Source organism: Anser brachyrhynchus (assembly GCF_964034855.1).
Source record: "Anser brachyrhynchus genome assembly, chromosome: 15".
Lineage (NCBI taxonomy): Eukaryota > Metazoa > Chordata > Aves > Anseriformes > Anatidae > Anser > Anser brachyrhynchus.
In genome coordinates, this window is record NC_137733.1 from 14459948 (window position 1) to 14527037 (window position 67090).

The 67090-nt window shown below is 50.6% G+C and overlaps 7 protein-coding genes across 9 annotated transcripts in view; 4 read left to right on the plus strand and 3 right to left on the minus strand.

Annotated features, from left to right (window-relative positions):
* ARPC1A (actin related protein 2/3 complex subunit 1A) overlaps positions 1-3919 on the plus strand; it is a 15649-nt gene extending 11730 nt beyond the window's left edge. For all 3 annotated transcript variants that reach the window (XM_080557429.1, XM_080557430.1, XM_080557431.1), the window contains exons 6-10: positions 73-285; positions 1379-1454; positions 1649-1842; positions 2555-2645; positions 3540-3919. In XM_080557429.1, coding sequence (XP_080413555.1) covers positions 73-285; positions 1379-1454; positions 1649-1842; positions 2555-2645; positions 3540-3578 — 613 coding nt within the window. In that variant the 3' untranslated portion in view covers positions 3579-3919. The remainder of the gene's footprint in view (positions 1-72; positions 286-1378; positions 1455-1648; positions 1843-2554; positions 2646-3539) is intronic.
* Positions 3920-7660: 3741 nt separating this feature from the next.
* Positions 7661-14799, plus strand: ARPC1B (actin related protein 2/3 complex subunit 1B). Its single transcript, XM_080557428.1, has 10 exons — positions 7661-7820; positions 10414-10487; positions 11159-11263; positions 11924-12146; positions 12542-12649; positions 12783-12989; positions 13355-13430; positions 13527-13723; positions 13929-14019; positions 14452-14799. The coding sequence occupies exons 2-10, from the start codon at positions 10424-10426 to the stop codon at positions 14488-14490; spliced, it is 1110 nt and encodes a 369-aa protein (XP_080413554.1). The 5' UTR covers positions 7661-7820; positions 10414-10423; the 3' UTR covers positions 14491-14799.
* A 1396-nt stretch (positions 14800-16195) lies between these two features.
* On the minus strand, positions 16196-23826 carry PDAP1 (PDGFA associated protein 1). Its single transcript, XM_080557432.1, has 6 exons — positions 23715-23826; positions 21398-21489; positions 19299-19406; positions 18806-18927; positions 17741-17892; positions 16196-17059 (listed from the first exon to the last, which is right to left on the minus strand). The coding sequence occupies exons 1-6, from the start codon at positions 23725-23727 to the stop codon at positions 17001-17003; spliced, it is 546 nt and encodes a 181-aa protein (XP_080413558.1). The 5' UTR covers positions 23728-23826; the 3' UTR covers positions 16196-17000.
* Positions 23827-23991: 165 nt separating this feature from the next.
* Positions 23992-26283, plus strand: BUD31 (BUD31 homolog). Its single transcript, XM_080557433.1, has 5 exons — positions 23992-24149; positions 24396-24586; positions 25142-25264; positions 25508-25674; positions 26025-26283. Exons 2-5 carry the CDS (start codon positions 24493-24495, stop codon positions 26073-26075), a joined length of 435 nt encoding a protein of 144 aa, XP_080413559.1. The 5' UTR covers positions 23992-24149; positions 24396-24492; the 3' UTR covers positions 26076-26283.
* A 134-nt stretch (positions 26284-26417) lies between these two features.
* Positions 26418-31346, minus strand: PTCD1 (pentatricopeptide repeat domain 1). Its single transcript, XM_080557426.1, has 8 exons — positions 30717-31346; positions 30008-30148; positions 29576-29794; positions 28866-28967; positions 27746-28486; positions 27444-27560; positions 26972-27154; positions 26418-26753 (listed from the first exon to the last, which is right to left on the minus strand). The coding sequence occupies exons 1-8, from the start codon at positions 31176-31178 to the stop codon at positions 26559-26561; spliced, it is 2160 nt and encodes a 719-aa protein (XP_080413552.1). The 5' UTR covers positions 31179-31346; the 3' UTR covers positions 26418-26558.
* A 19-nt stretch (positions 31347-31365) lies between these two features.
* Positions 31366-39246, plus strand: CPSF4 (cleavage and polyadenylation specific factor 4). The gene is made up of 8 exons (XM_080557434.1): positions 31366-31642; positions 32689-32739; positions 33245-33397; positions 34190-34285; positions 34438-34531; positions 34997-35069; positions 35960-36052; positions 37716-39246. The coding sequence occupies exons 1-8, from the start codon at positions 31540-31542 to the stop codon at positions 37782-37784; spliced, it is 732 nt and encodes a 243-aa protein (XP_080413560.1). The 5' UTR covers positions 31366-31539; the 3' UTR covers positions 37785-39246.
* A 748-nt stretch (positions 39247-39994) lies between these two features.
* On the minus strand, positions 39995-41689 carry ATP5MF (ATP synthase membrane subunit f). The gene is made up of 4 exons (XM_080557435.1): positions 41573-41689; positions 41377-41484; positions 40541-40657; positions 39995-40169 (listed from the first exon to the last, which is right to left on the minus strand). The coding sequence occupies exons 1-4, from the start codon at positions 41586-41588 to the stop codon at positions 40141-40143; spliced, it is 270 nt and encodes an 89-aa protein (XP_080413561.1). The 5' UTR covers positions 41589-41689; the 3' UTR covers positions 39995-40140.
* Between the last annotated feature and the right edge of the window lie 25401 nt (positions 41690-67090).

Here is a 67090-nt window from a genome sequence, read left to right on the forward strand (position 1 = left end):
GAAATGTATATGCAGCTCCCAGGAGGGTGTTTTTTTTTTGTCTGTGTTCATGCAGATTTTTTTTCTTTGCAGGGTGTTTTCTGCTTACATTAAGGAAGTGGATGAAAAACCAGCAAGTACACCATGGGGCTCCAAAATGCCTTTTGGGCAGCTGATGTCCGAATTTGGGGGCGCTGGAAGTGGCGGATGGGTGCACAGTGTCAGTTTTTCTGCCAGCGGTAACCGCCTAGCCTGGGTCAGTCATGATAGTACTGTGTCAGTTGCTGATGCCTCAAAAAATATGATGTAAGTATGCTCTTTCTGATAGCTATTAAATGTTTGACACTAGAAAGAAGCAGAATGTGGAATGCTGTGCTTGCAGCTACAAGAGGAAAGCTGTGACTGCTATTTCCAGTTTTGACAGTTTTACTGTACGTTCCAGGAGTCTCTTTGAGGCCTACGTAAATAAGGTAGAATTCATAGAGTTTTAGATTATATAATTCAAATTTCTTTTAAGAATTCTTCAGTGAGGGCACAGTCATTTGCTTTTGAAAAAGGGCGGGGGGGGTGAAAAAAGAAAAGCATTTGGAAAAAAAAAATGTTCCACTCTGGTGATTTTGGAAACAAATTATTTCCTTGTAAATGGATCCAAGAGACCTGCAGAAACATGCTCACTCCGTAACTAAGACCCTATACCCAATCAGGGTCTGGGAAATAATTTGTTCATTTCATGAAATGTTAATTCCAAATGCTGTCCTTCAGACACTGCTGCAGGGTCTCTACTTATACCTTCCAATCCAGCAAAGCATTTTATTAACGATTTCTCCTTCTGTTCGTCATCTTGATGTTGATAACTTCTCAGTCTCCGTGGCTTTCTAAGGAAGTACTGTGCTTAATTTTGAATTATGGTTCTGATGGCTATAGCCGTGTAAGTACCTGGCTAAGGACATAATTAGGTATAAAGTTCTAGAATTCCTTTCTCGTTTATTATAAAAATCACAAAAAATGACCTAACATACAGGCTTTTTTCTCCTAAAAAGATGATGTCAAACACTAAAACTTAAGTGCTTTTTTGTTGCAAATCAAACTAATAGCTTTGTCAATTTGAAACTTTGGGGGGGTAAGTTATTCTTTTTTAAACTCTAGCCACAGTTCAGACACAATACTAGATGTTTTCACTTAGAAAAGTTTATTTTTTTTAACAGAACTTCGAGAACGCTTTATTAGGTCAAAACTTTTTAATAAAAATTACAGCCTTCTGGTGTCACCTCAGGAGAACTGAGCTACACTGACTTGTGTTCCAATAATCCTTGTGTGGGAACAGTCTCTTTAATTTTTTTGTTGGAGCCAAAGATGTGAGGTTTCACTGAAGTCCTCTAACAAATGTTCTTGTGTTCAGGGTTTCGCAGCTGAAAACAGAGTTCCTCCCACTCCTGAGCGTGTCATTTGTCTCTGAGAACAGTGTGGTGGCAGCTGTAAGTGTCTATTATTTCCTCCTTGTAGAGCGTTTTAGAATTTTGGAGAGTGAGAAACACCATGCGTTGTAAAGTTAGTAACAAGCAAGATCTCCCGTAGTGTCAGTCTTTGCATTTCTGCAATTAACAGCAGCAGAATAAAGGAACTCTGGTGGTTGTGTTTCTTCTCACGCTTTCATGATGTGTGGTTGCAGGGCCACGATTGCTGCCCGATGCTTTTCAACTGTGATGACCGTGGCTCGCTGACCTTCATTTCGAAACTAGACATTCCAAAACAGAGCATCCAGCGCAATATTTCCGCCATGGAACGCTTCCGAAATATGGATAAAAGAGCCACTACAGAAGATCGTAACACTACCCTGGAGACACTGCACCAAAACAGTATAACGTGAGTGTCTTGGCCGTCAGAATGAGGGGAAGGAATGCTCTCCTCATCGCTTCGGTTTCACAGGGCATACCGCAAACCTACGAGAGCTTGAATTTGCCATTCCAGATGGGTGTAGCTGGTATCCCATTCCCATTTTAGCCTTTCACGGACAGCTGCCTATTTCTGGGAGTTGTGGAAGCTCGTAACGTTAATCATTAACATTGTATGCATGCTACTTCTGTTTGCTCGTGTTTAATGCGTTCTGTAACTTGAACACAGTTTATCTTATCAAATATGTAAATAATTCACAAGAGGGTGGTAGTACTGCAAAATCCAGTCAGTAGTATTCACCTGAAGCAGGAATTCACATACCAGCTTATTTCAGACGTTATTTCTATATGCATTATTCATCAAAAGGGTTGATTCAGGTTAATCGAGTGAAATATCCTTGCATTTAAAAAAGAACGTGAGCCCAGAGGATGCTAACATTTCTGAAGCAATTTGTCTTTTTCCAAAGAAAATGTTTAGACTACAGCCACCAAGCGATAAAAGAGCTTTCAGCATCCTTTTTCTCTGCTTGCTTTTCTGAAGCATTGTACCAAAGATCTAGCATAAGCTCTGCAATACTCATGTTTCCCCTTGGAAGAGTAGAGTTGAATTCAGCCCAAATTTCCCAGCTTTTTGGCTCTCCGGAATGGGTGTCTGCCTTACAGCTATCGCTCTCTGTTTTCAGCCAAGTGTCTATTTATGAGATAGACAAACGAGACTGTCGTAAATTCTGCACCACCGGCATTGATGGAGCAATGACCATCTGGGATTTCAAGGTATGCTTTTACTGCCATGTTTATGTGAACTGGTTGCAGTGGTGACTTTTCTTGATCTCTAGTATCAGCTTCCAGGGCTTAACCCTAATGTGATTTTATTAATATTAGGAAATCCAGCCTGCAATATCAAGACCATTAGTGAATCCCATAAGGAAGGCAGATTCAAGATTCAGTGTAAATGCAGATATGCTTTGCTTACCAGATGGTGCTGATCCAGACTTAATTTTTTTAATGGGATCACTTAGTGTCCCTGTAGGGATCCCACTAATTATTTCCTTCTCCAACCCTTACCTTAGGCACAGGCTGGAATGATCATTGGTATGACAAGGCCCACTGTCCCTTCTTGCTCATGTCCCTTTGGACTCTGTTTAGTGCCCTTCTGCAGAACAGGGTCCTGTCATCTCTTAATGAACTAATCAAAATGGTAAAAAATAATAATAATAATAATAATAATAAAAATTACCTCGAATTAGAAAATACACTAAGCACTGTATTCAAAACCTCAAAGGGATTTAATGCACCTGCTTGCTTTGTCAAGGACTGGCCAACAGAGGTCTCTGCTGACCTCCCCAGGCTATGCGCTGGCTTTTAGGAAAATAATAGTTTGTTTATAATATATAATGCCAGAATGCTCTGGTGGGCACAGGGGCCAAATAAGAAATTGAGGTAATATATGAACTGTCTGAATGCAGTTTCAGGGGGAGGGGGTGGAACCATTGGCCTATGCGTGTGAGTTTGAAATTAATAATTATAGTGGTTTCTGGCTCTTGAATAAGAGTGATCTCAAGTACTGTGTTTGTTTTGCTCTGTTTTTCTTAACATCAGCCTTTACAATGAATTATGTGACACAGGGTACTGTAGCAGGCTGTGATTTAAAATTTTCTCTCTTTCAAGACCTTAGAGTCTTCTATTCAAGGTCTACGAATCATGTAAAGATGGATTTCCGTGATCTAGCAGGACAAACTGCTTGACAGAATGCAGCTCCCACATCTGCACAAACCCGAAAAGGGAGGAGAAAGGTGGAATATTTGGAAACACTGAGAAAATACAGCTTGGCAGATTTTCTTTTGAATCTAAATTTGGTGAATTGTGTTGGTTTCAAAATCAGCTGTGATTGTTCTTTATTTTTTTCAGTTGGTTGTTTCATTCCATTCTTTACCAAAGCTGCTCCTTAAGTAGTTTATTGCAGGAAGTTATGAATCACTAACTTAAAAGGGGAATTTTATGTAAATTGTCTGCTAGAAATAATAATAATAATAAAAAAAAGAAAAACAGATTCTTTGTGTTTTGATGCTCATTAATAGTTATTTAAAAAAAGGATGTTATAGGAATGAACTCAGATAAAGAGTGTAGAAACCCCCTGAACTGGTGTTTTATAGCCTTAAAACAGGAAGAGTTCATCTTAACTGAAAGTTTCAGGTTAACAGATGAAGATCTAAAGTACTGAAGATCTGGATGTGAAGATTCAGCTAGGCTTCTTTCAGGGGAATTGTTCCCTTGAGGTGACGATCTTTGAGGATGAACGGTTTTGTCCTACTGACTCCTAGTTCTGTCTGCCTGGCATTTTATCTGGTCATAATAACAGCAAATTAACCTGAATGTCTTTTTCATTGTCTGCTTAGCAGGTCGTGGTTTTACAAAGTGACCAGAACTCTCTGTAGTTACCTTTAGGGATTTGTACAAAGACTGCTCACAGCGTGGTGCCTAGGATACGGTGTGGAAGGCTGCGTGTGGAAAGTGAGGTGAAAATCTGCTGAGTCGGATCTTAGGGAAGACAAATTAAAAGCAAATCACTTTGTAAGCCCATGAAGCTGCACAGACCTGCACGTCGTGTTAGAGCTGAGTGCTCAGCCCAGAAAGCTCTGTGTTTATAACGACCGGTGGAGAAATGAAGCACATTTAACAGAGGTAACAGCGTACACTGGCTTCTGCACAGATCCTTTGTCTCCAGGTGACAGTCCTTTGAAGCTCAGTTCAGAGCCTTGGTAGCTCACTGAGGCAGTTGCACATAACTTATTTTGTTCATGCAGTCCAGTTAAGATTAACTGTACTGTTGCCTTGAGGCTCGATTCAGGCCGTGCTTGGGAGGGGATTACCTGGCTCAGAGCATTGCTTTATAAGGCCTAAGACTTGCCACTTCTGTTGAAAATGCAGAAGTGTCTCAAAAAAACACAACCCAATGACTAAATTTTACCACTTCCTCTGGAACCGGAGTGTTTCTTCATACACTGCTCGTTTCTTAGCTCTGAGTGGTTGAAAAGGAAGGGTGGCGGGCAAGCTCACAACGCTGACAACTGCTCGTGTTCTTCTGAAAGTGAACAGTGTCCCTCGCAGAGCTGCCTCATTTTCAGGTGCAGCGTTTGTTGCACGTAGGGCACGGACTGTTTTCTTTTGTCTCCCACCTTCTTCCCCCCGCAATCAAGTATGGCTTTGCAATTTCCTCTCCTTTCTAAATGTAGAATAACGGCTTTTCTAACTGCTTACTCAGCTTGCAGTCTCGTGGTCTGCTGTGTACGATGACTTGGGGGGCGTTGGGTTTACCAGCCAGGACATAGCGCTGATGGAGTTAAATGTCTTCTGGATCAAAGTGACACTGCCGGCCTTGGAGGATGGGTGGAGGGGCATGGGCTTGGATTTGGTCATCTCTGCAAACAGTGTTAGACACTTACATCTCACAGGAAGTAATGATTTTGTTTCTGAAGTCACTTTTGAAAGCGTGCTGTTTAATTTCAAAGAAGTCTACTAAAAACTGTGTTCTCAAAGGTATGGCCCAAATGATAGAAAAGAGAAAAAAAAATCATCTAAAGAGAGAGTGGAGAAAATGGATCTTTAAATTTTGCCGTGTTCTTTTTCTGCATGAACGAGCCAGAGAAGGTAAAAGGAGCCTCTTGGCTCCAACCAGCCACCGAACTGACGTTTGATGAGACCGCCCTAGGTTACTGTCTGAGAGGAACGGGTCTGCTAGAAATCTGAGATTAAAAACAGGGCGGAGATATTTATATTAGAAAAGGACGGAGCGAGGGGAGTATAAACAGCCATCACTCGAGGCATATTTCAACTTAAAACCGTCCCGTGGGTGGGGAGGGAAGAGCTCTGCACCTTGTGTGCCGTCTGAGGGCTGGAGGTGATGTCCGGCAGGATGTCCTGCTGCCATTCTGTCTCCTCTTTCTGTGAGCCACGTGAAGGCAGGTGCTTTGCTTGGCCTCTGCCATTTTCTCACTCGCCAACACTGTCGGGGTGTCCTCGTGTCCAGCGTGGGTGAGGATTCACTCCCGTATTTCAGCTAGCTGCAGCACCAGGCCTGCTAGCACGTGCTTGCTGTATGTGCTGGGGTTAACGGTGCCGTTGAAAGCAATGTTCACAAGAAAGCTCGTGGTTTTGCAGTCTTAATTACAGGCTGGCTGCATATGCTCGCTGCTCCGCGCCAGCTAGCAGACTGTTAGGGGCAAGGAGCGGGGCTCCGCGCGAGCGGGGATGCCAGAGTGTTCCCGGGGGCCTGTCTGAAAGCTCCGAGTCTCCGAACAAAAAGATGCAGAATTGCTGCCGCTTTTCATCCCTTTTCCCCACCTCCAAAATCATTCCCAGCAAAAAACCGTTCTGGCATCTCCCCTGCCTGTGCGGGGGGCGTTTCAGCAGAGGCCCCAAGCTTTCCACCACAAGCGGCAGTGGGCGCAGGAGGATCTTTCCGCTCAAGGAAACGGTGGTGAAAGCAGTTACGTGGTTTAGTCAAACCTTGGGTGGGATCTGGCAAGAGATCCAGCGTGGCTGCTCCTTCCTCCCCGGGCTCGGCAGCGCTTGCTGAATCCCCCGTGGGCGGCCAAGCCCCGGGGAAGTCCAAGCAGCGCTCGAAGCCTGTGGGTCTCCGGTGCAGGCTGCTCGCTGCGCTCATCAGCGCGGCTCAGGGAAGAGCCGCAGCAGGAGCAGCCTCGAGAAACCATGAGTAAATGCCACAGGAGACGAGGAAGTGCTCTGCAGGCAGTGCTGGGGTGAGGCTGATGCTCCTCTCCCCTTCTGGTTAGGGAGGTACCCCGATTCCTGCCGCGGGAGTTACTGAGCCGTTGTTCGTGCACGTCCCTGCCTGCAAGGCGTTTGATGTGAAGTGGCAGGCAGAGGGATGGTGACTTGTCCTGCGTCCTCCTGTCCTGTCCTCCCGTCCTGCTCAGATGAGGGCTGCTGCTCTTGGCACAAGTCTTCGCAGCCCTGGTGCAAGAGGCAGCAGCGGGATGCTGGAAAAGCCTGAACTCTCCTGGTCAAGAGCAGATTCAGAGCAGCTCATAACCGAGAGAGGACTGGAGGAAAGTTGCAGGCAGAAGGAAAAACTTCAGAAAGGTTTTAGGACCAGGGGAGAGATGAGTTACCTGCTCAGCGCCACCCCACAGAGCTTTTACCTGTGGCTGACCTGTAACCTGGGGATCAGTTCTGTGGCTTAACAAATACAAGGTTATTGCGTCCACCTCCTGCAGCTGGGAAATGCCACCAGGACCCTGTCCTCCCCCTGTGAGACCCCGATGCGCTGCTGTCCTGGTTCCGCAATGTGAACATCCCCTCCCTGGTTGCTTTTGGGGTCAGAGGGAAGCGCATCCCCGTGTGTGACTTCACCCTGGCTGCAGCAGGGCGGCAAGGACCTGAAGCTTCTCTCTCCTTTCCCAGCTCTTTAATTAGGAGTCGCCCGGAGAACGGGATTTAAACCAGCTGGCTCTGAAGCGGGAGGAAAAAAAAAGAGGGGTGCAGGGGGTGTAGGCGCACGGTGCAGCCGGCTCGGTCCCGCTGGGCACAGCGGGATGCAGGAACCGGCACCCAGCACGGCGAGGTCCTGCCGAGCCCCAGCTCTCCCCGTGCGATGCTGCCACGCGTTTCTCCCCGCGGGTGGGCTCTGGTACGACACGGGCCGAAGTCCTCCCGCATCCCACCGAGCATCCCGGGAGCATCCCGGGGCCGCTGCGTGGCCGGCAGCCCGTCCACGTGCGGCGGAGAGGCCTGGCGCTCGCAGGGGCAGGGCGGCCGCCGAGCAGCTCCGCGCTCCCCCAACGCCCACGTAAGGAAGTGGTTGCGTTTCTCGGAGAGGAAAAGGGAAGTCGGGCTGCCTCCGCGGGGCAGCCAGCAACTCCCGCTCGCTGCGTGCTGGCTGGTTCGTGTCGACTGCCCAGAGTCCACGAACTCGCCCTGCCCGCCAAGGTAAGGAGCGGGGAGGCTGCCGGGAGAGCCGGGTGCGTCCCGCTGCGCCCGGGGGGGACCTCGTGCCCCGGCTGCTGAACGCAGGGAGGGGGCGAAGCCCTGCTGGGACGGGGCCGGTTTGGGACCGAGGTGGGTTGAGGCAGCGCCTCGCTGCTGGTGGGTTTTGTCGTGGGGGTGTTTTGGGAGTTTGTTGCCAGGTTTGGTGGCGAGTTTTGAGGTTTGTTTGGGTGCTGGTGAGCGCCAGGGTGCTGGGGAGGGTGCCCCGGGAGGGGCTGGTGCCAGCAGAGCGGGAGCTGGGGGCGATGTGTCCTCTCCTCCCCGGCCATCAGCCGCCTCCAGCTTTGCCCAGCACGAGGAAGAGGAGGGTCGGAGCTGCCCCTCGCCTGCCCCCTGCACGCCTGGGGGCATCGATGGCTCCCCGGGGCCGGGCTGGCTCCTGGGGCACCCGCACCAACAGCGAGGCGCAGGGACGGGTGTCCCCCCCCGGGATGGCTGCGGCAGGGTGGGTGACACCCCGCGGGCACCACGGGGAGGAGAAGGGTGCTCGGGGGGGGCCGTGCTTCGGCCTCAGGGCTCGGCAGAGGATGGGGGCTGCTGGGGGGGCCTGGTGGCTGCACGCCAGGCTCAGTGGCTCGGGCAGAAGTGAAAACAGAGCAGCTTCAGCGCGCGGCTTCCTTCTCCTGCTCAGCCCCTGCCAAGGTTTGGTTATCTCCTCCAAGGATGTTTCCCAACTTCTCGGCGCCTCGGGGCTGAGCGGGGAAGATAACCGAGCTGTGGCCATCCCCAGTCCTGCCTTCCGTTGTCCCCCAAAAGCCCCTTCCCTCCCTCCAGAGCCTCTGCCTCCGAGCAGGGGTAGCAGGAGGCGAGGGCAGCCCCGAATTTTGGGGCATCTTCCTGCACAGCTCTGCCCGGGGCACGAGCAGGGGATTACTGAGGCTGCCAGCCCGGCGCTGCAGGAACGAGACGTAAGCTGCTGACGGGTGCAGCAGCGGCCGAAAGCCGAGTTTCTCTCTGAGAGCTTCCGCTCCCCGCTCCGACGGCTCGGCAGCGGAGCCCTGCCCGGCAGAGCTGGGGCTGAGCGTGACAAATGAGCCCGGTGAGGAGGGAGACCGGGCAGCTTCCCAGGCCTCGGAGCACCCAAAGCAACCAAAACAAAAAGAAAAAAAAAAAAAAAGAAAAAAAAGAAGAAAAAAGGCATTGCCATTTCCTTACGGCGCGTTTCAGCAGGAAATCGATGCCTCGCACCCCTGCCTCCCGCCCCGGAGCGGTGTCAGCCCGATGCAGCACATTTTTCTGCTCCAGATCTTTTGCCATGCCAGCAGCACGGCCCCCGTCCGTCGATTTTATTCGGTGTTTGCGGTGTGGCTCCGTCCCTGGGCCGTGGCTGGGGGCTGCCGGGTTCTCCTCCGGGTGCAAGGCGAGGTTTTTGGGGTGAAGCTGCACCGGGGTGCGCAGCGAGGCTCACGCTCGGGTGCTGCTGGTGGTGCTCAGCGTTATTTCTGGGCAAAAAAAACCCTCCGAGGCTCACAGGCACTGAGGGGGGAGCTCCTGGAGGGGGCTTGCACCCACCCATGGGTGCCTGCGGCCCCACGTCCTTCCCCGGTGGGGTTGGGTGGTTTGGGGGGGGGGTGTAGGGGCAGGGTGTGCGCCCCACATCGCCGCCGGGATTTCTCTGCGTGCGAGCGCAGGTGGCGGGGCTCCACATCTCCTTTCCGCTCAAGGGACGGAGCTAGGAGGGACTTCTTTCCTTCCCCTGTCAGGTTTTTAGCTGCCAGAGAAAAACTGGCGACGCTCTGGGAGCCTCCCCGAAACACCGAAACGCCCGTGACTAACCCTCACCCCTAACGCCCTGCCGGGGTGTCCCCCAAATTCGGTGCCTTGCCCCAACCCCGTGGCGGAGGGGACGCATCCAGCACCCTCTCCCTGGCACGGGGAGCTCAGCACCGTGCCACCGCCCCGTCCCGCGGCTCCTGGCAGCGGCCAGGGGAAGGGATTAGTCACTGGATGGGACGGAGGCGCCTCCGCCGCCGGGCTTTGGCTCTTCCTAAATGAGAGGCGGGGAAGGAGGGTGGTGGAGCAGTCTGAGGGAGGGGGTGCTGAGCACCCTGGGGACCCCGCGGTGGGCTCGGGGCTGGCACCGGGGTCCCCGTCTGCCCGGGGTGCCCGGATGGCTGCTGGCCGTGCCGAGGTGCCGACGTGGTTAGGAAGTGGCCGGGAGCCGTCCCCGCGCCGCCTTCCTGCGTTATCAGGGCGTTATCAGGGCGCCCCCGCTTCCTCCGGCCTCTCCCAGCGCGGGGGGGCTCCTGCCAGGGACTGCGGGGCTGGGGAGGGGGTCGGTCCCGGTGCAGGGAACGAGGTGGCCGGGGTGGGACATGGGGGGCACGTGGGACAGGAAGCGTCTCCTCAGCACCCCCTCCCCAAATCTGGGCTCCGTGGGGTCCCCTCGGCCTCACCTGGGCAGGCTGTGAGCTCGGAACCCCCCCCCCCAGGTTGATGCCCCTTCCAGGGGAGGTTTGGGGGGATGGAAAGGAGAGGTGTCCCGCTGGGGTTGTCCCCGTGGCCTCATCCTGACGTGGTCTCGTCCCACCCGCAGCGAGCTCGCCATGGCCTACCACAGCTTCCTGCTGGAGCCCATCAGCTGCCACGCCTGGAACAAGGACCGGACCCGTAAGTACCCCCGAGCCCCGCCGGGACCGGGAGCTCCTCACACCAGGGCCCCCCCGTCCCCAAATCCCCGGGGACGACCCCAAGCGCCGAGCATGCCAGGGTGGGGACAGGCACCCCGCATCCCTGCCGGGGCTGAGCGATGTCCCCCCGGGTGGGACAGGGCTGGCATGGGGTCGGATTTGGGGCTGCGGGTCCTGCCGTGGATGGATTTTGGGGCTGGGTCAGGATGCGTCGCCCTCCCCATCTCAATCCCACTGCCGGGACGGAGCCCACGCAGGGGGTGTCAGGAGAGCAGAGCAGAGCGGAGGAGCTCTGCGGGTGATTCATGGCCGATGGCATTTCCCGGCCTGGGAGCGGGGGATGTGGGAGAGAACAAAAAGGGCTTTCTGCGACGGGGCAGCGTGCCGGGCAGGCGGGGCAGGACGGGGCCTGAGCACCCGCAGCCATCCCAAAACATCCCAAAACATCCCGTCCCATCCCGCGCGTCCCCTGGGACCACATTGCCGCACCGGGGCACGGAGGATGCAGGGCTGCGGGGTGTGGAGGAGTGCCCATGGGGCCGGGCAAACCCCACCGAGCCTGGGTGACGGGGACACGAGGAGCCTGTCCCCGCCGCCAGCAGAGCCGTGACCCAGGTGGGGGCCCTGCCCCGGCCGCTGTCCCCCCCGCAGAGATCGCCCTGTGCCCCAACAACCACGAGGTGCACATCTACCGCAAGGACGGCGCCAAGTGGAGCAAGGTGCACGAGCTGAAGGAGCACAACGGGCAGGTGACGGGTGAGTCCCCCCGGGACCGAGGGGATGGGGACGGGGGAACCAGTCCCAGCCCCACTTGGTGGGGCACCGGTGGCTTCTGGATGGGGTTGTGCAGAGGGTGGAGAGGGAGCAGCTCGTGTCTGGTGCTCCTGGGACTGATCCAGGGGGTCAGAGGGCACTGAGAAATGGAGGGGTGGGGTGGGGTGGGATGGGGTGGGATGGGATGGGATGGGTTGGGAAGAGGTGGGAGGGATAGGATGGGAAGAGGTGGGAGGAACGGGATGGGATGGGATTGGATGGTATGGGATGGGATGAGGTAGGAGGGATGGGATGGGATGGGAAGAGGTGGAAGGGATGGGATGGGACAGGATGGATGGGATGGGATGGGAGGGATGGGATGGGAAGAGGTGGGAGGAATGGGATGGGATGGGATGAGATGGGAAGAGGTGGGATGGGGTGGGATGAGATAGGAGGGATGGGATGGGAAGAGGTGGAAGGGATGGGACGGGACGGCTGGCATGGCATGGCATGGTGGTATGGAGGAGTAGGACAGAGAGGGACTCGGGGTCAGAGAGCAGGCAGAACATCTCTGCCTTCAGGTGTCCTCCATCCCCACGTGGTCCATCCCCATCCCATCCCCACGGCTCCCCCCACGCCACCACTGCCCCCTCTGCCTTGCAGGCATCGACTGGGCCCCTGAGAGCAACCGGCTGGTGACGTGCGGGACCGACCGCAATGCCTACGTCTGGACCCTGAAGGGCAACGTCTGGAAGCCCACCCTGGTCATCCTGCGGATCAACCGGGCCGCCCGCTGCGTCAAGTGGTCCCCCAAGGAGAACAAGTTCGCCGTGGGCAGCGGCTCCCGGCTCATCTCCATCTGCTACTTCGAGCAGGAGAACGACTGGTGGGGCTTGGCCAAGGGCTCGCGGGGTCCTTCGGGGGTGGGACGGGGGAAATAGATGGGTGGAGAGAGGGAGGGAAGGATGGGTGGGTGGGTGGGTGGATGGATGGATGGATGGATGGGTTGGGTGGTAGGAGACATGAGGATGTGGAGGTGATACAGGGGGAGATGGAGGAGGACGGAGATGAGGAGACTGATGGGGAGATGGAGGGAGCTGTTCCAAATCCCACTGCTGGGGATATTGCACGCCCCGTGCCCCGGCTGCTGTCATGCTCTGGTGGCCCAGAGCAATTCCTGGGGAGACACCCGGAGCCCTGACCACCCCCAGCCCTCCGCAAGCCCACGGGGGTGTCTGGGGGCTGTTTTGGGGGACACCAACTCCTCTGCTCTCCCCGCAGGTGGGTTTGCAAGCACATCAAGAAGCCCATCCGCTCGACGGTGCTCAGCCTGGACTGGCACCCCAACAACGTCCTGCTGGCCGCCGGCTCCTGCGACTTCAAGTGCCGGTGAGGGGCAGGGGGACAACGAGGGGGGACCCCAGGGATGGTGTGGGGGTCCCGTCCTGACACAGCATGGGACGAGCAGGGACGGAGGTCGCTCGGGGCAGGGGGGACATCACGGCTCTCTTTTCCCCGCCAGGATCTTCTCCGCCTACATCAAGGAGGTGGAGGAGCGGCCGAGCCCCACGCCGTGGGGCTCCAAGATGCCCTTTGGGGAGCTGATGTTCGAGTCGAGCAGCAGCTGCGGGTGGGTGCACAGCATCTGCTTCTCGGCCAGCGGCGCCCGCGTGGCCTGGGTGAGCCACGACAGCACGCTCTGCCTCGCCGATGCCAACAAGAAGATGGCGTAAGCGGGGCTGGGGTGCGGAGGGGGAGGGTCTCGGGGGGGGGGATTTTTGCTATGGGTGCCACCAAGGGGTGGGCTACGGGGTGTGGGGGGTGCAGCTGCTTTCCTGGGGCTGGAGCTGGGCTGAACCCCAAAATGATGTGGAGATGGAGATGGCATGGGGAGGAGGTGAAGGGCTGAACAGGGCTGGGAGGAGGAGGAGGAGGAGGCACAGCCTCTCCTTGCAGCATCACAGCCTGGCCCCATTCAGCCCCGCTCCCCTCGGCTGCTCCCGTGCTGTCTTGCATCTTCCACTTGTGTCATGAGTTTTGCCAGGCTCAGCACGGGGTCTTGGCTCACTTCTTACGGCCTGCTCTCCCTCGCAGCGTCGCCTCCCTCTGCACCGAGACCCTTCCCCTCCTGGCCGTCACCTTCATCACCGAGAACAGCCTGGTGGCCGCGGTGAGTCCGGGCTGGGTTTGCGGGCGGGCGCCACACCGGGGTGGTGCTGAGCCCCGGGGTGGTGCTGAGCGGGGCTGCGGCTCCCCCCCCCCCCAGGGCCACGACTGCTACCCGATGCTGTTCACCTACGAGGAGGGCCAGGGCGCGCTGACCTTCGGGGGGAAGCTGGACGTCCCCAAGCAGAGCTCCCAGCGCGGCCTCACCGCCCGCGAGCGCTTCCAGAACCTGGATAAGAAAGCGAGCTCGGACACCTCCAACGCCACGCTGGACACCGTGCACAAGAACAGCATCAGGTGCGTGGCGGGGAGGGCTGGGGGGGGGGGGACAGTTTTGGCTCTGGGGAACCCTGGGGCTGATTGGGGGTGCTGGCCCCAGAGCATCGTCCCCTGGCTGTGCTCCTGTCCGGCCCTGGAGCATCCCTGGGGAGATTGGGGGGGGTCCGGGCAGCCCCCAGGGCTCCAGGCTGACCCCCCCCCGCTGCCTCTTTGTGCCCCGCAGCCAGATCTCCGTGCTGGCGGGCGGGAAAGCCAACTGCTCGCAGTTCTGCACCACGGGGATGGACGGCGGCATGAGCATCTGGGACGTCAAGGTGAGGTGTTCCCCCCGGCTGGGAGAACCCAGTGTCAAACCCTCGTCAGCCACAGCTCTAATTGCAATCAGCGCTCCCTCAGTGTGCTCAGGAGGGGGGCACCTTGTCCCTGGGGCCCTCGCTGGGATCTCCTTCGAGCTGGGGCTGGCTGGGGGGCACTTTACAGCTCACCGTCAGAGGGGGTTTGTAGCCAGCCAGGCTGGGGCATCCATCCCCTTGCACAGATATCGAGCACCCTCTCCTGGCTTCCACTTTGCCCTCAGGGCTTGAAAAACGAGCCCAAACGAGACCAAGCTGGGACCTCCCGGGTCCACCAGCAGCACCCACCCCAGGGGACAGCCCCCCTCTACCCCCCACCCACCTCCAGGGCTCTGCGTGCCTTGGAAAAAGCCACACGCAGACGGTCTCCGACCCCCCCCCGTTTCGTTCCAGAGCCTGGAGTCGGCGCTGAAGGATCTCAAGATCAAATGAAGGAGGCAGCCGGGAAGGTGTCCGGCCGCCAGCCCGCCCCTGCTCCGCTGCTCCTGCCTGCTTTGTCCCCGTGCCACGCGAGCCCCCCGCGAGCCGCCCGCGCGCTCCCCCGGCTGCCAGCCAGCACGGGGCACCGGGCCGGTGGGCAGCCAGCCCCGCGGCTGCTCTAACACGAAGATAAAGGTTGTTCTGTTTTTTGTTTTTGTTTTTTTTAACTACTTTTGTTACCATCCTAACCGATGCTGGTCATACGTCGCTTAAAGAAGTAAAAAATAAAGCAGAGATTTTTTTTTTCCTGTGTATATCCAACGACGGTTTTGCTCCTTTTTTTAAGCTGGTTTGATGTGAATACACGTAAGTACGGCTCATCACGGCTGCATCACTGTGCCAGCATGTGTGCAAGTAATTTCTGCTGTCAGGACGAATCAGGACCGCGGGGACAAGGGGAACGTCACCTCCCCGGTCCCTGCTTCAGCACAGCTTTCGGAACAGGAACAGCAGAGAAGAGGTACGGGGGAGGCAGGTGGCGGTGAAGGAGCACAGTTCCTCGAATTGCTCGGGCACCGAGCGCCTCTTGGACGCCGGACAAGTCCCGTCAGCACCAGCTGTGAAGTCCCAGCTCTGGCACCCCAGGGTGCTGAACCTACCCGACCCTTTCCAGCTCGATACGGCAGGCTGGCTGGCCGGCACCTTTGATCGCAGCGTGCCCGGCTTCTAAATTCATCTCTCACTCAGGGCAAGAGCAGTCCCTCATCGCAGCGGGAAAACAAAGCCCCTCTGCTGTTCCCGTGAGTGCCAAGGAGACGGGATCCTTTTCAGAAGCTACAAGAGAAGTGGATAAATACTCGTACATATCAAAACAGGGTTTAATTGCACGTGGTAAACAACGGGCAAGGGCACAGGGCATCAAGTGGAGATTAAGTGCTTGGAAAAGCCTGGGCAAAGGCAGGAGGACCGGTAGGTTGCCAAGCAAGAGTTCCTCTCAAATCACTCCTCGGGTTTACGCCTTTGCCAGCCTTTATCCACATGCAGCCTCCCCGTACCAAGAAAGCAAATTCCCGCTGTGGTTTGAGCTCGCAGTGAGGTTCCCCATAACACATCCCTCTGCCACATCCTCCAAGCCAAATCCGTGCAGACGGGCACGGACGGCAGGGTCACGGAGAATAAATCGCAGCGTTTGCCATCCTGCGTCTTTACGCCTGTAACCTCTGCTAGCAACTCCTGCAGAGCCGGGAGCTCCCGTCTCAGCTCTGGGGTTGAATCTCCTCCAGTTTTTGGTGAGCCTGGGAAGCGCTGGTGTCCTGGCGCAGGCTAAGGGCAGGGCTCCCCGGGGCATAGCGGGTTAAAGCATCTCCTGCAGCCCCGCACTGTGAACCAGGACGGGGTGCTGGCAGTTTGGGGCCAGGCCTCCTGACACACCGACTGGGCTAGGCGGCAGCCCGAAGGTAACTGTTTGCTCCACTGCGGCAACCGGATTGTGCAAGACGTCCATCAGAGATGGAGAGGAAAAGCTTCTTGCCTTCGGGCTGCATCTGCTGATAGAGCTCCCGAACCCTGAGCCAAATTCACCACCACGAAGAGCAGAGAAGCAGCAAAGCAGCAGACTCGCAAGTCACCCCGCCACCAGGCTGCTGCCGCACCGCGCATCGCAGCAGCCGCCTGTACACGCGTGTTCATTTACACAAACACACAAGACAAGGACAGAGCAGTTATAATTTACATTTTAATCAGCCAAATATACAAGTTCTGTTGTTTTTTTCCTTTTTCCACCTTTATCGAGTGTTTTTTTTTCCCCCCATCTGGGTCTGATACAATTAATGATGTTTTTTTTTTTCCTTTAAACAAAGGATGATGTGGTTAAAAACTGGCACTATCCCTAATCAGGAGAAGAAACAAAATAACGAAGAGGAGGGAAAAGGGGGAGACCGGCTGCAAGAGATGAGGGATGAAAACGGGAAGGAACAGCACTCCAGATGTCCATGAAGTCAGGCTCTCAATTATACTGCAACACCCTGCAGCAAAATTTTATGGGCCGTTTGCCCGAAAGGATTCCTCAGATACATTATCCTTTGGGTTTTCATGAGCAAGTCAAAGTTCCCCACCCCATATGCCCCACCCCACAATGACCCCACAATCTATGTTCTTGCAATCTAATATTTAAAGCATCTCCCCTCCCGCACAGCTCCCTCCCGCCCCTGCTTCTCCCCCCCCCCCGCCCAAATCTATGAGTTCTTAATCCTAAAAACAGCAAAAACATTCAGGTTTTCGAACTGTTACAGAGAATCGCTGTTCAGCACAGTTCTGCACCGAAGATAGCAGCTGCCCCTAACCCCAAATGGAAATCTGTGCCAGGATGAAGACAAACACATCGTCAGTGTCTCTTGGAGGTGGAGGTGACTTCGATGCCGCAGTGTAACCCCACGTGGCACCTATGGTATGCAACACGACAGAGTTCCTGGCAGGCACCAGGCACGGCTTCCCGGCGATTCCTCCTCTCGCGCGTCCTGCGCTTACTTGTTAAGGGACAGGGACTGCAGTCTTTTACCCGCCATCGCCGCTTCGTCTTTTGCTGGAGGAGGGAAAGAACAGAGGGGTTAGGGTTTCACAGCGCACGTCGGGGCTGGTGGTAGCCTGGCAGCCCCCGAGACTGAAATCTTGCTGGCCACGTGCAGCGAAGTAAGCAGGGAAAAGTTCTGACCCTCCCCACTAACTCCTGGTACCGCCCCTCCAGGGTAAGCAGGAGCAGCCCTCCCTGCTCCTTCCCTTCTGGCCCTGGCTTCCCTTCAGGCTTCTGCAAACCACCCCGATGCTGATGCAGTTTCCCTGTGGAAGCCGCTGGGAGCACACTCGTTAGGGTTCTGGTTCTCTATCAGAGCTGAAGAGGAAATCCCAGCACGGGAGGAATGCCGCAAACTCCCTGTGCGGTCTGGATCCCCAGCATGCATCCAGCAGAAGGCACTCGATAAATCCCCCAAATCAGAGCTAGCACTGCCCGGGACGCTGAGGACAACGTGGGTATCAAGAGCAATTCCCTTCTCTTCTCGCCTGCTCCCTATTCAGACGCCCTAGAGCTATGTAAGAGTGAACCAGCTGAATGTAGTTTTGATGAGAGGAGTCACGATGACACTCAGCAACACCACGCAGTCTCAGGCGAGGAGGGACTACGACATGTGATAGCAGAAGTCATACCTCACGGCAGTACGGCCATTGCAAAAGAGAAGTAATAGGAGAGGATTAATTACTCTCTAACCTTTCCTTTCCTCTTCTTTCTTTCTGGCAGCTTCTTCCCTTTGCTTCCGAATGATGGCTAGTCGGGCGAGATCTGCCTTCGCTTGTTCTGTTTTGCCAGCTAGGTGCATTTTCATGTATCTTTCTTTTGCCTTTTGTTTCTCGATCTCCTCCCTGTTTGAGCGAAACACACCGGCCGTTAGAGCACCCCGGTGAGCGTGCAGGTACTGACAGACACCAGGGGAAGCTTTCTGACTGGAAAACAAGGTGAGTACAGAGCTGGGCTGCCTGCAGAGACTGGGGGACCCTGTCACCAGTTTTCAAGGGCGTTACATCTGTTGCAGGGATGATGTGAAGTCAAGGAATTTCTACCTTCAGCTAAATAAGAGCACTGAATTAGCCCCAGACTACGCAGCACTGTAACATTCTCCCCAGAAGTACGCCTCAAGGGTACTTCTGCTGAAGGCATCTATCCCAACTAATCAAACTTAAACAATCTATTCCAAACAATCAAGATTAAATCTTTCACTCTGAAACTCTCCGTTGCTAAATGAAACTAGGAGATTAAACGTTGCTTCTCACCTTATTCATCAGCTCAAACAAAAATTTCAACACGAACCCAGGAGTCTGGGAAACTGCTACCTGCCACAAGGGCACCTTTTGTAGCAAGATCAGAGCAGACCTCAGCGTGAACTTTGGTTAATGGATTTTGGTTACACCTCATTTTTGGCATAAAACTTCAGGAGAGAAACGGCCTACGTCTGCTTCACGGCGACAAACTTCACTCAGCACAGCGGGCCGAGGTGCCTGGCCCCGGGGCAGACAAAGCTACTCCCAGAAGACAGATGGCTTCTGTAAAAACTTCTGTAAAGTTTGTAAGGAAAGCCATTTTGAAACAAAGTGAATCCTGCCTGACAGGTTGCTGCTGCTCAGCGTCAGCCTTAGAGGGCAACACAGATGAAGGGCTTCCCTGAAACACCAGCGCACACGCGGCAGGGAGACGCTTCTCCACATTAAGCTGCTGCCAGCAGCACGTGGGAAACTCCAGGACCACGCCAGCTCCTCCCGAGGCAGGAGGAAAACTCACCGCTCTCGTCGCGAGAGTTCCTTGGGTCCATCCAGGTCCAGCTGAGTTACTTTTTTGGTTGTCTGAATTACACGATTGGGATTCTCTATGTCTATCAACCCTTCCACGCCTTTGCGCTTTTGCTAAGGTTTAAGAAGAAGAGGAAAGGTAAGAAGCTCTGTTCTGCCATACCCCAAATCACGTTGCATCAGAACGCATCAAATGCCCTGCACCACACCCCAAAAGTAGAATTCAAGGTAGTTTCACCACCAGACAGCAAAACCATTTGTGAACCAAGATTTATAACCACCAAACATCTTTGGTGTTCTTTGAAGATGATCTTGCCTTTGCGTTTCACTTAAAAAATACACAGATTATCACTCTGAGGACAAAAGGGAGTCAAGTAAGGTTTTTTTTGGCTTCTAAAAATAGTTTTTCCATAAAAGATTTACTGTAGATAGCTCTGAAAGAGAACTCCATGCAAATGCGTTACGTGCCCTGAGTATTACACTACCTGATAATCCTCGTCATCTTCATCACTCTCATCTGAATCTAAAGACTTCTTCTCCTTTTTGGGGTCCCCTGTTGCTCCTTCGCCTCCCTCTTCTTGCTCCTCTTCTTCCTACAGAAATCACAGGAAGAAAACACGTCAATAAAATTCCCAGCGACTCTTAAACGAGATCGTTTTGGAGGGATGATGCACGGCTCCGAGCACTGCTGCTCCTGACACAGCCCACCGAGGGTGCCTCGCTCTACCAGAACGAGAGCTCATTCTCAACACAGTTACGTGAGCATCACCTGCCCCAGCAGATCTCCTCCAAGCAACTCTGCTGCTCTCTCCACTTAACAGGCCACGAAAACTATTGTAAAAGACAGAACTGGCTCTTCGCTTTCCCCAAATGAAGGATCTCCAGAAGAATTTCGGCCTGAATTTCCAGTGCACTGCCTCTGAGGGACCAGAAGCTACACAGATGTGGCATGATGGATCCCAGCCTCGATCCAGATAAAAAAAAACTAAAGAGAAAATTGCCAGCCATCAACTAGAATGGTGTTTCTAGTGGAAACATAAGAAATTGCAGCCTTTCCAGCACAGCTTTTACTAATCAGCGTCTAGGAATTAATTTGTAAATCATTAGAAGATAATCACAGAATATCCCGAGTTGGAAGGGACCCATAAGGATCATCAAGTCCAACTCCAAGATAAGATTAGGGAAACTAACATGGGTGTGAAAAGCTTGCTTTACCATTATCAAACATCCCTCATCAGAGCAGCTGGCAAAGCAGAGGAGCTATGGGCAGGAGGAGGAGTATTTTAAGTCTCCACAGACTTCCCCTAATGAAACTGGGTTGGATGTAACCATCACTATGTGGTACGGATGATCACAGCAGAAAAAAATCCTCAAAAAGCAGTCCTCTGAGGGCTGTTGTGTTTTTGTTTTTATAAAACCAGACAGACATCTCACGTGGGGCCCCGCCGAGGCTCGTTCTGTTCTGTTCCCACTTGGTATTTTTATTAACGACTTGGATGGCGAAAAGTCTTGTGAATTCAAAGTTTGTGAATGACATTGTGCAAGAGCGAGGAGCTGAGCTCATTTTGGAAAACAGGATCAGAACCGTAAGCGGCTTCAGTAACTGGAAGGACAGCACGAAGCCAGGAAGGTGGAATAAGAAAACAAACCAAGAGGAGTCACGCTACAGAATAAGAAATGCGACACAAAGTTGGAATATCTGGCTAAGCAGCAAACCACGCAATCATCTAGAGTTACAGCTGGTCAAATCATTCAAAGGGAGTCAACAATATGGCTCGTAACAGCTTGGAAGGGTAACCTGCTTCTGGGATTTACTCATCAGTGTTTCCTACCCAGGGTATAATTATCCCGCTGCAGTCAGTGCTGTGAGGTTTCAGCCAGAGTCGTGAGTTCAGGCTTAGGCAGCACTTTCAGAAAGTCACCGAAAACAGCGTTGAGAGTCAGCGTAGCTGGGATAATTTGGCAACGCAAGAGAGCAAGTACCGCAGAAAGCAGCTGTGGTTTTTGTAACGCCAGCCCGGTAGCTGCAGGGGAAGGCGGACTCACAAACCCATGGTGGGGCACACAGACGCCCAAAAAAGAGCTCGCACCAGAAAAATCTGTTACTTCTCCCGGAGACAAATGAGAAAACCACGTGTAAAGAAAGAAGTCAAAGGAATTTAGTCCATTAAAACTAGAGAAAGGTCAAATACGCTGTTTTCAAGAAATGAAAGCTGTCAAGACGTGAGCCCCTTTTCTCCGCAGCCAAGCTGCAGAGCAGGAGTGAGGAACGAGCTTATGCTGAAGAGCAGAACGATGAATTACGGGAGGAAAAGATGCCGAGAGCTGCTGTGTAATCATCTCCCTCGTCCTTTAACCTTCAGAGGGCTGACAGACGGTCGGCCTGGCCTCACTTCCACGAGGAACTCAACTGGATCCCACCTTGCAGCCTCCCCAGGCACTGGTGTCGAGAATTCACATTGCGATCACTGTCGGAATGGTCTGCAACACCCCGGTGAGCTGACATTTCTCGTGAGCTGCAAATCAAGCGTGCTGTGCAAGCCCGGAGTTAGCACGGTAAGCACAAACCAAGGCAAACACCTACCCTTGCCTTCTGCTTTTCTGCTTGGAGCTGCGCATCGATCTCTTCGGGACTCGTGTACTGTCTTGCCCGGCCTTTGTGGCCTCCTTTTCTACCTGCACAAAAATAAAATCAATAGATTAATCAATAAATGGGTTAGTGATGAGCTTCCAAAAAGCTTGACTCCTCCTGCAGCACACGCTCTGGATTTTTCGGCGCGCACAGGACGAGCCCAAACAGAATCCAAAGGAAAAAAAAAAAAAAAAAGAGACACGTTGGATTTGCTACCCTCAGTGAAGCCTGCGGCTTCTCTGATTCCCCTCCCGGGCTGCCGAGCTGTTCCCAGCCCCAGCCCCGCTCCCGTTCCCTCCCCAGCAGGGATCCCGGCGCGTTCGTGCCGCGGCAGCAGCTCCCAGCAGCTCTGCCGCTGCCCGGCTCGCCTCCCTCAGCCCCTCCCTGAGCTGAGGCTGTGCCAAGGGAGAACAGGGAGCCAATTGGACAAAAGCTTCGGGAATTGAAGCGAGAGCTGAGGAACTCGTAAAAGGCGCCTCCATGTTTCAGCGCTTTATAAGGGAAACCAAAAACAAGCGCTAGAAACCAGGAAGAAGGGAGAGGGGGCTCGGCTGGGCGGCCTGCTCGGCCCTCCAGAGCAAAATCCTGCGGGTTCCTGTGGAATTGCGAAGCCATCAGTGCTTCCTGCAAGCGGCTGCTCTGCTTATGTCGTCAGAGCTGAGAGCTGCTGCCAAAAGCAAGCCGGAGAGCTCGGGGTAAAACCCGTGCGCAAGACCAGCAAAACCCCAGCAGCTCGTGCGAGGGAGCCGTGCTCCTGCAGGCGTCTCGCAGCCCGCAGGAAAGCCTCGTGCTCCTCTCCCTTCCCACCTGCCGAGGACAAGGAGACGTCCCAGCGGCGTGGAGGGGGGACGGATGTCCCTCCTGACGGGGGAGCCCCATCACCGCCGGGCCCCGTGTCACGGCCACGCCCGGCCGCACTTGTCGGGCTCTTTGAGGCAGCCCTCGAGGGCTTTGGGAATTCGTTTTCTGAGCACTTCTGGCTCAGAAAACGAGCGCAGACCAATTCTCATACGTTTTAGCTTGGTAAAAGCCGAGCTGCGCGGTAAAATCTCTCGAAACGCCCCTAGGAAGCCTCACAGAGCCCCCCCCGCGAAAGGTTTTTCTGGCACGAGACGGGGAGCGCAATTCTCTACAATCAGTTTTGGAAGCTCACGGGCACTCACCCCACCAGCACAAGCAGGGCACCGCTGCCCCCCGAGCCCTGCTTTCCCCGTTCCCGGCCACCCCACGTGGCGCCACCGACACACGTGGGGAACTCGAGCTCCGAGGGAGCGCCGGAGCCGTCACGTCGCCGCCCAGCAAGTGACAGCGCTCCGAAAGGCGCACCGGCAGGGCACCTGACACACCGCGCGGCACCAAGAAAATCCACCCGGCCTGCCCCAGCGCTCGCTGCAGGCTCGGCAGCTGCCGGCAGCCTTCCTGCCGTACGTCAGGCTCTGAACTGAAGAAGACAAAACCCCGGTAACAGCACCCTGAAAGGAATTATCTTGCACAAAAGCTTGAAAAAGCAAACAAACCGAAGGGGGAATCAGCCGCGGGGCTGCTCTGATCTACACCTGAGCCAGCCCAGAGCGGACGAGGCGCAGGGCACCCCGCGTGGGGCCGGCGGTGCCACCGGCTCGGCCCCCACAGGGCCCGCCTGGGGGGCTCGGCGCAGGGCAGGAGCTGGATGAGCACCGCAGGGGGCGATCGGATGAGCTGAGGGCAGGCCCCGCACCTGGCAGCGCCCCCACCGCATCCCCCCCTCCCGGGCACCTCGGGGCGGCCGCAAGGGCCTCAGCGGAACAGCGGCGAGGCGTCCGGCCCCCGGCACCGCTTCCACACCGCGACCCGCGGAGAGGGGGGGGTGGGCTGAGGTAAAAAGGGGTCGGCTGCCCGGCTGGGCAATTAAATCCCAATTAAAACAATTAAAGCGAGGGGGAAAAACCGAGAAGAACCGAGCGGAACGCCCCGAGCCGGGGGATGCCCGGCAGGGTCGCCGAGCCCAACGCCCAGCTCCATACAGGCCCCCTCAAAACCCCCCCCCAAAAAAACAAAAAACCCAAAATCCCCCATTCTGAGCCCATCCCGAGAGAGAGCCCGTCCCCCCCCGGCCCCAGCGCCTCAGGGGAGCCCCGGCCCGGCCCCGACCCGCGGCTGCAGCCCCCCGCCCGGCCCCCCACCGCCTCACGGGGGACCCCCAAATAAAGAAATTAAAGGGAAATAGGGAAATAAACCGAACCGGGGTGGGGGGGGGGCTCCGGGCCCTGCCCCCCACCCCCCTCCCCACCTCCTTTCGGCATCGCGGCGATGGCGGCTGCAGCGCGGCCCCCCCCCGGCCCCCAGCGCCGACCCGGAAGCGGAAGCCGCCCCCTCCCGCCCCGCCCCTCCCGCTCAGAGCCCTCCCCGCGAGGTCCCCGCCGCGGGGGCTGTCTCCTCAGCGCCTGCTCGTCCGCCGCCCTTCCGCGGCTTTTTTCTACGCCAAGAGAGAAGCCGGGACGCGGTCCGCCCGCCGCGGAGGTGATTTTGCAGCGTCCCGGTTGCGGAAGGGGACTAAAATGGGGAAGGGCGCGGGGAGGGGAGGGGGTTGTTCTTCAGGCGCCGCGCTGGGCACCTCAGCGCGGCGCGGGGAGGGGAAGAGGACCCCGCGGGCGGCTGCGGGACCGGAGCCGGGCCGGGAGCGGAGCCAGGCCGGGAGCGGAGCCAGGCCGGGAGCAGGCCGCGGGTAGGCCGGGACCGGGCCGGGATCAGGCCGCAGCTCGGGGCTGGGCCCGGGGCTCTCCCCCGCCGCCGCCGAGCACGGCCCGAGCCTCTCAGGGCCGCCGGGCCCCGTCCCGGTGTCAGCCGCAGGCCGCGGGGGGGCACCGGGGGGTACCGGGGGGGGCATCGGGGTGGGCACCGGGGGGGCGGCGGCCGCGTCCCGGAGCCCCTGGGGAACCCTGCAGCCGCCCCCCCCTCTCTCCTTTCGCAGCGGTTTCTGAAGGACCCGAGGTGCCCGCGCGTCGCGGAGCAGACAGGCGGCTCCCCCGGTGCTTCCCCCCCACACACACCCCACCGTCCCCGAGGCGATGCCGAAGGTGAAGCGCAGCAGGAAGCCGCCCCCCGACGGCTGGGAGCTGATCGAGCCCACGCTGGACGAGCTGGATCAGAAGATGAGGGAAGGTAGGGAAGGAGCGGCGGCGGCCCGGGGACTTGCCCCGAAACAAGCTCGGCCCTAACGCTCCGGGCACCCCCAAAAACGCGGTGAGAGCCCCGGGGTTGGCCCGGGTTGAGGCCAGGGCAGGGCCGGGAGCTTTCCTGGGTGTGTGGGGGGCACCGGGCAGTGCCCCGGCGGGGTGCATTTCTTGTGGGGCGCTCCGTGGCCGAGCTCTGGGCTGCAGGTCGCTGACACACGCAGAGGGACCGGTAGCTCCTGCCCGTGCTGTTGCGCTGGTCTGACAAGCTGCAGCAGCCCTAAAGTCTGCTCCGTCCCACTGCAGGTCACGTCGTTCCCCCTGTCCTGCTCTTTTGGCTTTCATTTCCTAAAAGGACCGTGCCAGGCCACGTCCCTCTCGTTGGAATCCTCTCCCATTAAGCTCGTTCCTAACTCTTAAGTTGTTAAAGTCAGGAATGTTCTCGGAGCAGTTTCTAAAGCGACTGAGGAAGTTGGAAACTGGAGAGAATCAGCTGAAATCTGATGAAACCTGACAAAATCTGGTGTTTGTTGTTCCCTCCCAGCGGAGACTGAGCCCCACGAAGGGAAGAGGAAAGTGGAATCGCTTTGGCCTATCTTCAGAATTCACCACCAGAAAACTCGTTACATTTTTGACCTCTTCTATAAAAGAAAAGCCATCAGCAGAGGTGAGAAGCACAAACGCTTCCCCCTGGCTGGCTGGGGGACAGGGGGATGCGTGAGGCGTCTGCCTACAGGTGCACCCGAACTGGGGTGCTGAAGGGAGGGATCATTGTCGAGGGAGGGAGGACGGAGGGAAGGCTGGCATCTGTGTAGCTCTAACAGCTAAGGAGCACAGCTAGAAATTCCTTGGGCTGTTTTCAAACGCTTCCTGGGAGCTACCTGCGCTAATAACGTCTGCTCTTTTGCAGAGCTCTACGAGTACTGCATCAAGGAAGGATACGCCGACAAGAACCTGATCGCCAAGTGGAAGAAGCAGGGCTACGAGAACCTCTGCTGCCTGCGCTGCATCCAGACGCGGGACACCAACTTCGGGACCAACTGCATCTGTAGGGTCCCCAAAAGCAAGCTGGAAGTGGTAAGGGTTTTCAGCTTGTCCCTGCCCTTTCGTCTGGAGCCTTTCTAACCTCACCCTGGCCAGGGACAGCAGGGGAGGGAACATTCTTCCTTCTGGTAACTTCCTCTAGTTCTATCGATTTTTACCTTTTGCTGGTAGATTTAATATCTGGGGGCTTTAAAGTCGCCACCAGCTTTGGCGTGTGGTTGCTCCAAGTCATTAAAGGGTAGGAGACGACATAAAACTCGGCTGTAGGCAGCCTTTTCACAGGGACCCCTTCAAAAGGCAGCCTCTGCAGCGAGGCTGAGGCCTGGGGGACTGCCCGCTCACCAGAGCTTGGCTGAAATATCGCTGTCGTGTCCCTTTTCCAGGGGAGAATCATTGAATGCACTCACTGCGGATGCCGAGGTTGTTCTGGGTGAAGTGCCGAGACGCAAGTTTACCTTTTGAACTCTGAACTCGTCTTACACCACGGACTGTGAGTGCAATTATAACCACCTTCTGCGTGATTGGATAGCTTATTGCAATTAAACCAGCAACGTGCTCACCTGGATGGTAGCTACAAAGGATGTTGCTTTGGAGTAGCTTTCTGTGTAGCCATTTATTTTAAAATAAAGTCTGCTTTCCTGAGAGAGTGGAGCAGTCTTCTGGCAAAACTCATCTGTGCCCCTCTTCTCCTGTTGGACGTGGGGGCGTGCGTTTGTTTTTTTTAACGTGATTCATGTAAGTATCTGAAGGAAATTCACTGGAAATGTATTTGCTTCTCCTTGAAACAGAGGACAAATATTTTATTTAGTGGTTATCGCAAGAACTCGGGTTCCTGGATCTACAAAACAGCTTTCCTACAGGGAGGCAGTTTGAGGGAGTGAATTCAGAGTTCTTCCAGCGCACGGAACATGCAGGACTTAGCTGTCAGCTGCAGCATCCTGGCGCAGCTTCCCCTGCGCGTCCTCTTCCTTATCCTCACCCACCGAACGTTTGGCTGTTCTGTATTTCTCCCAGGGGTGGGGCGTCTCCTCTCCTGCCATGACTTTTAACCACCGGTGGTAGTAGCCACGGAAGCCGTCAATTTTCGCCAGGTAGGGGTTCTTTGACTTATACTGCGAAGAGAAATCCAACAAAAAAAAAAAAAGTTCTGTTAGAACAGAGCTCTTAATACCAGCACGCAGCAGCTAGAGGCTGTTATTAAGTAAGGAGCTGCTGAGAAACTGCCACCAGATCACACAAACCCAAAGGAAGAAGCAAGCCTGGGGCAGACACCGACGCTTCCCCTCCCTCGGCGGTGTCCCTCACCCTGCGACCAGGCACAGCCACTCACCCGGTCAAATTTTGGCGGGTACTGCGCTGCAAACTCCAGCTGGCGTATGATGACCTCGTTGGGAGGCACTTCGTTCCTCCTCATGTCTCGCAGGATCTCCGTCAGGTAGCTGTAATCCAGCTGCCTCACAGCGGCACCGATGAGGGCGCTGTAGATGTACTTATTGGGAGTTATTCCGGACGTCTGGGAACGACAAATTACCTGCCAGTTAGCACAGGGTTTCCTCTGTGCCTTTTTCGTTCTGGCACCTCTTGCACAAGGAGCGCAGCTCTTGCTCCAGCACCTGCTTCTCTCCCCCTGGCCCCAGTCATATCCCGGCAAAGCTACGGTCTCTCAGCTGCTCTAGAGCTGCGTGTTTAGGGAATGAAAACACCCTCGCCCTAGAAGACTCAGCAGGTCTTTTTGGAAGCATTAACACTTCTCTTGCTTTCTGCAGTTTGAACCCTAAGCAGTAGGGGTTTAGTTTAATTACCTTCAAATCTGAGAGTAACTGCAACCCATCCTTCTCTTGGTGGCAAGCAATTGCCAAGCTGCAAAATGTCTGGAGGTTAGGCGATATCCTCCTCTTCGCAAGAGCTGGCAGCAGGCTCTGCAAGATACAAATATCGACATCGGTTTCCAAAAAGCCTCCCTGTGGCACTGCTGAGTGGAAAGCAGTGTCAGATTCCCAGTTTCTGTTGTGGACAGAGGAATGGGTACCGCAGTGAAACACAGCACAACTGGAGGCCCGAAACAAGAAGGCAGCAACGGGGCTGGTTCTGAGTTTTTCCTTACCTTTGCTCCCTCTAGGTCTCCCTGTTTGCTTTTCTTCCTTATTAAGGTGTTAAAGAAGGTCACGTCTACTTTCACCTTATGCTCATCCAGGAGCGCCAGAAGAGAGGATTCTGACGGGCTTTGGGGTTCCACCAGCTCAGCCAGTAACGTAAAAGTTTTAATGTTGGGTTCTGCATTGTCCTCTTTCATTTTGTTCAGGAAGCCCTCCACGTCCCCCATCAGAGCCAGTCTATGGGATGGCGTGGCCACTGTCCCCAAGGAGACCACAGCTGCATCAGGTATCCGTGAATCCAGCAAGTTGGGCAGGTTGCACAAATGCAGTTTCTGGCTTAGGCACGCTTGGTCTTGCTCTAGCTCGTTCTGGCCTCCCCTCATCAATGCTTCGGTGCTGCTGTTGAGACCAGCTGCTACTAGTTTCGTTTCAGCCTGACTCACGTCTTTATTTTGTTGCCTGATCAGTTCTTCAGGCTGCATCAAACTCTGCTGAAATAATTGTTTTTCCATGGCCTCCACATCCAGCTGGACAGTAGGTGCACCCTCCGATCCCTTCTTTCTCTGATTTTTCACCTTCTGTGTGCCGGGTGCAAGCCTTAGCTGAGGTGAGCTCTCATCGGTGGGTCTGAGCAGTACTTGGGAAGCCACAACCGGATCGCCAATTCCGCAGTCTCTAGCAGCGCGCAGCATCAAGTTGTACGTGTGGCTGTTGGCCTTTATTCCAAGTTTCGTCATCTGCTTCCAAACCTGCAGAGGGGAAGACGAACATCAAACGTCAGTAACAGTGAATAACAAGAGCATTTCTAGCAGGTTGTAAGCGCGTTCACAGTGCCTACTGGGACAGTATCTACCTGCGGAAAAGGAGCAAGTTTACAGCACGAAGAGGTGAAATGGCAGTGGGCAGTGAACAGCCACCTCGAGCTAGTACGGTCCTGAGACATCATTCAGGGCACCTCACCAGTTTACAGGCTGTCCTGATGGAAGTCTAGTTTAGAGAACTTGTCCTAGGAGGTGCTGAGCTCCTCCTGATTTCATCAGCTCGTCATAACCTGCTGTTTTCTGTACGTTCAAGTGACAAGTTACTGTACAGAAGCGCATTTTCCTTAATTAGTACATGAAGACAAACCTGTAAGGCGTATCGGAAGCCACTTTCACTGTCCTTTATGCAGCTCATGAGAAGGAAGCTGAAGGTCTCAGCTGTGGGAACATGACCCTTCTGCACTATTTCCTATAAGAAGCGAGAGAGCAGAGAGAGGATTGAACTTCCCAGTTACCCAAACAGTAAGTTGCAGCTGGCTGTGAAGCTCAAATGCTTCTGCTATCTTCTGGGGATGGAGTAACAACAAAGCATAGGGTAAGCTCCCAGCGCCGTGAGCAGAACGATTACTCCAGAATTAAAAAACGCCTGAAATACCTGCGTAGATCCTAGCTTCTCCCTTACGGGAGCTATGGGGAATTTGGGCACAGGGATGGCAATCCTTTTAGCAACTCCTAGACTGGCCTTTCTGAGAAAAGCTGCTGCGGAGCTTTAAAAGGAAGGTACATGCCAATACATGGGTCTTCAAAATGAGGGAAAGAGACACAGTAGTTGTGAGCCCCCCAAAAACTGTTCAATAAATTGACACACCTGACCACAGTTTCAAAGCCAACCCCTGTTTAAGCCTGTAGCTGCCTCATTTTAGCTACTTAAACTCGGTACGTACCAGGATGATTTCATTGTATGAAACCAAAGATCAATGAAATAGAAACATTTTAAGTATAGATAATTACAGATTATAGCCCAGGAGCTTTAACTAGAAAAGAATGCACTTGACGTAAGAAAAGTCGCATATTTACCTTCAGCACATCAAAGGACATCCTGAGGTCCGAGCACAGGGCACAGACTTTCAGCAGCGCATGGTAAGTTATCAGATTCAGCTCTTGGTTTTTGCTCTTTAGCTGCTGCCGTAATTTGAGGGCGCTCTGCAGGCCTGAGTCTTTCCACGGTGATTCAGCGCAGGCATTGAACAGGGCTGTGTATGTGGGCTCTGTGGGAGTTAAGCCTCGTTTTTTCATCTAAAAGAAGACAAGAAAACACAGGGAAAACTCTTTTTAGGAAGACAGTTTTAGAATTTCCTCATTTGGTTTTTAAAGTTTCAGGCTAAGAAGATGTAAACACTAACTCAGAGGCATTTTGAAGAGAGAGTAACACGACCAAATTTAAGAAATAGTTTTAGCTGAAAAAACTCAATGAAGGTATGAGAGAGCAGAGAACATAAACCTACATACATCATTGTAGAGCTTGAACGCCTTTTTCACGTAGCCAACCCTGCCACAGCCACCAATTAGAACAGTGTAATTGCTTTCTTCCGGCTGCACTCGCTCTTCCTTCAGCATCTGCACCTCAAACAGCTCCAGAGCCTCTGCCAGCTACGGGAAAAAGGAAAATCCATTACGAGGCAGCAACAGAATCGGTCACAACAGATATTAATATTCTCAGCTGCCGCCAGATTGTGGCAGAAGTCCTACAGAGCAGGGGATTCCTCACAAATTCTTGCTTCTTCCTGTAAAGATACGAATGAAGCATGTAAGACAATACAGATGGTGTTGCAGGGGTTTGGGACGAGAGGTGGTTGCACACAGATACCAAAGCCATGACTGCCAGAGGGGATATTGGACTGACCGAGCGGAGACAGCACTGAGGAGCGGCTCGATTTCTAGAGTCACTGTCTGGACACCATCAAAAATGATTAGCTAACTCCACTCCTGTTTGGAAAGGGAAAAATGAGGTAGGAAGGTGGCGTGAACAGAACTCAGGCAAATAGGATCAGAGCACGTCTTGTGATTACAACTTTAACTTTCTGCTCTGAAGCAGTTGGGCAGTTGGAATCAATGAACGTTGTAGGTCCCTTCCAACTGAACTACTCTAACTCTAACCCAAGAGCGTGCTATTTGGCAGCAGTTAAATATTATTTCCAGAGACGAGCAAAGAGCAAACCTTGTCTTCTTTGATGAGGGCCTTGCACCTCAAGAAGTACCAGTACGGGGTGTTCCTAGGCCCGCGCCGGGGCTTCCTTCCCGCCTCCTCCTCTCCCTCTTCTTCGAGCTTTAAATCCCGGAACCGCGGCGTGGTTTTGTGATAAAACTTTCTACCAGAAAACCTCGTGGACAGCGTCCCAAACTCCACGCCTTCATCCTCCTCCTCCTCCTCCTGCTCCTCACCGCAGCCTCCCGAGCCCTCTCCTTCCCCCTGATCCTTGCTGTGGGGGGGTCCGGGCGACGAACCCAGCGCCCTGCGGCCCCACAGCGGCGGGGGGACACCGGGGGGGACACCGGGAAGGACCGGGGGGACGCCGTGAGGGACCGAGGGGACACCGGGGGGCACTGAGGGCACCCCGGGGCGCTGCCGGCGGCACCGCGGGGCGAGGGCGAGGAGGAGCCGGAGCGGCGCGGGCCTCATGGCGGGGGGGGGGGGGGGCGGGGGGGGGGGGGAACGCTGAGGTAGACCGCGGGCTGAGGGGGACGGGAACCGGCAACCGGGACCGGGGGCGGCACCACGGGGGTGCCTCGGGCTCCCCAAGGCGCCTGCGCGGGAGGAAGGGGCGGCCCCGGTGCCGTGAGGCGGGGGTCAGAGGCCGGCTCCCGGCATCCCGCAGGCGGGCGGCGCGGCGCGGAGCGGCGCTGCCGCCGCCTCCCCGTCAGCCGAGGCGCTGCCGAAGCGGAGCAGGCTGGGCCGGGCCAGGCCGGGCCGGGCCTGGCCGCAGCCGGCCCCCACCATTCCCCCCCTTCCCTCCCGGTGCCGTCGCCCCCCGGCTGCCACCATGCAGGAGCTCATCGCCAGCGTGGATCACATCAAGTTCGACCTGGAGCTGGCCGTGGAGCAGCAGCTGGGGGCGCAGCCGCTGCCTTTTCCCGGCATGGACAGTGCGTGTGGGCGCGGGGGGGGCTTCCCTTCCCTTCCCTTCCCTTCCCTTCCCTTCCCTTCCCTTCCCTTCCCTTCCCTTCCCTTCCCTTCCCTTCCCTTCCCTTCCCTTCCCTTCCCTTCCCTTCCCTTCCCTTCCCTTCCCTTCCCTTCCCTTCCCTTCCCTTCCCTTCCCTTCCCCCCTTTGCTGTGGGGTTTTGGGGTAGCTGAGCCCCTCTCTCAGCCCTTGCCCCTTGCTCTGTTCTTGCCCTTTCCCCCTGCTCGGCTCTTGCCCCTGCTTCCACCCCGCTCCTGCTTTCCTAGGCAGGTTTCTCTGTGAGGCCGCATTTTGGTCTCAGACCAGGCGTTTTTCCCGTTCTCCCTTCTGAAAGCTTTAGTTTGTACCACACCGGCCTAGAAAATGGAAGTTGAGGCTTTAACCTGAATAAAGATCGCTTTCCTGCACCCTCTATTTCATTCTCTTTTGATAGCTGAGGTGTTTTGGTGGCAGGGAAACTTCAACTCTAGGTGCGTTCACGGCCTGGTCTCGAAATGCTCTCCTGCAGTCTGATAGCCTGGCACAAGCAGCCTAGGGAGACGAGACTTGGACATTTGTTGAAGATTTCTGGCTAGGCTAATACCCGTGTTTTAATTCTCTTGAACGCTGTGATTCCTGCAGCTCACGATCAGCAAGGGACAACACAGCGATGACTGTTTCAGGCCGTTCTGGTCAAATAATACAAGACCGTAGTTGCCAGGACTGTGAACACAAGTTTCACTGCAGTGACTGACTTAACAGCAGAGGCAAAACCTAAATCTCTGAAAGTCCAAACAGGCACCACCAACCTAACACAAGTTCCCCTGCTGCATATTTACCAAGGAGAATAGAGATATTTGTGAAGGCCCGACCTGAACAAGGCATTCGTGTAGGAGAAAGTAAATTCACCAAACCGAAATGTTGCTTTTCTTTTGGAATTGAGGACCAGATTGCTTCTTGGGAAAGGAAATGTTTTGAAAGTTGCTACAAAAGTTCATTGCAATTAATTATATTTCTTTGTTTTCTCTGCAGAATCCGGTGCAGCTGTCTGTGAATTTTTTTTAAAAGCGGCCTGTGGAAAAGGCAAGTAGTATGTCCAATATTGTCAAACACATATGAAGGGTAAGAAAATTAGATTTGCTAGCACTAGCTAACGGAGATTGAGCATAAAAGTCAAGGATATTGGATTAACTCCAGCAACTGTGAAGTGATAGTTTGTTTGTTTTGGAGTTTGGGTTTTAGTTTTTGGAAACTGGGAGGTGAATGAGAAAATCTACCAGTAAGGGAAGGCTTGAATTTACCACAAGCAGACCTGTGTGGTTGTGTCTGTATTAGTGGCTGTGGCTTGTGATTGTCAGCTTTAAGAGCTGGACACTACACTGCTCAGTTCCTTAGAGGGTAAAATAGGACTTGTTTGGAAGTCCCTGTTTTGTCATTGCCATTAAACGCTAAAGTCATAAACAAAAGCAAAGTCTTCTGAAACCCCTCTTGCAGAGGCGAGTGAAGCGGTGTTGTTGCTGTGTGCCTGCTTGCGCTGCAGATTTTAATTGTTCTTCTTTTTCCTTCTGCTCATCCCATCCTTCTGCAGGAGGCATGTGCCCATTCAGACACATCAGCGGGGAAAAGACAGTTGTTTGCAAACACTGGCTACGAGGACTGTGCAAAAAGGGAGACCAGTGCGAGTTTCTGCATGAGTACGACATGACCAAGATGCCTGAGTGTTACTTCTACTCCAAATTTGGTAAGGGGCATTGTAACTCCTGCTTAGCATTCCTTGTAAGTGTGGGAGTCTGATGAAGAGGATCCTGGTACATCCCTCTCGTACTGTCTGCAGAGCGTTGCAGTTCTACTGAGTTTGCTGATACTGTTAGGTTGTAGCTTTTCAGATCTGGTTAGCGCTTCGTCTTATACCCCTAAGTCTGCCATGCGCTGTAGATGGCTTCTCTCTCAAGAGCTTGTCCCTTGGGGGAAGAGGGGGGAAGTTCAAAGCTGTTACTGGGTTTTATACTTTATTTTCTGTTTTGGTTATGAGTTGAGGAGGCTGAGCAGGTGGTCTTTGCATGACTCTTGTTTTGGGGAGTTGATGAGCAGCAGAGGGCATGGGGGTGCAAAACTTTTATGCACTTGCTTTCCAGCTCTGGAGATCTGGACATAATGAGGCAACTTGCTGTCAGAAACTTACAGTCTTGTAGGTTTCCTTGGATTGTGAGGTTAGTGCGCAATTTGTAGTTTCTCCACACTTTTGGTGCACTAAATGTTTGGTTTTTGTTATCATGACTGCTCTTTCCAATTCAGTTTCCGCATTGTTTTTAAAAGCACACATAAATAATCCAGTCTGGTAGAACTTGGCTCACCGGGGGTGAGTGCTTGGTGTTCATCCCCTAGGTTAAGGCAGGCAGTAAGACTGTTGTGCCTGAACGTGTAAATGTTGGTAACAGCTTTGTGGGAGCTACACGATCCAGGTAATGCTTTAGGAGTGGCTTGATCCTGAACTTGTACAATTGACTAAGAAGTGTGTTTGCCTTTGGTACAGGGGAATGCAGTAACAAAGAATGTCCATTCTTGCACATCGACCCGGAATCTAAGATCAAAGACTGTCCCTGGTATGACAGAGGCTTCTGTAAACATGGTATGTATGTTGTGTAGTTGCTGCTTCTGTGGCTATAAATCAAGGGTAGGGTGCTGCCGTTCTTTCTTTGCATGATCTGCTTGTGTACCTGCTCCTAGTGAGTGCTGTTGTGCATATTTATGATATGTGAACCACTGAGCTTTGTGTTGCAGGTCCCCTCTGCAGACACCGACACACTCGAAGAGTCATTTGTGTGAATTACCTAGTAGGATTCTGTCCAGAGGGACCTACCTGTAAATTCATGCAGTGAGTATGTTTCCAGGCTTGTCCTGTAACCTCGTTTCCTCCGTAATCTGATACATGTCAAATGTGGGTGCTCTAGTGCTTCCCAGTGGTTTTGGAAAGTTGGCCGACGTTTAGTTTGTTATACTGTGTATTTTCACTTTGAGGGTGTGGGGCAGGGGCTCCTCGGGGAGTTACCAGTAAGCCTCTGGAGTGGTGCTCGGACGCCATCAGTGCAGTGAAATTTCATGGGTTTAGATTCCAGAAGACTTCACAGCTAGAGGGAGATGCTGCGTACCGGTTTAGCATTTTAGTGTACATAAGTACTGAGCATCAAAATGCGAAGAGAAGTGGGGAGGGGAGGCCTATTTCCCATGAACCTAAGTTAACTAGCTGAATGTTTGTTTTCTTGTTTCGTGTTCTTTGAGCTGATGGTAAAATGTTGGCATATGATTTGAGAATCAATTTTTTTGTTTTGGTCTAAACCAGCCCTCGGTTTGAACTGCCTATGGGAACCACAGAGCAACCACCACTGCCTCAGCCGACACAAACACAGCAAAAGGTACACAGTTTCCCTGCCTCCCCTACATACCCGCTCTCAAAGCATTTCCCACACCGCTTTAGAAGAGGTTATGGTCTCTAGTGGTCAAAACAGGATACCTGGACTCCTGGATCTGACTTGCTTGGAAAACCATAGAGAAATGCTCACTAAATGAGGGAAAACCTCTGCTATTTTATTTACAGTGGTGTGTGATATACTTTTCTTAATAAGGACTTGGAGAAAAATCCTAATGAACCACGAAGCACTGCCCCTTCTCTACCTTCCTCCCAGCCCTCTAATGCCTGCCATCTGATCATGACAGATTCTGCTGCTTTTGTCCTGGGACCATGGCGTTTTGCTTTGTTCTGTTTCTCCTCTCAACTTGGCCAGCTTCCTCAGTCGTTGTTACCATTCTTCAGTTCAGAGGCCAGCAGTGGCAGTTAGGGGACAGCCTGGAAGCAGGGGAAGTGCTACACAAGAATTAAGCAGCTAGCGGCCCTGAGTGCCATTAGAGTCATGAAGGTCCTAAGGTTGCTCCAACTTTACATGAAAATCTAGTCACAGAACACTCCTGCATTACCTAGAAGCACATCATATGTGGCTGTGCAGCACTCTGCCAGTTTTTGGAATCTGCATGACATCTCCCAGTGATGGCAATGATATTTTAGCAGCCTAAACCAACTCTAAATTTGCTTTTCAGAAAAAAGCAGGATTGCTGGGCTTTGTAAGCCTCAGTTTTTGATTTCTTCTCTCTGGTGCTCCAGCTGGCAGATCACCCACACATAGGTTTGGAAGAAAATTGATCATTCGATATGTGGGGTGTTCTTTTTTCCTTCTTAACAAAATAACAACCGTAAAGGTCATCATGCCTGATGCACTTAACGAGTCAGAACTCTTCTCCCAACCAACAGAGGACGCCCCAAGTCATCGGAGTCATGCAGTCTCAAAATAACAACACTGGGAACAGAGGACCCCGGCCGCTGGAGCAAGTAACCTGTTACAAGGTAATTTAGAAGAGGCACAAGGAGGGAGATTGGGGGTACTACATTTGAGAAGTACAGAGTCGTCTGGACTGCCTCAGGCTGCTTTGCTACTGGTTGCTTGTCACGGGCAAAGAAATGGAGTGGTGTGGTTGTGGTGTTGGTCCTGCGAAAGGTTTTTTTCACAGTGAAACATGCTTTGCTCATTAGACATTGCACTTTAGCAATGGATATAGCTGTGGGAATCGAGTTCTTAAGTGTAGAGACTGCTGGTTTGCCAGCTCGGGCTTGCTGTGACCAGTTAAGACTGTAGTAGGACAGACTTGGGTTTGTCTGCTAATAAACAGGATCCGTACCACAGTGATGGTTAAAGGAGACTATCAAACTGTACACTTCAAAATAAGGATTAATATTAGTTTTATCTCCTGAGTTAATTTGCTTATACCCAAAGACTGTGGAATGACTGGTGTGGAAGGTCCTTGTGAGTAACAGAAATCGAATATTTCGATTTCAGATAGGAACAGAAATTTCTGTTCTGTTTCAGACTGTTCAGTATTTCAGCTGCAATTTCAGCAAGCCCTCCCTGTCAAACCAAGAAGTAAATTACTCACCTTGGTTTCTCATTCAGGATCACGGGAAAAACTTTGACACAATTGGGTTTCCATCTCTGCTTATTGTTCCCCAAAAGCCACAACCCTAGCCACTAGAAAAGAGTAAAAAAAACCAAACCAAAACAAAACAAACCAACAACTTTATTTCCCATCATCCTTCACAGTTATATTATTGTACATACTAACTTCGTGTCTCAAGTGTTTGTCTGGGTAGAAGTTACTGTGACCAGACAAGGGTATTTAAGAAGCTGAATCAACTTCACTCAAAATGTTTAGTAGCTGTTTATTCAGTTCCAAAACAAAGTTTTAGTAAATGCTGACAACATAAACCCACTCCACTGAAGGCATCTTGTGACAGTGACAGCCTCAGAGACGTGAGCTCCTATAACTGGAACTAGCAAAATGTTACAGTGAGTGAGAAAGCACAGAATTTTCATCTTGCCTTTCCCATTTTTTTTTGCAACTGCAGGTTTCAAAAGTCACATCTCTGCCCAAGGCTACCTTAATTGTACTTCATCTCCAGTAAATGAGCAGTATAGAGCTAGGATTTAAGGAAGCGAGTAAATTACGTATGTGGAGAATGCTGTAATATCAGATACTGACGTTTCTCTCTGCGTTTGAGTAGCCCTAAGGTGCAAAGTCATGAATCTTACTCAGATGCACTTTTCTGTCTAATCTGGGATAGCTGATCAGCAGAGCCCCCAGTATATCTCTCTGCGTCAAGAGTTCTTATCGAGTGGAGTGGTCTTGGAAGCCTCAAATGTTGAAATTCTCCTTGTGTGTTACAGCCCTGTGCTCTTTGCAGTTGTGCGCCGAGATCCGCCTCCTTTGCAGTGTGTTATAGTAACGTGGGGCCGGGTTGATCCCAGCACAGGAGCGGCTTTTGCTCCGAGGAGTGGGAATAGCCCATGTCATGGTGACCCTCGTGACACCAAGTTTTGCTTCACCTCTGAACCTGCATCTTCCGTACCTGGAAAAAGTTTTGGAATTGAACAGTTGCTGGTTACGTTATGAAATGCAGCAGGAGGAAGAAGCTGTAACTCTGCACTAACTTACCTCTCTCTTTCTTTTTTTAGTGTGGTGAAAAAGGTCATTATGCCAACAGATGCACCAAAGGACATCTGGCCTTTCTCAGTGGACAGTGAAAGAGCAGAAAGAAGAGCGCAAGGGAGCTATTAACACTGAGAAAAGGTTTCTGCCTAGCACTATTTCTTGAACTATTAATCAGGTTGTTTTTTTTAATGCCATTACTGAAAGAACTGGTCAGAGGCTGGTTGCTGCTAAGCAAGATTTTTGTAATTGTCCACAACTTTTTTTATGTTTTAACCTTTTTAAAATAGATTTTGGCCTCCATCTACATTCATTGAGCCCTGCTGAAAAGTAGATCTAAAAGCAAATAGATACGCAAACCCCTCACCGGTGCAGCATTCAACGTAAACTCATCTTACTCCAGTGTTTCTTTAAAGTGTTTTCCTTCTGCCACTTCTCTTTGGAGAACCTGCAGCGTTTCAGCCCTCCCTGTGGAAGCAGGAAGACTGACTGGGAAAATTAATACTTGAAACGCCTTCCCTTCAGTGAGGAAGTAGGAATTCTGCTGTCCTGTAGCTCTTAAAAAGCAAAGTCGTGTTCCTAGATCCAGGTAAACCTGTCCTGGTGGCTGACTTAAGGCCTCACATACACCAGGCTGCAAAAACTCGTCCACTTACTTTGTTTCTATGTTTCTTGCCGTTCTGAAGGTTAGAAATTAATCTTCTGGGTGAAAACAAATTGGGGGATAATAAATTGGCGTCTCTGTGGTTAGCCAAACAATGAGGAGCAATGATTTTAGGAATTTCACATCTGTGCTCATTTTCCATTTGCAAAGCAGGTGGGAAATGAACACAGCTTAAAGCGTAGGAATAGGAGAGCCTTTTCTCAGCACCCGTCATTCAGCTCACACTGAGCAGGGATTTCCGTAGCCTAGAGAAGACCCGAGTGGAGCTCTCTATTCTTATGGAACACTGCATTTAGAAGTGGTAGAACATTCTTCTGAGAAACTCCAAGCCAAAACCCATTCATTTTGTTAAACAGTATTTCAAAAGGGCCAATGATAAAATGTGAATTAAAAAAAAAAAAAAGAAGAAAAAAAGAAAAACTTGCACCTACAACTTGAGCCTTATTGAGTCTAACCCCTCTCTTATTTGCTGGCTGCCTTTATACTTTGTTTTTATTGAAATGTACTGATGGAAAAAGCTATGATTTTTTTTTTTAAACAGAGTAACATGATTATATAAGAGAGGTGACCAGAGCCTGTGTTGGTTTGAATGACAGCTGTTGTTTTATTGTGGATATTAAGTCAGTCAAAATACAAGTTTCAAGACTAAGTGACTATGGTATGACAGACCATTAAACAGTTTTTATAACATCGTGTGCCCCTAGATGCTGAGTAGTAGCCACGCTGAGATGTGTCATCTGTATGTATGAAAAGGAACAAACCCTTGAGTGTCTAGCTCCCTTTCCCATCTAGTCCAGAGAAGTTTAAGGTCTCCGCTCCCTGAACTGCTGTTTTTTGAAACTGAAAGCCTTCCTGTTACCGATAAAGCTTGAGAGATTCTTTGTATCCCTTAACAAGTGGTTTTCATTCTTGCTCCTACTGAGAAGTATACTGCAGGTCCTAGCTGCAATGCCCAGGTGCAGTCACAAGCTTCAGCAGGTAGTGCTGTAGCAATAGGATGCCCTTGCTTGAAGTGCACGAGGAAGCTAATCAACTGGGACAAACACACAAAAATTTAAAATTGCATTTGTACACGTACTCTCGCCCCTGCCTTTAAGTGAATAAGCAAAGATTTTCCTTTTTTTTCATGGACTTTCATTATATTAATGGTCTTTGAGGCTTATACCCATTCAGAATAACCTTCCAGCTTCTCTTAGTAACGAAAGTAGCTGGAGTTTTGACAGGTTAACAGAGGTAACAAAGCTAAAACTGATTTCAGAAAGTGCTCTGCAGTGGAAAGATTGTTCTAATACCTCCAGCCCCAAATGACAGCCGGACCGTGAATCAGAAATACACAGCCACAACAAGAAGTCTCTTAAAGCTCAGATAATCTTCTTTCAAAATAAAATATCATATCCTTTTAGCTAGCTGTCCAATCAGTAACACTTAGGTCATTAGAAGTAAAAAAAGTATTGGATTGTTTCTTATCACACCGTTAAATACGAATCAATATCAATCAGTTGTAGTAATTTCCCCAGTTCATCGTGCAGCCTAGATAGCAGACCCTTTTCCAGCCATCTCTGAACTTGTCCTCAAGGGACGTAAAGCTGAGAAGACAAACCCACACAGTACAATTAACAAGCGAGTTATGAGAGCCTCAGCTCAGTGGGTGTAAAGTGTATGCACTTTATTATTGGTCATAATAGTACAGAGTTTATTATGAGCAGTTCTGTTGTCTCCTGTCAGGTAACTGTTCCAGTAGCCAAGTCTATTCAGGAGCTGCACCTTCACTTTCTGAAATCCGTGCGTCAGTGATACTTCCTGCGACGGTCGTGCTCTGTATCGATGTAAAACAAGTTAATTTTACTGAAGTCATGAGAGAAATAATACTGAAGTTACATGAAAGAAAGCACTCTACAAGAAATTTAAGTGCAGTTCCTAAGCAACATCAGGTCAGACAGACAACAAGATTTATACTTTCTTCATCACACGAAAATATTGGCTATTTGATAATCTATTAAAAGTTATTCAGGTGCTCTCGAGCTAAACAAGTTTTGCCTGCCCACAGACAGTCTCAGATTGAAGTGGCAATGGTTAGCATAGTCTTTCACTTAATTTCTAAAAGCACTAACGGGTTTACTGTTTTAATTGCCCCAAGCAATCTTCCGGGCTGCACTGTGCACACTCAGCCGTGCTGTGTTTACTTACTCAAGTGACTGTAGCTCCACATGTAGCTGATGACAACGTATCCAGCGAGCACCATGCTGATACCACCAAGGCCCCCTTTCCTCACATTGATATATTTATTGTAATACCTCTCATACCCTGTGTAGGAGAAAAGCGGTTTTCATAGCAGCCAGAGGAGCTGTATTATTTTTCTGTGTCAGAAAGAAGCACGCTGGATTCACAGGGCTTCAGGAAAGTGTTTCTGATGAAACATGCAAAGGTTTCAGAATCAAGTCAGAGAAAAGGCAGCTGGTGTGTTTGTTAAGCAAAGTTAACATAAAGCTATTTATCATTTTCCCCAAAACATTACTATGACTTAATAAGCTCAAGCTGCTTAGGAATTAATTCACGCTTTAATACGAACATATATGCAGTACGTGGATGCTTTAATACTTATATATGCAGTACATAGATACTTGCATTTGATATTTTTAAGTCTGCCTAAATGGCATATCTGCATCTATAGCAAAGGCATTGGTCAAAATTTTTGCTATATGATCCTTAAGAGCCCTGTGTCCCTACTTACCTTCAGAGAATAAGGTGACCTTATTTCCTTTTTATGGAAGAAGGGTCACTGAAAACAAACCTCTGACACACAAAGCCCAGGCGAGAAGCAGATTTACCAAAGGCCAAACGCGGCACTACGTGAGGCGAGGTTTCAAGAACACAAAAATTGTGGTGAAGCAGCCCTTGCAGCCTGCCACCGCGACGTTTATGCACACATAAATGGCGTTTATACGCTCGTAAACGATATTTATACACTCATAAATGCCGTTTATACGCATCGCCACCAGCGCGGCCCCCCGGACCCCCCTCACCTCTGCGCAGGGCCCCCCCGATACCGCCGGGGGTGAAGTCCCTCATGGCCAGCCAGGTGGGCAGCTGGCCCAGCTTCACGTCCAGCAGCTTCATGTCCTTGAGGGGCACTGCGGGACAGAGACAGAGACAGAGCGCGGTCAGGGGGAGAGGGGCCGGGCGGGGGCCGCGGTCACCTTGGCGGCCCGCGGCACTCACCCGGCACCGGCGCCATCTTGTCGCTGCGGCGGGGCGAGGCGGGAAGGGGCCGCTGAGGCTCACGGGAAGAAGGTCGGGAGGGAAGCGGGGGGGAGGCGCCGCCATCTTGGGTGTGTCGCGGCCCCCGCCGCCTCCCTGAGGCGGTGTCGCGTCGCGACCGAGCCCGTTGTCGCGGTGTCGCCGTGTCGCCGTGCCGCCTCCTGAGGGCCGGAGCGTGGCCACCAGGGCGGGCTGCGGCGCTGCCTCGCTTGCCACGGGCACGGGGCTGAGGCCTGTCAGTGTGGGGCCCAGAGCTGCAGCCCTAATGCTGTACACACTTATTCATAAATAGCACACACCAGGGTGTAAACTTAAAATACATTGCGTACAGATATACAAATATATAAACATATACACACGTACAAATATATCCTATTTGTGACAATACATTGCAGTGTGGGTTGTGAGGGGTCACTGGGGTAAGCAGCCCTCTCATGCGGTCTCGTCAGGTGGAGGAGGAACTTCAGCCCCTATTTTCCACAGGTTTTAGGTGGAAACACAACGGTTTAGGTGCCACAACGGTCGCGCGCTCCCATTTCAGCGCCCACGAAGGCTCCTTCTTCCTCTGGAGGGATGTCACAGACCAAAGGGGAGGCCATGGAAGGAGACCCACCGAGATGGAGCGCTGGAGGCAGCCGAGCAGCAGGGCGTGCGGGTGAAGCCACCTCCTGCCTCCCTGCAGAGCTCAGGGGGCACCAGGATCCCCTTCATGCCGCCCACCTGCCTTCTTCTGGGGGCTCTGGTGCCCGCAGACCCCCAGGGGGGCCGAGGGACACCTGAGGAACCGGCCTGGGGTGGGCTCCAGCAGGTGTCACTGGCACGCAGCACAAGGCCTCTGCTGAGGGAGGCTGCGAGCTGGCCTGACCTCTAGAGGCTTTAAATCGCATCTTTGTTCATAAAACAGTGTCAGGGTTTGCCGTTCGTTGTGCTGGATCCGAAAAGCAAAGTGACACAGCGGTAAACGGGGAGCAGCCACCCACCACTGCATCTGGCGGGTCAACCTTCTAGATATTAAATCTCTGTCCCGCGGGGGACTGTTAGAATGGATCGGAGATGATAAAGACTAAATTAAGGATGCTGAAGGGGGCCTGCGGGGCGCCTACATAAACACCGAGCTACCAGTCTCTGAAGCTTTTACTTCCCTTAGGTCACGGAGTCCTGTTCCACATGCTTTCCTCCTGCCATTGCAGGATTCTTGCATTTAATCTGTAGGGTTTGTGTTACCTGGTATTAAATGAGTTGTGGCATGGGACCTCTGTCGTTTCTACATAGATGGTACTCTATTATGCATCTTGCTCCGAGGCTGGTCTAGATGTCCAGCTTGTATTTTGATCCTTTATCTTACTGAAATCAATTTATTTGCATGAATACTGCTCTCCTGTGACATAAAAATAGAATCAGAAGGAGTAGATTACTGCCTGCTATTTTTCTTTTCCTTATTAACAGAAAGTAGGATTAGGAGAATACAGTGTGCCTGGTCACGTAAAGAAAGGGTTCTGAATTTAGTTGCTGTTAAATGAGTTAAAAATCCCTTTATTAAATTATTCTTTGTTTTATTATTGCACTTTACCAGTAACTGTCGTTTTATTGCAGACGTGTCCCCTCGTGAACTACTGTGTGGCCTTTTTACAGTACTTGCATACAAGCATGCTTCAGACTTGCTTCCCTCATTCTTGCAAGGCAACCTATTGTTGTAAATAGGATTACTCATGCAAGGCAGATTAATTCACCTACAGGAAAAAAGCCAATGGCAGGTGCTTCATTTTAAGGAGTTCCCTGCAGAGTGGAAGAGCACACAGAGTTGTTTAAACTGCTTATAGCAAGGCCTGGGGAAGTGTGATTTCTAACGGTAGGAATGGAAGTCCATAAAAAGGATACAACTCCAAAGCAATTAGGGACAGCAGTGTCCTAAACCTTGGCCTGAACTGCCCACTCTGGTCAACAAAGGGAGACGTATCATTCTCTTTAGGCCATTTTAATCCCAAACCAAGCAGTAAGAGTTAAATGGTACAGATGTGTGGGAGGCCTTGCAGCATGTTTCCTCCCTTTGACCTGTGCTGCTGGCCAAAATTCAAGGTATTGTTGGCTGATCCAGATTGGAGGAGGAGAAGTGATGAAGAAAGGTATTTCTGATGTATCTCTGTTTACTTACAAGAATGCTCACAGCCCTCCTTTCCTGAACAGAGAAGAAATCACACAGTTGAAAGCTAGTTTCCTTGCTCCACACCTGTTCCAGGCAGCATCATGACCCCATAGCCCTCTGTTTCTTGTATTCAGTCCAGGTTTTGTATCAGTGATTATTCAGGCTGTTTGGAGTTTCCGTTCCCTGACTGTTTCAGCATGCTCTCTTTCTGTCTCCGCCTCCACCTGAACCATATTGTCCATCCACACAAAACCTTCTTTCCTTTTAATATCCTACCCGAGACTGTCCCCTCAGAGCCTTCAGGTACTTGAGCAATCTTGCATTGTGGGTGGAAATACAGACTTAATGTCTCCTTCAGCTAACCTAAATAAAGAATGCAGTTAAATATACCAGTTTCAAGAAGGTTTAACCCAACCTATAAAAATAAAAGCCTAATGGACTGTTGCCCTGAGGTTTTCATCTTGCTGAAGACCCCTCCAGAAAATGCTGTGAAGTTTATAAGTAGTGGCATGGAAATAATAGGGAGTACGTCATTCAAAAAATGAAGAAAAAAAAAAAAAAGTATTTTGCAAAGGACGTCAATAAATATGAAAGACTCTGCCTTTTTCCAATAGCAAACATAACACATAATATTGCCTCTTTCACTCCAAAGATTCAGTTGTGGGCTGAAAAGTTAAGTAACACTCTTCATTAAAGTTACCAAACAAGAGAAACAAAAAGCATAACACAACCTCCCTAGGAATGTAAGATCTTAGAGGCTGGAGTCATATTCTCATTGTGTGCCACCCTTTGAAAATTCAGGGTCTCACCTGGGACTGGTGGTCAGTGATGCTATAGGAATATGCAGACGCTATCCATAGATGTATAAAGTAGCACAGAGTGGCCTTCAGGAAGGTCAAGAGACAAGGATTTACCTAACTGATCCTACGCCCACTCAAACTGATGACAAAGCACCCAGTGCTTTTAATAAAGGATCAAACCTACACAAGTGGACAGATAAAGTTCTGAAACATGCGGTTTGGCATAGGATGCCTCTTGGCTCCTAAACATTTATTTCCATCTGGTGTCTTCCCACTCTCACAGGTTAAGCGGCTGCAGCCACCAAAGAGAAAAAGAAATCATGGGCTACAAGCATCTGCAGAAGCTCAACGGAGAGATGCATGTTTTATTAACTGGTAATTTGGAGGAAAAGTACAGGCATCTCAGGTAGCCTGATCCAACCTGTTATTTTTGAATTGTATGAGCAGTTTGATGTGGCGAGAGCAGTGCAGCTGCTCTGCATAGGTCTCAACCTCATTCATCTAAAAATGTGCTTGCAGTGGAAACCAGGCTGCTGAGATGAATAGGATGAGAATTGGGTGTGGAGTTTGGAATCTCTTCCACGGCCAGACTTCCTCAGGAAAACGAATTCCCTTGCACAGATAATAATACCTAGGGATTGACCCAGCAAAAGCAGTTGAGAGAATTAACCTATGATTGTAAGCGGATTGCTTGCTCTGTGTTATTACAGAGCCATTTTCCATAGTCAACCTCAAAACACTTTGCAAAGGAGATTGCTTACCAATAATTAACAGTTTAACATGCACATAGTTCTTTTCTCCTTCACAGCACTTAAGTATCAATGCATCTTCATGCTTCTCTGAGAAGATGTGTAAGTTAATCTTATGATTATCTTTACAAATGGGGAAATTTAAGCCCTGTGTTTGGAACTGGGAAGGGGGAATTCCTCCTTCCTCCTTTGGTCCTGTCTTTCTAGCCTTTGCTTGTATCTAGTGTCAGTTGCAAAAGTACCTTATTTTGTAGGTCTTTGATCAGCCTTCTGGTTAGCTAAATTTATACCTGTGGGGAGATAATTACATGCTATCAGTAGTAAAGTGTAGTAAAATAATTTACGTTAATTAAAACACTTGCAAAGCCAAAGCAGGAATTTTCACTAAGATAAATCTGCTGCAGCGACAGCTGTATCTGAGGCTGCCTGCTTCCCATACACAAACATGAAAATAAAACCAAGGACCAGTGAAAATCAGTTTCTTCGTGCTAAAAAGAGGAAAGAGATGCACCCACTGGAAGAACCAAGGTGGTATCAATCCCAAAGGGCTGAACACTTCCCGTCTGTGCAAGCAGAGCTGCATTCATGAACATTATGTGTGATGAACCCCAGCTTACCAAAATGCCCGTTTTGGGCTACAGATAAATGGCCCAGAAGGAGACTTGTATGAACAGGCCCCATATTTTCTGGGAAGGATTTGGAGACCAATTAAATAACATGACAGAGGCTTAAAAAAATCACCTTGCTACCATCTTTGAATCCGCCATCACATCCTCCAGAACAATCCTTGTACTTTTCCTTTCTTTCCTTCTTTCCCACCATTACGTCTGATGAAAATACTCAGCACTTGCACGGCCTTGCGTGGAAAATGTCTGTCTGGCCTTCCCAGCTGAAGCAGTCAATGGCTATTCTCCTTCTGCTGGCTTGCATCTTGGAAGAAGCTCAGCGAGGGAGCTAAGCATCTTCTGAGAAGACACTAAGAAATCAGGAGGTTTGTAAGGTTGCAGTGGGAGAGCCCCAGCTCAGCCCCCACCAGCAAGTTGTCTGTCACTGCACTCTGTATTAAAAGCCCAGGCCCTTCAGTCAGGTGCTTGCACATCTGGAGAGTTATTCTTCGTACAATAAATCTCCAATAAAAAGGGTGCAGTCATCATTACAGGACTCACAGCTGTGTTTGTTAGTTGGTGAGGTGGCGAGATACCCACTTGCCTACCTGCTCCCGCTTTTCTCAGTGCTGCTCTGGGGGTGCAGAGTGGATACACTTGTTTCTTTGCACCATTCTCTCCCCACACATATCTCTGTGTTTCTGTTGTCATACTTCACTCCCAAACGGGTGATGCCTTGCACCCCCTTCCCGACTTGCACCGGATCAGGTTCCTGCTTTTTGCAAGGTAGTGGAAGCGGCACAACCGATCAGTCTAAGCGGGCTCGCCCAGTGGTCGTGTTATCCTATACGCTCGGCGAGAAAGGAGCTTAAAGCCAGGGTGAGGAAGAGATTCCTCTCCAAAGATCAGCTAAGAGTCGGGTGGGATTTCAGCCCTGCGACTCTGACATTCAAGCAGGTCACGCAGGCACCCCCGTCCCCCTCCTGCTCCGTGACCTGGGGGGGGGTTGCGAGCGGCTGGGACGGGAAGCCAAGCTGGAGCAGGCAGCGCTTGAATATATTTCATTTCAGGGTGACCTTTAACAGGTGTGGATTTACTGGTGGGGAGGGGAGAGGGAAGTAAGCGAGGGATTAAGGGGACTTTACCCTGCCTCCCCTTTAAGCACCAGCTTGCACAGCATTCCAGCACTGCGAGATGCAGTTTGGGGCCGTGTGGCTTTATGTCTTCTGCCTCCCTCGGTCCCGGCCAGGGTTGTGGTGCCCCTGTTTTTTTAGCAGTGCTGGGGATTCAATAGGTGGCATACTTCTTGCAGAGACAAGGCGTGCTGTACTGCAGGTGTCTCAGATATAAACCTGAGGTCTGGGGGGATCACTCTTTTCTGCAAGAGCTGGGATTTAAGCTGCAGTGGAAGCACACAATTCAGGCAAACACAAGGTGTGTAGTGCATTCCCTGGATGACTTTTGCCTGGAGTCTTCTCTTCTTGTCCTAGAGCTGCCGCATGCTGTTGAACAGCTGCTTCCCTCTAACCCAGTGTCTGCTGCGTTACAGTGATGGATTAAAGCAACTCTCCTTTTCCTTATCCCTCTCCAAGGGGAGCTGTAAAGTTTAATTAATTACATTGTGTAAAACATGATGAGATTCTTGGATGATAAATGCTATACAAATGTAGAGTATTTTTTAATGAGCGCGCTATGACGGCTGCAAGAAAATGCTTGTTTAATCAAACCGATCTGAGCTGCGAAATATCCTCACCCTGCTGCTATCAAGCAGAAACGATGCCAAGCAGTCTGTCTTTCATGGGCTATTTGATTTGAGGGTCCCAAGGCATTTTCCAAAATTTTAACAAATTAAAAGGCACGGCCAATATGTGTATATATATTTATATATATTATAGATTTTTCCTTTTGTGTATGCAGTTTAGATTATATAACAATACCACTTAGCAACAGGGAAGGGAAAGAGCAGTTCACGGAGTGGTGAGACGTCACGGCTGTGTGGCAGGGGTATGTGTACCTGCTCTAGTTCTGCCTGGCCGTGTCAGGCAGCAGATTTCTGGCACCACGTATTTTGTGTTTTACAAGTTTCCCACAACTGTGGGTATGTGAAATCAGTGTGGCTGCAGCTTCTCTGGTACTCCCTCCTAAGCAAGCTAGGTTAAAATTAAGTCTGGGAATGCCCGTCTTTGTTGCACACTGCAATGTAAACCTACCCACAGAACTAAAGGTAGTTTCCATAACGAAAATTGCAGCCTGCTGTAATTGCGAGCAGAGTGCCATTTACTCTGCTGGAATTTGGTCAGGACAAAGCGAGTAATTTCTTGAGCTAGAGGAACTGCGTGGGCTACTTGGTGGCTAGATCTTCAGCCTCACGCTTCCTTCTGAAGGCTGCTTCTGCTGTTACCAGAATGTTAAAGTGTCAGATCACCAGTGAAGGGAGGAGAGATGTTAATTGAAGAAACACTTAAAACACAGCCTGGAAGAGGCATTCTACAGATTTCCAGCCAGTGACGATACAGCCCAGTCCTACCCGGCCTTTGGGATCCAGGCATGCTCTAAACACAGGATCCTATGATTTCTGGCACTGGTGTAGGACTGAAACGAGGAGAGCAATCAGTCAGAGTCCCTTGTACTTCATCTGCACTGCTGTTTCCTTAAAGCTGCTACTTTGCAAAATTCACCTGTTCCGGATCTTTTATAATCTCTGCTTCTTTCGGTCATCTAGAGTTTTCGTTAAGGAAAGAAGAGAAGGAGAATGGCCTCTATGCAGGCATCGGCTGGTTGTGCCAGGAAGGGAAAAGAAGACACGAGAAATGAACTGTTGAACCCCTGGTGAGATGAGAGGGTGAGACATTTGAAGGAATAACCAGCCAATCAACGAATCTCACAAGCAAGTTCTCTTTTCTCATTATAAAGCGAAACCATAGTGGCATAAATGTAAGACCATTCTTCAAAAGATTTATTGCCCTGTAGCATCTGCTTGGGAAAACTGAGTGCCGAGGAGAGCAGGAAATTGGAAGTAGGTTGCACAATCTGCAGTTCAACAAAGTTCTTGGACCTGGTATGGAAAGACAGCACTGGCTCCACCTTGTAAAGCTTTCTAAGTCCTGGGAGAAGAACCGCTGTAGTTTTGATTAGAGCCGATGGAGGCTTTGCCGTTTACTGGTCTAAATAACAACAGCAGCCCAGAGCACTGCTGTAACCAGTACGGAGGAAAATACCTCCCAGTGCTGTGATGGATCTGTGACTAAGATTTGTGAGTCAAATGTTATGTTATGTGAGCTGTTGGAGTTTACAGGACCTCTGACAAGAGAGGGGTACCTATGTTTCCCGCCTGTGAACGTATCTCATTACAGCCCTCTGTATGTACAGCATTTTCTCAGAAACCAGCCTCAGGGACAATTATACATTAATAGCTACTTCTTTCAGAAGCAGCCAGCCCTGCTCCTGAGAAACAGCTATTTTCAGGCAGTCTTGTTCCTGAGGAACTGCTATTTTTAGTGAGTTCTATTTCTGAGGCAAAAAAAAAAAAAAATTAAAAAAAAAAAAAAAAGAAGAAGCCATTTCTGTATCCCTCCACCATGGCCCAAACCCACTGGCTGTGGTTGGCTTGCACTTTGCAATAAACATTTCCTCTGTACATCTCAGTAGCTTGAAGAAAGTGGTTCTCCAGCCATTAAGGAAAGCAGCAGCCTGAGCCGGGGCTAATTATGCAGGGAGGGCTGGTGGGAGGCAAAGCCGTGCTCACATAGTATAGATTCCATTAGAACGAGTGGGGAGATGTAATGGGGCTCTCCTGGGAGATGCAGGACTTTTAGATGCCTAATTTGGAAGTCCGTTCTGGTATCCATTTTCAACATCCCAAGAGAAATGATTAATCCTGTACTCCAGGTTTCTCTGAATCAGTTTGTAGCTGTAGTAAATATGGGCTGAACATGATAACGTCACTGATGCTGTGGATAAATGACTTGAGGCAAGAGGCGCTCAGGTTCTGTGGCCATTAACTCGCTGTGTACAGTCATCTGGCAGCGATTTCGACTCAGGAATCCGCAGCTGAGATAAAAGAGGCTCAGTCAGAGCTGAGGAATGCGGTGTTTTGCAATACAAGTACCTAATATGCTGAAGGCCCCGTAAAGGCACCCCAGAAATGCTGTGTTCTCATTCCTGCAGCATCCCAACAGCATGGACCCGGAGATCTTCCATATGTTCTTGTGGCCGTGGCCTTTCAAGGGGCTTTTGGTAAATGCAGCCACGTGAAAATTCCAGTAATATCTTTTTGTTATCACAGATTTAACGCAGATACTGGTGTCCCGACACAAGGTTGAAGTGGTGATTCTCACCATGCTGAAGCAGTCCCGAATTTCAGCAGAGCCTGTCCAAAGTTCATCTCAGGTGTGTTACGGTCTCTTCCCTGCAGCTGTGTCTGCTGCTGATGGGAAACACATTTGGAGGATGGTGGCATCAGCAAAGAAAATACACTAGAACCACATCTTGCCTATCCTGGTCGGTCTTCCCTTGGCAGGGTGCTGCTACCTGGGTTCAAAGAGAAAGTCAGCAGCTTGAGGTGCTGAGCAGGGTCACAGCAGCAGTGAAAAGAAGCTGCCCACCCTTGCTCCAGCACCACTTGCTCAGGGGCTGCTCTCTAAAGGTTGCGGTGTGTGTGTGGTCTGAAGGTCACTCCTTCTCGGAGAGAGGCTTTTCTTTCCTCTCCGAGTGGGAAGGGGAGGCTGTTAATGTTCAGCATGGTAAGCAGTTTCCCTTCGCTCTTGCGCAGGCAATACTGATGAATTCAGTCTCTAAGTGAAGATTATTTATCTTATTTCTAACCCCGTACGAGAGAGGAACTTGGTTGTGTCTGTCCTGCAAAAACAAACATTGACCCCCCTCTTTTTTTTTCTTTTTAAATACCCCTTGTATCCTCCCGTCTCCAGGAAAAGTCATTATCTCTGGACAGCTTCTTGAAACCCACTTGCCTTTGTATTCTGGTCAGAGGCAGAGCTCTGTTCAAAGTGCGAGTGAGCGGTGGCTGCTTTTATCACGACAAGAGCCCATTATTGGCACTTTTCCTTTTTTACTGCTTCACTAGAGAAAGGCAGGGAAAAAATGGGACAGAAATCTAGGAAAGGAAGGGTAATTTACAGTTCACAAAGGAGCAGTAAAAATTAATTAGCTGTCTGAGGATCCATTCCAACCTGGGCCGTGGAGCTTGTGCCAGCTCTTTGCATCACATAAGCTGTCTGTGCTGTACTAGGCTGCCGAGACCAGGCTTGTGCTGTGAAATTAGGGCTCTTTGCTGAGCTAGGAGTCCTTTGGGGCATGCAAAATATGTACGCACACCTAATTTGGTGTGCCAAGGAGACATGATGGTGCATATAACTCAGGTCATTACATGCTCAACTGGCTACTTATGACATTCACTATTAGTTGTCACAGTAACTGCTCATGTAAATTACAGATGCACTTATCCACATAATTTAACACTGAGCTCCTTTGAAAATCGAGGCCTAATTCCTCCTCCTTTTCCATGTTGGTGTCTGCATGAATGAAACACGCTTTACACACTCAAACCCTGTGGTCCTATTCCAAAAGGGGACAGAGCCCCATGGGGACTGGAGATGTGACCAGACACTGGCCCAGCTGGGCTACGGGCCAGTTTGGTCCTGCTGCGGGATGCAGGAACTGAGCGACTTCAGCATCTTGCCAGTCGCGTTGCCAGCCCTCCAGTCAAGCCTGAGATCCCCACCTGGAGAAAGAACTTCACAAATCAGAAATGTCCTAAATTGGATCCTTTTTTGGTGCATAATTTTCAAAACTGTAATTTCCATTTGAGAACTATTTGTCCTGATCCTGAGCGTCAGCTGAACTCGTTTTTTTTTTTTTTTCCTGTAGTTTAATTTAGGCAGCAGATGCCATCAGAATGTTAATGCCTTCTTAATTCTCACCTACATGCTTTTATTCTTATTAATTTGTTATCTGGGGCTTTAATATTCTATTTTTTTTCCTACTTTGATCAGTTGAAATAATTTGATGGCAGCATTTCAACAGGGCTTGCGATGGGAAAGTGGGTAATGGTGCATCACCAATGTATATTGCTGTGTATCCTGCAGCGTGCTCAGCTGTTGTACTGTGAGAGCATGAATCATGTGAGGTTTTTAGGTGATTATAGATGAGGCCTTGCTTATCCCTGCTGTGAATAACCGGAGAGGGAACAAGCTCATGGGGACTGTTTCCCTAGCTGAGGATTTTGCCTAGTGCAAGCTCAGGGCTGGCTACACTGTGATCCAGGAGCGTGATCCTAGCCCATGGAAGTGCAGCTGAGCTTGCACTCAATTTGCTTGGACAGCTGCCTGGTCACAGTTTTTGGAGGTTTTGTCATCACCCTTAAACCATTGATATGAGAAGGTGATGGAGGGGTACTCACAGGTACCCACAGGTACCCCTGGTCTCGGCTCAGGGATGGTGCTTCCTGGATGAGAGCCACAGGAATGGCAGCAGAGGGTGGGATTCTCTCTGCTCGTGTTATTTAGGGGATGGAATATGTTTCCTGGGTTATCCCTCAGACTTTTTGGGAAAAGCGTGGGACCGGGTTTCATTTTACTCCACCAATACTGTTGCAGATACCAGACGGGCAGAGCAAATGTCTCTTTTCATTGGATTCTCCCTATAGGATGAGGGGTGTAGAAAGTTGGATTTTAGTGGGGTTACGAGCAAGATTTTGAAAGTGGGTGCTTAATGAGAAATGGCTTACACTTGGGCTCCCAAACTTGTGTGAATAAAGTTCCAATCCAGATGTACCCTATGGACTTAATAACTGGCTAGTCTGTGAGTTTTTGCATGGTATTTGTGCTCCGGGCCAGGCAAACGTTAGCACTTGTGCGCACTCAGAAGTGCTGATTGTGTTCACTGGAGCACAGTGACTCCAGGTCAGGGCTTGCTCATGTCCGGGCAGCCTGAAGGGTGACTGAAATGGTAACAAGCTTGTGGAAGAAAATCCATGCCTTCAGACCAAAGACTGTATGAGGCAGGGGCCTGCATCCAACTGTATCCAACAGCTGCAGTCCAACAGTTTGGTGGGAAACATCTGAGTAGGGTGAAACCGTGGCTTTCATTGGGGCAGATGTAATCCATCTGCTGGTGGGATCAGGGATGGGACAGCTCTGGAAAGCTGGGATTAAGATACACAAGTGGTGCAAATTAGGCATCAGATTATGCACATGAGAAGCACAACGATCGTTCGGTATCTTGGTTGGCTTCCAGGTTTGGATTTGGAGCCCTTTATTTCTGGTGCAGGAAGGCAGCAGCTGATGTGCTGTGCCTCAAAAGATGCTTCTGCCCCTGACGTCCGGATGCAATAGCAGTCACACGCTCGGCGCTAGCTGTCTCCCCTTCCTCCCCCCTCTGCTTCCCCCCACAGGAAAGTGGATCCTGCTGCAAACCAGTCCCAGCTTGGACAGAGCTGGCAGAGGAAGAAGTTTCAGAGGCCAGGTCCTTCCACAGGCTTTGCCCTGTCCATCACCCTTGAAACTCAGTCCCATTAAGAGACGATAGCTTTCTGGCTGATGCGAACGGCTGCATGACACATCGGATGTTGTGTATAGGACTTGAAGAGGTCGATGAGAGCTATCTGAATCATTCATTACCCGGTGAAGTAGGTGAGTGTCTGCTATTGTCCTTATCCTTGTAGAGAAGGATGCTCAAGCACAAAAAGGCTGAGAGATTTAGTGAAGGTACCTAAAGGAGGCAGAGCTCAGAAACAGACAATTATTCTTCACCTATTTCTCTCTGAAAATCGTGTACTAGGGATTATTGTTATTATGATTGGTCAGCTTGCGCAGTAGAAGCACTATAATGTGAATTTAGTCTTTTCCACTGTTTTTTGGTAATCCACGAATCAATCACACCAAACAGTTCCCGCTGTGTCTCCATGATAAGCTCTCTCTCTGTAGGTGTTGTGCATGCTTGGTTGGTCATTAGGCTCACATGGGAGTTATCCTGATTCTCCTTCAGAGGAAGGAGACTCTTTAAAAACAAGAAAATCCTCAATGTTAGATTGCTGTTAACATTCCCTGGGGCTGCAGGGAAGGATTCACTCTTTATGCTTCCTGAATGGTTTCTTTGGTTCTCGGGAGCTCTTGCGCCATCCAAGAACAATGTTGTTATTTGTGTCCTTATTGCAACCAGACACTGACTTGGGCACCAGCAGTGCTAGGTGCTGTACAAACACAGAGCAACCGGGTGGTCCTTGTCTAAGGAACTTAGGATCAAAAGAAAAAGGGATCAGGATTTGCGGTAGGTTGCAGGTCAGGTCTTTCTTTGTCCTTCCAGCTCTAGTGCAATCATGAGAGGTAAATAACAGAAAGAGCAGAGTGAGAAGAGGGTCTTCTGCTTGAGAAGCTGCTCTTTCTGTTATTGATCTCTCATGGTTACCTGAGGTAATTCCGGGACACTGGGAAAGAAAGAAACTCGTGTATGTACACTGGTAAACATGTAAAAATGAGGGACTTGAAGAGTCCTTCTGCCAGTTCGGGAACAACTAAATTACTGCTAAATAAGACTCAGCAATTCATGTAGCAATTCGGGTGGTCTTGATTTTTAACCAATAAAAGAACCAACCTCTTGATCCCTGGCTCTTCTGCAGTATCTTTCCCTCTTTTTCTTTTACTTTTCCCAGCCTAATGCTCAAACATACCCAGAAAAGCCTGTTCTTTTCCCAGCTGGCTGCATCTCTGTGGAGAGACTGTGGCCCTCTTCCATTTCAGGCCCATTTGACCTTGCCTTGTAGCCAGATGTTTCACTGGAGAACTTACACTTGGGAGAGCCTGGGCTGCATTCAGCTGCTGGTGAACTCTCTGCCTCGGTCAAGCAGCTGTAAACAAAAACAGCCCAAGAAAAACAAAATCTTTCCTGAACTGAGTTGGCCAAGGACAGAACTGGATCCAGAGATGCAGATGGCTGCTTGTGTATCTGTAAGGCTGTGTAGCGAAGCTCATCTGCCATCCCTGATCTTCAAAGATGGGTTTCACTGAGCTGAAGGTTTTTTTTTTTTTTTTGATTTTTTTTCAGATAACAACTATTGTTTCCCTGTTTTCCAAATCCAGTTTGGAGAAACTTGACACAGAGACTGCTTCCAATGCTGCCTGTGGTGCATTGTACTGCTTGCAGCTGCCTGTGCATTTGAGTGAGTTTCTGGCCAAGAGCAGTTAGAAAGTCATGGCTTGCTGGCCTGAAAGTCACAGGAACAGGAATCAGAAGAGCTCCATAGCAAAACAATTAAGTCAGAAACATCCTTTCTTCTGAGAGCTGTATCACAGGCTGGTCAAGATCATTCACCTGGTACGGGTACAGAGGCTTTCTGAGGAAACAGCTCTGTCTTCAACACTTGGTGAGGAGAAGATGTGAGCAATGTCCTCTGGGGTCAAAAAAAAACCAGCAGGAATTTAGATTGTTGGAATGTTGTTCTTCAGTTTGGGAAGTGGCCAACTCCCAGATCTCCCATTTTGCACAAGTTGCGGAGGGGCTGATAGTTGGCTTAGATGTGGTTAGAACTTCACTTGCAAGATGGCATGTAGAAGAGCACAGGGTGCCCTCACCCTGTTGCTGTGACAAGTTACAGGAGTCGTGGGCTGCTGCCACAGGCTCTTCCAGCTTGCTTTGGACCTGGTCTTCAGCTCTGAGAAGGCTTTTTCCATCTGAGTTGTGCTTGACCTGGTTAGAGGGCAGAGGAACTGTGTGAAGAGCAAGATTTGCTGTTTGATTTGCTGTTTGATTGCTGCTATACCAGGAAGGATGGATGGAGGCCTGAGACTGAGCAGCACTCACACAGAATCGTGTTGATACTCACATCAGTGATTTCTCCTCCGCAAGGGTCAGGCTTGCCTGTCCCTGAGCATCTGCTACCACCCAGCAGATATCCACCACTCTGTTGAGACATTTATGCAATACTCAGTATTTCCTCGGAGAGAAATGTGCCATCTCCTGCTCCTGCACATATATTAACTCCACGTCTTACAGCCAAGTACCTGCTAGGCCTGAGCCTGCCTCCTGTAGGAAACCTCGAGATAACGTGGCTGTGGCCCATGGCCAATTTCTCCACCGATCCATCTCTGGCCCCATAAATCATTTTTAATAACCAGAGTGCAGTTCTAATGTGGGCTAGATCTGTTTAACCTAATCTGAGTACCAAAGCTGGTTCCAGTGATATCTGAGCACCTGTGACTTCCTCAGACCAGCTAGAATTCAGGACTGTGAAGCCAATGGTTTTTCCTGTTCATGCTGCACTGACACATCTCTCTTCTGGGTGATTAATAACTTCCAGAGATAGCAGTAAGATCAGTTACACCAAGGTAAGGGAGAGATGAATAGGGCCGTAGGGCAGATATGCCCTTCTGATTCCCAAATTAAAAACTTTTCTGGCTGTCCAGACCTTGGCTTCAGCATCTCAGGGAGACATTCCTCTTTTGCAAGAAGTTCTAAGGGTGGCATTGCTCAGCAGACTGGGCACAAGGAGGGAGCTGCAAAGAGGAAGGGATCTGATAACACTATTTTGCCCTTTGTGCTTAGATCAACACTTCAATCTGTTTTAAACATCCGCTTCACCATTCCTGCTGTCCAATATCCCACGTTGGCCCCAGCAAGAACTATTTTAATCCCTCATCATTCATCGGGAGGCCCCTTCCTGTTCCCTTTCTGTCTGCTCCCACATGCACGTATGTGCATCTCTCCACCGAGAAATCCCCTCTGCTAGCTGTCCTCGGAAAGGTCACCCAGGGATATTAACAAACAGCAGGTGTAAAATTAACAACTGGTGCGATTCCAATCATCTGGCAGGAAGGAAAACGTTGGACAATAGGTAGAGCCAGGGTAAAGTTTCCAGCTGAAGGCTGATTGCCTGATATAGGACAGCACATCGGTGGGCTGGGAGCTCTCCTAAGAATGTGAAACCGATAGGGTATTAGCAGGCCCTCTCTGCCCCTCCAACACAATTGTTTTCTGCTTGCTCAAAAATATTTGGAAATGTTACCGAGTGGGACGTGTGGGTGAGAAGGCATCTTCCAGCCAATCGGCTGGGTAGATTTCAGCCCTCCCCTGGAATTTCAAACTTTTGTTTTCCCTGATGGAAAGGGGGGTGAATCCTCCATGATTAGTTTAGGGGTCTTAAAGCGTTTTGGATGAGGTCCTGTAGCACAGTAACAAGTGGTGCCCTCGAGGATTGCAGAAAATGCGGAGAGATGGCGAGATGGATAGGCGGATATATGATCGATATGGGAAGTGTTCTGATCCCTTGTCATTTTTGTTAGTGGAACTGGTTTTAACTGCATGAAACAATGTGATTGTCACCGGCTAATGGCACCTCTGTGGTGTTAGGTTTTGGGAGGTGTGGATGGTAGATTTGTTAGGCCTTGACTAGTGTCAACAGCCAGAATGGTGGTTTGAGTCCATGGGCACAGGGGTCTTAATTCAGCCTGTCTAATTCAGGTTGTGGGTGTACCCAGGGGAAGCTGGCAGCACTGAAAACAGTGAAGACAGTGGAGAAAGGAAAAGGATGTTGAGAAGGTTCATTTAAACCCTGGTGAGCTGAAGTACTCTGCAAGTGTTACAGAGAGCAGTACCTGGTCCCATTGTGGAGAAAGAGTTCGGCCAGAGGTTTTAACATACTGTCTTCCCTCAGCTGGGGTTCAAACACTGAACTCTTGCCTCTGTGAAGTAGGAGAAAACATGTGGGGATTGCTGCACCTGTAGGCCAGATTGCTTGCAGCTATCTGGCTTCTTTAGCCTCCTCTGCCCTTCTCCTTTCCCGACTTCAAAGCTGCCGGTTACTGTGACACGACACCGGGTGTCCTTTGGCAAAATGCTGCCACACCACAACCAGAACTTGTAGGCCCCTGTCCAGCTGACGCAGCGTCCATCCTCTGCTTAAACAGGCTTGGTATAAACTCCATCCACCACAGTGCAATTAGTGCTGAGAAAGTGCTCTCACAGGTCTCTGAGGCTCAGCAGGGATCCCGTTGCTCCTGCTTAGCAGGGATCTCACACGTGGACTGTGCTGACAAGGGATGCCTGCGCTGAGAGGCGTTCTGATAGCACAGTGTAACCCCGACGTACGTTGTCAGCAGCGCTGCCATCTCCAACGAGAGCAAAGGGGAGGACTGAAATTCTCCTGTTCAATTGGGCGAATTTGACACCTCGTTCTTGTGTCCTTGTGGCTTGGCCACTTGACATTTCTAAACAATCTCAAGCAAGTTCACTGGAAAGCTATCCCATGTCAGGAGCTGATGATGTCAAGGCTAATAACAGTTCTGGGTTCAAACCCTCCTGATCCTTCAGGCAAGGACCTCAAGATTTGGCTCCAAGTCAATAACGAGGCCTGTCACGTTGACAATGGCTTTTTATGAATCCCAGCAAACGCCTTTCCCCAAAAAAACCGTTCATTTGGTTTTTAATGCAGGAGAAGGCTAGTGGATTTCAAAGGCGGGTTCTATCCTTGCGTGGAGCAGCATGCAAAACTGGAGAGCTTGGAACAAGCAACAGCACTTGGCCCTAGAGCAGGAGACGGGGACGGTGATAAATCTTTATCTGGGAAATTCTTCTCTTCCTCTGGAATGGTGCAAGCTGAGTGTTTTCATCTCTGGAGAAGTGGGGAGTTTTTCCATGTCCCCTTCCGTCATTTGGATGTTAACAATACCACTTGGCTGCCTTTGTTAATGTTACAATGGCCCTCGGAGGGAGGGAGCTGGCCTTACTGGGAAATGCGCGGCTGGATGTCAGGGAGGGAGATAACGGGGATCTTACTGGCTCATGTTTGTGCCGCAGTGAATAAAAGAATTGTAGGGTGGCATTCACTAGGCTACTACATTATAATCCTGACACCCTGTTGAGAATAATGCCACTGGAATGGTGTCCAAAATGATAATTACTACCGCTTCTTATTTTTAATTTCCTCTTAATAAGGAAAACAGTGGTCATCATCCCAACAATAAAGATGCTGCTCTGCCCTTCCAGATATCAGAAAATTATAAAGCACTGGTTAATTAACACAGATGTGTCTCTACAGGCCTTTCTTCTGAACTGAAAACTCTTGTGCACTCCAGCCCAGCCAGACACACACATCAGCAGGTACAAACCAGGCCGCTGCAGAAAATGCTGTACCCGCTTTTCTGTTGGCCTTGTTTCACAAAGGAGTTCTTGAGTCATGGAGAAATAAGGTGACTTGCTCCACGTCCCTGGGTGAGTCAGTGGGAGAGAACAGATTCAGCTGTTCACATCACACCGTTTTTCTATCAAATGGCATTTCTGCTATTTTTTAGAAGGCATTTGAAACGAGGCTCCTGAATATGTAACCTGATGTTCAGAACTGCTGAGTGCTCACTAGTTCCCCCCCAGGCAGTACCTAAACAAGATATCCATGGGGGAAAGCTGTCTTGTCCTGAGCATCGGCAGCCACTAACAGTTATTCCTACTTATGCACTCATGTTTTTGCAGGTGAACTCTAGCTCTGCACACCCATCCAGCCTGATGCACACAGAACCAGCACAGGACAAGGAGGACCACATCAGATAGCTCCAATTTCCTGAACTGCTGTTAACAGTGGTGTGACTATTTCACATGTCCGTCCAAAAGACACACATGATGATATGAAGTCCTTTGACTGAGAGGGTTTGAAATACAGTTGTCAAAAGTCTTAGCTAAGGGAAAGTTGGTCCATGTAGCCTGGCTGAGTGAAGCTTTGCTTCTGAACAGTTCCTGACCACAGAGCCAGTGGGTTTCTCAAACTGCAGAGCACTAATTTCCTGCCGGCTTATAGGAATTTTCTGTACAGTCTCTCCCTGTTGAAGATCAGAAAATTTCAGGTATCTTCTGAGATCCCAGAACCAGGATTCTGATGTGCTAGGAAAGCAGAAAGGAGAAGTCTGTATGAGGTTAGCAAAATCTGAGCAAAACAGCGTTTATGGTTCAGACAGCATTTCCAATTACCCAGCACTTAGGCATCAGGAAGATTCAGATAAGAGGTCTCAGATTTAGCTCCTCTCTTCTCTCTGCAAGTTAAAGTGCCACTTTTTTTTTTTTTTTAAGTAGACAATCAAATCTGCGATAACAAATTTCAAGATAAAAGGAAAAGATTGTCTCTGCAGGGAATGGAAGGAGTCATTTTGGCTCTAGGGTAAGCTCAGTGATCCACCTGAGGCATGGGTGGCTGTCATTCCACACACATTAAACAGAAGCTAGAGAGCTCGCTGCAAGAGTAGCTGGATGAAATCCTATGGTTGTTTTATGTACAGGTTATCAGACCAGATGTGTGATCCTCAAAATATTTGAGTCTATGATATATCATTTGCTGTGCTGGATAGAACCTAGCTGAGCTCCTGTTACACTTCCATCAGGGCTATTTATACACAGTAAGAATGCCAGAGCCTAGTTTCTGACTTCTGCCTTAAACCTGGGAAGAGTAAATTGAAAATCATATAGTTCCTGCAGTGTTAGATCACATCAATACCTTAAGAGAAGCTCTGCTCTATAGCTCCATCCATTTCTTTTCCCTTGCAAGCAGCCGGATTGCCAAAAGAACAGGTGTCATCACCAGGCTGACAGGAGCCATCCCCTCGCCTTCCCCAGAGTATTTATTAATTCCTCTAATACATAAGCTCTCATCGCCTGGCAGTTTCCTCAAAGGAGAGCGTCCCAATTTCCCTTCTTTCCTCACTGCAAAGCCACCCACAAAGAGCTTTTCAGTCATCTGAATGCTTGTAGATCGCCAGCATATAGCAAAGCTTTACAGAGCATGAGCAAACAACCCAAATGCTAATCCAACAGCACCGTGTTGAGGCTTGTCTTTATTTTCTGGGATGGATAATCAGCATCTTTAGAAGAGCTTCTTCCTAACACCTTGCTTCTTAAAGTCCATCAGTCCAATCCTATCCTGTTTTCTACCAAGACCTCTGGCTCTGAACCCTGTTATACGTCACACGGAGTGATGCCCACGGCACTCACCCATTCTAGCTACTTCTAGTTACCTGGGTATGTCAGCAAAAATTTCCATCTCCAGACGCAGGTTCCTGGTGTGAGGGTTAGGCAGCAGCAAAGCTCTGCTTCTCTAAACCTTTTCTGTCTACCACAGAGATGCTTTAATCTCTCCCCCTCCTTGCCCTTTGTGTTATGCTATGGGGTGGAGAGGAAGCAACCCTCTGAATCTAAAACTCTCTCACCCTTCTTTTCCCACACAAGCCAACTCCCAGCCCTTGCTTGCTTCTTCTTCAGCCCCCTTCTGAGCGTGCTCTCATTAAGACCCCAGAGGGAGGAGGTGATGCTCTGAAATTGTCTTAATTGCTCTTGTTTATGCTGGTTACGATGGCAATAAGATGCCATGCAGAGGAGGCTTTCTTCAGATGTGCAGGCTCTCCATTGTTCCGTATTCTGAAGGATTGTCTGTAGGCAGCTCCAAGTCACTTGCAACAATAGATTAATATGAAGATCAGTAATGCTCAGTGACTCACAGTCACACACATGCGAGACCCACCAATCGCTGTGACCTGCCACCGGATTTGAGGGGAGGTTAAGTGTTGCTGGTATGCTCCTGCAGGATGCTGACAAGATAATGTTCTGCACTTGCACGGTTTCTGCTATCCAGGAGCTCCCCAAACATGAATGGAGAATGCTGTTTTGCTAGGGCAGGCAGTGACTGCTACGCTCACTGGAAAGCAGGAAAGTGGAAGAGAGCATGTATTTTGTCCAATATAAATCTGCACGTGCCAAAGCTTAAACAGGGGTCAGGAATCCTGACTCGTGGTGCCCGATCTATCTGCCATGCATTCTGTCATCCTGACCCTAAAGAGGGTCTTTTATGCGTGCTGTGTGCTGCTTGTGTTGTATCCCATTTATCACCCTTAGAAATGACAGGGAAATCTCTGTCTCACAGGTTCTTCTCTAGAGGCCTACAGTACAGCGTCTGGGTCTTCATCTCGCAGAGACCCATCGGAGACGACATTCGGATACCCCAGCTGTGGGTTTGTCTCTTTCTAACTCACTTTTCAGACTTAGGGTTTCACGCTGGGGCTGACTGTGTTGGAATTGCAGTACTATGCTTTCCATTCATACTTACCTGAGTAGTCCCAGCCTGCCAGACCAATATCAGAGACACCCTACAACCCTCTGATCCAGCCCTTGATCCAAGAGGTCTGTGTGCCCTCCTTTTCCCTGTATCCTTGGCTAGGGGATATATGTGCCCTCCTGTCATGTCCCCACTAGTCCCCACTCACCCAGGGTCAACCATTCTCCTTCCATGTGCCAAGCACTCGTGCATCCCCTGCCTCTCTCACCCATCATTCTCTTTACTTCTCTGCCAGGGACTTGCCATTTTCCCCATTTTTCCTTTCCCCCATACAGGAGGGGGCCCACTCCCATTTTTCTCCCTGTTTGGGAAATACATTAATACATTAACAGTTCTCATCAACCTGCTCTTGACTCTAAAGTCTATTATAGAGCAGGGACAAGCTACTGAAACTCCTCACCGGTTTCCTGGGGCTCTGTACCCCAGTTTTTGCCTATTTACAGTCCTTGGATGTTGACAACAGCCCCATAATTTTGGGCATCAATTAGGTTTGATGCTCCTTGTTGCCATATTGCATGTACTCCAGCAGAGAGATGAGGGGAGAAATGCTTTCCAGCTGAGTGTGAAAAACTGCCTTGCTCAGTCCGTAAGTAACATGCTTCGCTGAGTCTGGCTAATTTTCTTCCCCATATAAAACAGTGCAGTTTCTGCATAATTTTGTGCATTACAAAAACACCAGATCTCGAGAGCTTGATGGTGGGCCAGGCCCCAAGTGTGTCGCTGAGCAATTACTGAGTCTCTGCCTGCCTCAAGCTGAATAAAACCTTGAATCAGAAGCTCAGGACCTGACCCCTGATTAGATCTGTGTGCTTTTCCATATTCATAAAATAAGAAGTGTGCTTATACTGGGTCAGCAAAGGGCCATCTGATTTAGTATCCTGTCATATATAACCCAAAAGCAGGTACCCAGGAAGGACCAGGAACTCTTCGTCCATAAATATGCATTTCATTTGGAACTATAACTTAAATAAATGGTCAGAAGTTCTATGTAATTAGCAACCCCCAATGGATTTCTCTTCCACAAAGTTTTCCAGACTTCCCTTAAGTTTATATACATTTTTAGCTCACGCAATATCCTCTGGGAAGGAGTCCTTCAGCTTAACCACGCATCTCCTTCCATTTGAGCCTGAAATCTCCCTGTTCCCAGGAGGTTTTGAACCTCCAACATTTTAACTAACAGCGGTACATTTGGTGGTTAAGCGGTGAAGTTTTTCTCCCTTCTCCTTCAATTTCAATCTGTAAAGCTGCACCGCAGTGTAGTCACCATGCTGGGAGGAGAAATGCAGGAGAACTTCAGGATCCTTGGGTGAAATCCTGCAGAGCACCTGCAGGAGTTACCGATGGTGACCTACGAAACACCCTCCTTGGAGTCACCGTGTGTTGTCGCTGTGAGATGGTGACATCCCCCAAACTTGGGAGCAGACTGGGTTGTGGATCCAGAAGAGGGCAATGGTGCCACATCCCCACCGGCGCTCCGAGCACCAAATCAGCCGAGGACAGCCACGGCAGGAATACAGCCAAGTAGCCAAGCCACCTTGGCTAGCAGATCTGTGTGTTCCTGGCTGTTTTGTGGCAAGCAGATTGAGGTGGGAGGCAGCTTTCAGCTGCTGTCTCAGGTCAGATGGGACTGTCAGTCAATTGTTAATTATGACTCTTCTTCTTACTAATTTCTGTAACTTCCATCACCATGGCAGCTAACTGCTGTGGAAAGATTCAGCCAGAAAAAAAGGAGAAGACAACCAAACTTTTCATAGCATGGGAACAGGAACTAGTTACAGGGGAGGAGGGAGAGATCTGCAAATTGTTTTCTAGGAGAATTTAATGCCAGTCTCTGAAAGCTGGTCAGGTTTGGCTTCGCATGGTCCTACCAAAGGGAGGCCAAGCCTGCATTTGACTGTCCTGTGCTGAGAGTTTTTGTTCAGCTAATCTGGCCCTGGCCCAGCCGATGACGAATATATTGTACCTTTTCATTGCACGGGGTGCTTGGCACAAGGATTTTTCTTAGTCTATGCCAATTACTGGGAAACTGCCTTATTATCACAACTTCTCTACCCTGACCTGGCCAGTCAATCAGTTTTAATACTTGGTGATAGCTGTGTGTCTGTATAGGGAGAGAGGTGGAGAACCCTGACAGCACTTTAAGCTCTGATTAATTTTTAAACTTCCTCCCTTTCTGCTTATTTTATGGCTTCTGTCCTGATGCTGAACGTGTTCTTTCCTCCGTGTGTCACTTCCAGAGGGATGCTGTGAGATGAAATGCCGCTCAGCCGTCACAGGGCATTTTACCTGGGGGGGCTGTATGGGGACTCGTAGGCTGGGACCCTGCAGGGCCCTAGGACAGCTGGCCACTTCTGTCACTGCAACAGCCCACAGGAGCCTGGTGACGCAGCGCATGAGTACATCTGCAACATGGGCACAGCACCTTGCACGGGATCATCAAGGCAACAGCCATCTTCTTGCTGTTTTGCAGCAACACAATGCGATTCTTGCCAAAATGCCTCTATCTGGCCTGTTTGGCAGTGTTTGTTTCTGATTAAGCTGTCCAGACTGGAGGTATCTTCTCTCACACCTGTCTCACCGTTCCATATAGAAGGGTTTAATTTAGAAGCCCATTATACCTGGCCCTGTGCACACCAAGCCAATTTATATTGTGTAATGCCTCAGCGCCGTGCGCTTTAAGGAATCACACTAGTTTTAATTCTGTGCTGGAGGGAAGGGTGGACTCACGCTTTGGTGTTGGTTTGAGATCCAGGAGAAACGGGTCCTGTCCTGACAGTGCTCACAGATTGCAAGTGACCTTTGTCGAATCACTTTGCCTTGAACCCAATTTCTGTATCTGGAAAATAACCGACGTAGCAATGCCTTCCCTACCTCTGCCTTTCAGGAGATAAACCTAGTGTCTAGAACACACCAAAGTCCTCGTGCTGTGTGCTTTACAAACACAGAACAAAAAGCTGATCTCTGCGCTGGGGGGAATTCAGGGTGTAAGTGCAAGATAGAGATGACAGGCAGGTGCAAGTCTGCCGAGAAGCAACGAAACGAGGCAGAGCTGGCTGGCGAAGAGGCCCCGGGCATTGCCCACCAGCTGCCAGCGTTGCCAAAGGCATCTCGCCGGGGAGGGATGCGGAGGGAGAGAACGAATCACGCCGTGGGCGTTCGCAGGAAGCTACCCCCGGGTGCGAGGGAGAAGCACGGGACAAGGCGCACAAGTTTGCGAATCCATGTGGGTGATCGGGGGACGGGAGACTCCGTGATATGCCTGAGGGAGGCACAGCCACCCCCCTCTCCTCGCAGAGAACTCAGCTGGCAAGATTTGATCTTTTCATTCACTTGTTTGTTCGCTAAATGCCTCCGGGCCATGCTTTTCGAGTCGTTTTTCCTTCTTATTCTTTGTCACCGCCACGGCAACATGTGAGCTTGAGAAGAGCTTCTCCCACCCTGAGTTACACACAGGGGAAGGCAAATTTGCATGGGGGAGACATGAATCCTGGTGGTGCTGGCCCTTTGCAGACCCCACTTGTGCCAGCAGATCTGAAAAAAGCGTTTTCCACGCGTAGGGCCAAGAGCATGGGTGAGACTTGCAGAGGCTACTTGTCCTCCAGAGCTCTCACCACCATCAGTCAAGCTCTTCCCCATGAAAGAGCAGCGGAGGAAGCTCAAGAAGTACTGCTTTTTAATTTCAGTGCTGCCACAGTCACTGACGTCCTCGCTAATCCTCTTGCGGCAGCAGGCTGCTAATCAAAAACTCTTCGCTCGCCACTTTGGCATCATTCTGGGAAGCCAACGGAGCGCAGAGATGCTCAATTCCTCCCCCTCCACACACCTTCCATTGTCTTCAGGACTGACAGCTCTGATGTGGAGCAATGATAAAAGCCGGCTGATGCTGTCAGGGCCTGGTACAATTGCACCGCAGGGAAAAAGGCGACTGGCTCTGACTCATCCTAGCCACCTGGAGCTCGAGATGCACGCGTGCCGTCTCCGGCACGGCTCAGCACAGAGCGGTACACCTTCCTTGGCTCCTGGCTGCTGCCCAGCGAGGCAGGAGATGACCAGAGGTTTTGAGAGGGTTGGCACTGGTGGCCAAATATGTGGCCAGCTATCCCTTGGGATGCTAGAAAAACAAACAAAAAACAAACAAACAAACAAAAAGCGTTTTTTTCTACGGGGAAAAAAGCAAACAAACAAAAAACCCCAACAATTCATTTGCAGACCTCAGCAAAAGTCCTTGTCGTGAATGAGGAGATGGAGGGAGTGTGTGTGTGCGTGTGTGTGTCCAGACCTGAAATGCTTCAGGAGTGCCAAGCCGAGAGGGGAGGGAGATTCAGAGTGGAGAGGCTGGACTGTGATGCAAACTTCTGGGTGACCTTGAAGCTGGCTAAACGCTGCCCGTCCTGGCCAGGTCAGCAGCTGCAATTTCCATTAGCGGAGACAGAAATTCAGGGGTCATTTGTGCTTCATTTTTTTACTTTTTCCCAAACATGACATTGAATGAGAAGCATTAGGAGTTCCTCCTATAAATAGGCTCCCCCCTGTCGCAGCTGGTTAAGTCATACCCAGTGTCAAGCCCATAAACGAGGTGCCTCTCAGATGCACGGGCTGCAGGGTGCAGAAGGGTGCGCAGGGAAGTTTGACAGATCCCTCTTCAACCAGTTGGTGTTGAGGCACAAGCTGTTTTCAACCCAACAAGCACAACCAGCCCAGCTCCCAAATGGAAGATTTGGGGAGAGGCAACGTGGCCAAGGACCACCGCTGTGGGTGGAAGCAGAAGGGAAGGATCCCAGCGATGTTGGGAGGAGACAGCTAAGGCACAGGGTGCAGGTCCTGGGACCTCCATGGCTGCTGTCACAGCAGGGGTCAAACACCCTAATTTCACCTATTCCTTCAAGGTCTTTCCCCGGGTCTGCCCTAGAGGTCTGGGGTGATTTCAGTGCTTTCAACTGACCCCGTTTCCCATTGAGGGACCTGCAGTGTCCTTTTCCTTCGGAGCTGCCCGGTGCTTTAGCTCCACGAGAAGCAGCAGTTTCAGTGGCATCCATTACAAAGCGGCTTTGCTGTACTGAAAGTCAGCTGGCACGTGGCAGCG

What these genes read in the sequence shown, in the direction of transcription:
- ARPC1B (XM_080557428.1), top strand. Translation starts at nt 10,424, where the DNA reads ATGGCCTACCACAGCTTCCTGCTGGAGCCCATCAGCTGCCACGCCTGG. An exon ending in CTGGAACAAGGACCGGACCC is followed by an intron (nt 10,488 to 11,158) that starts GTAAGTACCCCC and finishes TCCCCCCCGCAG; the next exon opens with AGATCGCCCTGTGCCCCAAC. An exon ending in TGAGCATCTGGGACGTCAAG is followed by an intron (nt 14,020 to 14,451) that starts GTGAGGTGTTCC and finishes GTTTCGTTCCAG; the next exon opens with AGCCTGGAGTCGGCGCTGAA.
- PDAP1 (XM_080557432.1), bottom strand. An exon ending in GAACTCTCGCGACGAGAGCG is followed by an intron (nt 17,893 to 18,805) that starts GTGAGTTTTCCT and finishes TCGCTCAAACAG; the next exon opens with GGAGGAGATCGAGAAACAAA. An exon ending in GAAAGAAGAGGAAAGGAAAG is followed by an intron (nt 17,060 to 17,740) that starts GTTAGAGAGTAA and finishes TCCCTCCTCCAG; the next exon opens with CAAAAGACGAAGCGGCGATG.
- BUD31 (XM_080557433.1), top strand. Translation starts at nt 24,493, where the DNA reads ATGCCGAAGGTGAAGCGCAGCAGGAAGCCGCCCCCCGACGGCTGGGAG. An exon ending in GGATCAGAAGATGAGGGAAG is followed by an intron (nt 24,587 to 25,141) that starts GTAGGGAAGGAG and finishes GTTCCCTCCCAG; the next exon opens with CGGAGACTGAGCCCCACGAA. An exon ending in AAGAAAAGCCATCAGCAGAG is followed by an intron (nt 25,265 to 25,507) that starts GTGAGAAGCACA and finishes GCTCTTTTGCAG; the next exon opens with AGCTCTACGAGTACTGCATC.
- PTCD1 (XM_080557426.1), bottom strand. Translation starts at nt 31,178, where the DNA reads ATGAGGCCCGCGCCGCTCCGGCTCCTCCTCGCCCTCGCCCCGCGGTGC. An exon ending in AGTTACTCTCAGATTTGAAG is followed by an intron (nt 27,155 to 27,443) that starts GTAATTAAACTA and finishes TGTCGTTCCCAG; the next exon opens with ACGTCCGGAATAACTCCCAA. An exon ending in ACCCGCCAAAATTTGACCGG is followed by an intron (nt 26,754 to 26,971) that starts GTGAGTGGCTGT and finishes TTCTCTTCGCAG; the next exon opens with TATAAGTCAAAGAACCCCTA.
- ATP5MF (XM_080557435.1), bottom strand. An exon ending in CGGGGGGGCCCTGCGCAGAG is followed by an intron (nt 40,658 to 41,376) that starts GTGAGGGGGGTC and finishes TCTCCTACACAG; the next exon opens with GGTATGAGAGGTATTACAAT. An exon ending in GTGGAGCTACAGTCACTTGA is followed by an intron (nt 40,170 to 40,540) that starts GTAAGTAAACAC and finishes ACATCGATACAG; the next exon opens with AGCACGACCGTCGCAGGAAG.
- CPSF4 (XM_080557434.1), top strand. Translation starts at nt 31,540, where the DNA reads ATGCAGGAGCTCATCGCCAGCGTGGATCACATCAAGTTCGACCTGGAG. An exon ending in CAGAGGCTTCTGTAAACATG is followed by an intron (nt 34,286 to 34,437) that starts GTATGTATGTTG and finishes TTTGTGTTGCAG; the next exon opens with GTCCCCTCTGCAGACACCGA. An exon ending in CCTACCTGTAAATTCATGCA is followed by an intron (nt 34,532 to 34,996) that starts GTGAGTATGTTT and finishes GGTCTAAACCAG; the next exon opens with CCCTCGGTTTGAACTGCCTA.